This window comes from Cetorhinus maximus, chromosome 5 (genome assembly GCF_964194155.1).
Source record: "Cetorhinus maximus chromosome 5, sCetMax3.hap1.1, whole genome shotgun sequence".
In the NCBI taxonomy this organism is placed as follows: Eukaryota; Metazoa; Chordata; class Chondrichthyes; order Lamniformes; family Cetorhinidae; genus Cetorhinus; species Cetorhinus maximus.
Genome location: NC_135883.1, coordinates 54,643,969 through 54,716,057, shown reverse-complemented (window position 1 = coordinate 54,716,057; position 72,089 = coordinate 54,643,969). Strand labels below are relative to the sequence as shown.

Here is a 72,089-nt window from a genome sequence, read left to right as displayed (position 1 = left end):
TAATGCACTCAAAAAGAACATAATTACGATTTCACTGCGCATAGTAACCAGAACAGTTATTCTATTGTATCATTCATTTGGATCAATTTCATGCTGAATAATGTGCTGCCTGTCTGCTCCTCATTACCAGGCTGGCTAATAAATAAACAAAATGTGTAAATGAATCACTTTAAGAACTCAGGCTTTTAAAGAATAATGGCCATGTGCAATTTTCCAGTTAATATTCTGCTGAAATACGCAACCTTTGAAATTAGACACATTGAACACGAATCATACAGAATTTTTATGACAAAATTATATTTTATGCTACCGGCTTTCTTCAGTGACAGCACTTTTGCCTCTCAATTGGGAGGTTATGCTTTCAATGCACTTCAGAAATTGAGCACTTATTCTCTTTTTTTCTCTCTCTCTCTTATTGTGTGGTTCCCTCCACCTCTGTATTTTGTTTTCTGGTTGTTTACCCATGTTATTTTGCTTCTGTCTCTCTTCCTCTCACCCTCAGGAGGCTTGGGGGTCCTTGAAAAAATGGTGCTGGGAAGTAAAGTGGAGGAAACCCAAGCACTGCTGTGGTGAGGATAGGTGGGCAATGATGCTGAAGGGCAGGGGGAGCAAACAATAATACTTGGAAAAAAAATATAAAACTTACTTGCAATGGGTCTGGGAGACAAGATTTTGAGGAATGGCACAATATAGCAAAAGGACTTGAGAGACAGAATTGGTGGTGGAAGACATGGCTAGTTGGTAGTCTCCTCACTTTCAAGTCAGAAGGTTATGGGTTCAGTCCAATTCTTCAGTGTAGTACTGAAGGAGTTCTGCAATGTTGGAGATTTCATCATTTGGGTGAAAAAATAAGCTGAGGCCCTATCTGTCCTCTCAGGTGCATAGAGGAGAGGAGTTCTCCCTGGTGTCCGGGCTAAAATTTATCCCTTAACCCACATTTCTCTTAAAAAACAAAATTTATCTGTTTGTTATTACATCAATAATCATTGGACTTAGTTGTGCACAAATTGAGTGTTGTATTTCCTACATCATAACAGTAACTACGCTTCAGAAAATGCTTCATTGACTGTAAAGTAATTTGGAATGCCCTGAAGTTGTGAATGGTGTTAAATAAATAAATGTCCTTCTTTCTTGGGAGGGATTAAAGCTAAATATAATGCATATACATTTAGTTTACATTTAGTTTAGAGTGCATATAGTGTTATAGAAATAACGCGACAAACAAATGTGGCACAGGCATTGTTGCAAACAGGGAATTTGCACAAGGTGCAACATTTTCCAAAATGTTGTCTATGTATATGGTCACTAATAATGAAGTAATCTCTTTGAAGAACAATTCAATTTATCTTACTGCACAGGATGAGTAGACCAGCAGGTCATTGCTCACAAAATTTCAGACTGGGACTTTGAAGGCACCTGATCAGAATGTGTACTGGGTCACATAAAGGCTTGAAGGAGAGTATGACCTTTGGAGATACAGAATAAATGATTTAGAGTATTTTCCTCATTTGTTTGCTATCCACAAAACTGGTTCGGGACTCTAAAGCAAAGCGACGTTGATTTAAAATATATCAGTATTGACCCACTGCACCTTCCTAAAAGCACTGTGTGTATATGGGCACCAGACACAGCTCTGTTTTTCTCTCCACAGATGCTGCCAGACCTGCTGAGTTTTTCCAGCACTCTCTGTTATTATTTCAGATCTCCAGCATATGCAGTATTTTGCTTTTTCCATTTTGGAACAGGCTGTTTCACAGGGGTCTGTAAAATAAGGAGTACAATATTTTTTAAAATGCCCTATGCATGTCGTAGGAGCCTTTTGTGAAATTGAGCTGGCCCAGAGTCTGACTTGCCATGTGATAAACTCACTTAGCAACTCATACCTAACAGGTAGGAAGAATCCTTCAGCAGCATTATTTACAGGGATTATCCACTACATGCAGATTGCTGGTTTGTTCTTTTAGACTGTTGGTTAAACTCTGGGCACTTTTGGTTTGCTTTCTGACATGTAAAGTTTAATTTGGATTAAGTTTTCACTGGCACAGGAATGTTTTTGGCCTTCAAAATAGCTAATGCAGTAATGATTGGTCTGGCAAAGCTGGCATTGCGACTCGAGGATGAGGGGAGCAGGAAGGAAGACAGGACAGAGCAGAAGAGGGCCGAGGAGGTCATAACATAGGAGATGGGTCTTCAGGAAACACTTCTCCAACCCTAACTTCTCTGCAATGTCTCGGGCACCTTCACTTCATCAAGGAGGCTAACACTAAGCTATGTCATCCTCTGCAACCACCACTCAAGCCTCTAACTCAGGGCATAAACAGCATTGCTGATGGCTGGCAAAGTTATTACAGCCCTTAACTTTTATGCAGTTTCCTTCTAGGCTGCAGCAGGTAACATAAGCAACATCTTCCAGTTTGCAGTCCATTGCTGTGCCAGGAGGTCAGAAAGTCTCACTACACTGGAAGAAGATGCACACCTCTTCCCCCATGGACAGAGCAAAGCAGGATGAGCCTCACTTCATTCGTAGGCTTCCCCAGGGTGCATGGTGCCATACACTGTACCTATTGCGGCATTTTACTCCCCATCAAATGCCAAGCATCTTTCTAAGTAGAAAGATATTCCACTCCCTCAATGTACAGTTTATTTGTGAACACAGGAAGCAAAAACATGCAGGTCTATGCCTAATTTCTCAGCAGCAGTTGTGATGCATTTATCTGCACCAGTCTTTGTAACCTTACAAACACCAACCTCAAATCCAGAGCAAAAACAAATCTAACAATTCCCTTCCATCCATGTATTATAGTTAACAAGCAACTTCAGCAGTCACCCTTGCGAAACCCCTTCGAGCCTGCCTTGCATACTCATATACCTATTGTAGAACTTCTATGAAGTCTACCACCAGTGGCTACAGTTTGGGTGATGGAAGGCTGCTGGGCTTCCACTGAAGACACATCAGATGGCCATGAAGGATGACTTTGAGCAGCTCTGGGGCTTACAAGTAATTTGCAAAGCAAATGGAATGTTGGCCTTTATTGCAAGCAGGATGGAGTATAAAAGTAGGGAAGTCTTGCTACAATTGTACAGGGCATTGGTGAGACTGGGCCTAGAGTACTGCATATAGTTTTACTTTCTTACTTAAGGAGGGACATACTTGCATAGGAAGCAATTCAGAGAAGATTCACTAGGCCAATTCCTGGGATGAAGGGGTTGTCTTATGAGGGAAAGTTGGGCAGGTTGGGCATACACTCATTGGAATTTAGAATAATGAGAGGTGGTCAGATTGAAACAGAAATGTTTCTGAGGGGTCTTGATATGGTAGATGCTGAGTGGATGTTTCCCCTCGTGGGGAAATCTAGAACTAGTGGGCACAGTTAAAAAGGAAGGGGTCTCCCATTTAAGGCAGATAAGGAGAAGTTTCTTCTCTGAGAGCATTATTGTCCTTTGGAATTCTCTTAGAAAGCAGTGAAGGCTAGGCCACTGAATATATTAAAGGTTGAGCTGGATAGATTTTTGATCTGCAGAGGGGTCGAGGGTTATTCAGAGCAGACAGGAAAGTGGGGCAGGATTTTTAGGCTGGCGTATAGGCACGATTAGCGGACTTGGGAGCGGCCGGAGAATGGACAGCTGCCTGCGATCGGCCCCCGACCTCGATTTCATGCTGGCTGGTCAATTAACGGCCAGCCAGCGTGAAGCGCGTGACAAAATGCTTGGCACTGCTGGGGCGGGGGAGGGAGGAGGGCGGGCGCAGACGTAAGCGTGAGCGTGGGCGAGCGCTGAATGAAAGCTCCCTGAACGCAGAGAGCTGACTCTGGGAGCTGAAGATTTCAAAACAATTAAATAAAGGTTTTGAAATCCAGAAAACAATGTCCACGCATCACAATCAGTCACCTGAACATATACATGATGAAAAGTCTGTCCATGCATTTTAATTTAATAACAGAAACCTCATCCCACCCTCGGATGAGGTTTCATCAAAAATGCAAATTCTGCCTGGCAGGTTCGCCCATCTGCCAACCGTAAGGTTGGACGAACACAAAAAATCGGGGACAATTGGAGCTTTAACAACTTTAATTGTCTTAATTGTCAGCAGGTGTGCTTCCGACACATGTGCACGCCTGCTGAGCGAAATATCGCGCGAGCATGGGATGACATTGGGACGTGTGCCTTATGTCATCTCACGCAATTTCACATCTGATTGGGTCGGGTGCACGCCTGCCGACCAACCTAAAAATTCTGCCAGTGGAGTTCAGGCCACAATCAGATCAACCATGATCTTATCGAATGGCGGAGCAGGCTCAATCGGCCAAATGGCCTACTCATGCTCCTAATGCATATGTTCTTGTGGGATGCTGGTACTGCCAGCTTTTGTTGCCCATTCCTAGTCACCCTTGATTTGAGTGGCTTGCCAGGCCTTTACAGAGGACAGTTAAGAGTCAACCACATTGCTGTGGATCTGGAGTCACATGTAGGTCAAACTAGGTAAGGACTGCAGATTTCCTTCCCTAAAGGACATTAGTGAACCAGATGGATTCTTAACTACAATTAATGATGGTTTCATAGTCACCATTACTGAGACTAGCTTTCAATTCCAGATTTTTAAAAAATTGAAATCCCGCCCTTGGATGAGGTTTCCTGAAAAATGCAAAAGCCGCCTGTCCGATTCGTTCGCCCGCCAACCGTAAGGTTGGGCAGGCAGCGAAAAATCCCAGTTAATTGCACCGTTAATGGGCTTAATAGCCCTCTTAATTGTTGGAGGCCGCGCTTCCGAGTTTAGCACGTGCCCGCCAACCGAAATATCGCTTGAGCGTGCAACGATGTGGGGACGTTTGCTCAACATCACCAGGCGCTATTTTACACTGGAGTGGGTTGGGCACGTGCCTACTCGCTCAGCAAAATATCCTGGCCGTAATTTTCTTATTAAATATTTTACAATTTCTTTTCGCTCTGGTTGTTTATTTTCTACTTTAGTTATATATCAATTACACAAAATCTTTCTCCCAGTTTAGATTTCTTTCTAAACAATTGCACAGAGGCTTTATAAGGAAATGTCAAATACACCTTTTAACCTTGCTCTAACCACAACACCTTTCCATAAGAAGGATGATGCACCCTTCCAGGCCTTTGAGCATCCTGGGCTTTGGGTTTGCCCTCCTTCTACCAAGTAATGGGAAAGACTTTGATTTTCAAGCCTTAATGAGCACATGATTGAAAACTGCAGCTACAAAATTGGGCCCTGTAGAGTCACTGGTGTTGGCTCACAAGAAACCCTGAATCTCGGAAATGTTGGCCAATCCACTTCCGTTCAGAAGCAGTGGGAACCCCTCGTCACTTCCATGGGAGGCTTGACGAAATTCAATGCCCAACAGGCACTTAACTGGCCAACGTGCCCTTTTCCTGGGATTTAGCACCCTGGGGTGCTGAATGTCACCTCCCCCAAGAGTTGCTAGGCAAACATGCTGGCAGCTCCTCATTGCCGGCAGCACCATGGGGGAGCGGTAGGAGGCCTCCCTACCTGACCAAACATGCATGGGAGGAGGTGGCCGAGAGTGTGAGCTCCTGCGTTGTGGTGCGGTGCACATGGGTCCAGTGCCGCAAAAGATTCAACCACCCCCTGCACTCGGGAAGGGTGAGTACCATGTTGGCTCAGGTCACTTAATGCAGCCGTCACCCTTTCCCCCCAGCAACGCCCACCTCCCCCCCTTCCCTGCCCATCCCCCAGCAACTCTGAGTACAGTAATGGTATTGAATCCTTCACATAATGTATCCCTCACTGGGTGTGCCGGCAGAGATTGCCCATGCCTAGTTCACCCTGAGAAGGTTGAGCTGGGATGTGTTCTGCATCCGCAGCATGTGTGACACTGACACCCAGAGAATAGAATGGGGGTGAAAATCAAGGATCTGCACCTAGGCATAGTGCTGGAACTGGGAAGCATGTCAAAGTCAGGGTGCTAACCTGCTGGGAGGGGAGCTTCCAGTTGCAGGGGCACTAATCCATCTGCTGGTCTTTGCACTCCACGTCCTTGCTTAGCAAAGTGACACCTTGTGACGCCACATGTGAAGGAGGCAGCATTTGGGTAATGGGGAGCTGGTCAGCCCCGGCCTGTTTGGGTGAGTGTGTGGCAGCCACTGGGTGACGAGTGCTGGAGTCCTGCAATGTCCCACTCTGGCTGGGTTGGCAGGGATGCGATGGGAATCTGGGTAGCAGCTGGACTAATCAATGCTCTTCTCCCCTTTTCAGGAGAAGACTGCGCACAATTCTGCAGAACGGATGTGGACTGGCGGAGGCCATGCCCCCAGGTCCAGCGGTGGTGGTGAGGCTAGGATGCCAAGGGGAGGTATGTTTGGTGAGCACTCAGGTCACCATGTATGTCCCAGCAGCCATGGCACTGCTGAATGCTCAGTGATTAAAGTTAGCAACATGGGTTGACCATTGATTATGGAAGGATGAGCTCCTGAAGATTCGGGGGAGCGGCATGCAAATTGATATTGTCTGCACTGCAACTAATCAAATGCCCTTGTTCTTCCTTTCAGCATCACTGGAGTGGGGCCGGGAGGAGGAGGCAGAGGGGCCAGCTCTCACCCCTGAGGGCCCAGATGAAATCTACTTACCAGCGTCACACCATCCCAGCCAGGCAGGCACCAACACAGAGACTAGCACCTCAGTGAGAATTAGATCTTCGGCTAGTGTCCCGGGGCATGGCGGTGAGGGCACTTCACACTCGCTTGAGGTGCAGGCAGAGGCAGAGAGTGCCCAGAAGGCCGGCAGTCGAAGGAATGCTAGGGACCAGGTACATGCTCGGTCGGTGGCTAATGATGTGCCTCTGGAGTCAGCCCTGAGGCTGCAAACGCTGGACGTGCCTCAAAGTGTGTGGGAGGATCTGGCAGAGATACATGAGGGATGCATAGCATGGTACGCGTGCTGGAGGAGTCCAAACGGAGCATCACCGATGCAATGATCCTCATGGCCGAGCGCCATGTTTCCTCCATGGAGAGAGTGGCAATTCTCGTGGAGAGGCTCCTCCAGGCGATCAATCAGGGCCTCCTGGGGTTGCGCTCGGACCTGCAAGCTCTCACAGCGGCATTGACCTCAGCTGGTCATTGCCCATGTGGGAGATGGTTTGGGCACCAAGTATCCCAGCTTGGTGCCCATCCATCTACAGTGAGCAGGGAGGTCCGAAGTGACCTCACATCGGCGCAGCAGCTGCCTGCCGTCTCTGCGGGCTCCTCTCAGGGTGGTCCGGAGGAGGGCAGCAGCTCATCCGTCCCTCTGCTAGTGACCGTGGCATCCGATGAGGCTGGGGCAACTGGAGAGAAGCCAGCTGGGGAACTGGCTGCTCCCTCCCAGGCGGGGCCATCAAAGGCTCCATGGGCCAGAGGATGGCTGCCAAGGTCATCGAGGCCAACAGGACAACACACTGAGCAGGCTGTCTCAGATGCCAGTGCCAGCGAGGGGACAGCACCCATAAGCGTAAATTTAAGGCACCTTAGGTACACCATGGGTTTCTCACTGGTGCTTTTATGTTGGCCCATAGTAGTTTATTGAAGCCTTGCTGTGATGTCCAACATCTTTTTTTTTGGTTTATGAAGTTACATTTGTTCCCTCAATAAATTTTGACATGTTGCCATGCCTCAGGGTGATTCCTTACTCCTGCAAGTGGACGGGAAGCCATGAGGTTATGAGTGAGTTGTTTGACCTTGAGTTTTATTGAGAAGGGCCTTAGTTAATGTTAGTATCCAGGCAGATTTAGCACTCAGGTATCGAGTGTGGAGCCTGCATCCCTGGCGTGTGTTGAAGGTTCATCGGTGGTGGGCTAGCCGAAGGTTCTTTGGATTAAAGCCTCCCGGGTGTCCCTGCCTCCCTGGAGTATGCCCAACTCAGCGTCTACACCCCTCAGTGTTCCCCTGTGTGTGCTCATCCTTGGACTCACTGTTGTACTTATTGTGTGCATCCGGAGCAACTGCGTCTATGTCTTCCTCATTTACTGCATCTCTCCTTTCCAGTGCAAGAGTATCTGAGGGTCTAGGTGTCGTGGGAGCTGCCTGGGTACCTTGCATAGACTTGTAGAATCTGCATCCTGTGATCACACACTATCTGCACGTTCATGGAGTGGAAGTCCTTCCTGTTGACGAAGGCACCGGGCTTGCCTGCTGGCACCTTGATGGCCACATGTGTACAGTCTATAGCACCCTGGACATGGGGGAAGCCAGCAATGGCCGCGAAACCTCTGACTCGCTCTGTCTGACTGGCCAGCTGGCAGTGGAGGAAGGTCAGTGCACGGCTGAACAGAGCGTCTGTCACCTGCTTGACACAAGTGTGGACAGCTGATTGGGAGACTCAGCAGAGATCACCAACTGAGCCCTGGAAAGAGCCGGAGGCATTGAATTTGAGGGCAGCTGTGACCTTTAGAGCCACTGGGTGCCCACCCACAAAGTTTGCGGAGATCTCAGGGCTTATCATCTGACAAATGGAGGTGACTGTCTCCCTTGAGAGATGGAGCCTCCTTCAGCACTGCACCTCAGACATATTGAGGTAGCTGCTTCGCCACCTGTATACCCTGGCAGCAGGAAGATGGCGTCTTCTGTGGCCCCTTCCACCTTGGACTTCCTGTTGGCCCTGCCCGCCTTGTGCCTGCGCCTCTCCTCCCAAAGGTAGCTCCCCTGGCCTCCTCCCTCTTCTGGCCCTCCCTTCCTCCTCAGAGGTCGTGCCTCCAGTGGAGAGCACAACTGCCATTCTCAGGCTAAGGGAAGTCTTCCTGAAAGCTGCAGACCAGAAAAATGATCTTTACTGTAGATTGCTGACCTGAAGATTGTGAATCCTGTCCAAGCAGCTGGTATGAGTTTTGAAGCATTCCTGCTCACACAGGCAAGTATCAGTAACTTTCACACTTAAATACCTGAAAGATAACAGTCCCGATCCCACTCACCCCTCTTATCCACCTGTGGATGAGCTTTATACAAATGTCCCCTACCCGCCTGGATCAGAATGTGCCTGTGATCCTTAAGATCGCAAGGGCCCCGAAAAGTCGCCTCAAGTGCATGATTAATTAATGGTGGGCGCTCATCAGAGAACATCGCAAGCCTGCCTACCTAAATATCGCGATGGCGCGTGGAGACGTCGGGATGCTCGCCCGACGTCACTGCGCGTCATTTTACGCGTCGGCGTGTGGGGCCCGCCCCCGCATGCCAATGGGAAAATTTTGGCCCATGTTTACAAAGCCACTTTAAGCTTTCATCATCATCCCCCTCCTTCAGGTACCATATCCTATCAGCAACCATGGACTTCAATTGGATTGGTCCATGATTATGCTTGGTAAAATACAGCAGTGGTTTGCTGTTGCCTTCTGTATGACTGACCAGGAAACTTTCCCACTCTTACCACCTGCCAACAGGCATATTAGAGGGATTTACAAGCTGATCATCAGCATGTTTGGCCACATTCTGAAAACACCTTCCTTAGTTATCAAATCCTGAATTGGGACTTGAACCCAGAGCTTCTAGCCCAGAGGTATTGGGATGCCTCCTCTGCATCACCAGAATCCCCTGCAAGCTACAAGCGTAACTTAAATATTTTATTGCAGTAAGCGCAGACTTTCTGGCTCCATTATGCTAAGATAGAAGACCCCATATTTTTTATGGCTTTCACACTGTTAACTCTGACCTTGAAGATAAACATAAGTTACCTTTTTAGTGTAACTAACTCCAAGCTTGTTTGAACTGGCTTTACAGCAAAGTTATTAACAGTTTTTCAATCATGATATTCCATTTATCTTATATTTAACACTTAGATTCAGGAACTAAAGCGACATTCAAAAACATAGAAACCACGGAACAGATTTTCACAACATAGGGCTGTAAGATTTCCAAGAGTACAGGGAGCCATTGTAGCTGTCTGCCTTTGGGTGCCACATTTCAATGGGGAGATGTTTTGAAGCCACAAAGGACACCCCTCCTTTAATTTGCAGTTGGTTTGCAACCACACACAGACCATCATGTCAATGAATCTCCTGTATCCTGTCAGCAGCCACAATGTCTTCATCCTTCATCAGTCAGCTGTTCTTGCCATATTCAAGCTATCATGATGAACCAGAAGCTGACTGTCTTGTGACAGGGGATATCCACTCTATAAGTGGCTCATGATATCCTTTTGCCACCTGAAGACACTTCAAATATGCATACGCAAAGAGAGCCACGCAGCTACCATGAACATCATGGAACAAACCACCAGCATCCTGTTATGACGTGGCAGATGATGTGTTCCAGGTGGACCAAATCCACAAGGGAAATTTGGTCACGCTATCACAACAGTTTTTGCAACGTGCACCTAATACTAGATGTGTGCACTGAATTCAGTAGTAATAATCCACCAAGACCTTTTGAGGCTTTAAACATTAAATTAAAATATATATTAACAAAACATAAAATATTTCAAGCACATACATAAGACTACAATTACTTACCACTATAACAACTCTTAAAATTCCTAAATAACCTGACCCCAAGTTACACTCCCTTTAATGCAACGGTCCAGAATAGATTTTAGATTTAAAACAGAACCAGCAAGTTAATACAATACCCACTTGACAGTAGAATTCCAAATGGCTTTTCCCCAACTTCAGCTTAGTTATACAACAGACTTATGCACAAATGCTGGAGGCTTCGTTAAGGCTATTCACATACTCCTGCTGGATCATACATGGCCTTCTGACACACAGGGCGCAATTATCCAAGAATTGCACTAAGTGCGGTAGCGGGCGAGTAAAATGCAGTCATACCCGCCAGCAAAAATGGTGGGTTTTCATGCCCTATTGTCCCGAGCCTGCCTCATTATTTATTCACACCCGCGAAACACGCTGTTTCTATGGCGGGCAGGCTCTCATTCGCCCGCCCACCATCACCCCACGGTTGAAACATGCCGGTGGCCACATTTAAAAGGCAGCCACCAGCAAAGCACTCGTCGCCACCAGCTCACCACCACTGCCCGGGAGACATGGCCAGCAAAGGAAAAAAGACTACAGCCCTCGACTTCAACAACGGGTCCCTTGAGTGACTGTTGGAAGCCGTGGAGGCCCCCGGGACGTGCTCTATCCCCGCTCTGACCACAGGATGGGCGGCAAAATCGCCAACTCAGCTTGGGACTCGGTGGCAATGGTGGTCAGCACAAATGTCCTGCAGAGGAGGACAGCCACCCAGTGCCGCAAAAGGATGAATGATCTCTTCCGTTCCGCCAGGGTAAGTCACTCTTCTCATCACTCCCAACTCACACGCTCACAAACCCATCACACACCCACAGGGCCCTCACTCACTGAGAGTGTAAGGGACATTACCATTCACTCTCTCACACTCACTGCCATTGTTCTCATCCTATCCATGGGACCACTCACCGCCCATATTGGCCAGGCATACTTATCACCTGGTCTGGCAGGCATCCTGATACACTCTCCCCATTTGTATCTATGCAGGACAAACTGGCTCACAACAGGAGGGAAAGGTTGGAGACAGGTGGAGGGATGCCGGAGATCAAAGTTCTGCTGGAATTCGAAAACAGAGCCATCCAGCTGGCCAGTGATGACCGGCACCGGTTCTGTGCTGATGGTGAGGTCGGTGCTGCTCTTCCAAGTGAGGATCCAGCAGTGCAACATCCATCAGACAACCGTGCTGTGAGTGATGTGTCCTGTTTCACAGGCCACTGCCATGCACTAATTATCTCCCCTTGCTTTCGCAGGCACATCTGCTAAACAGTCGACAGAGTCCATGACCCAGGGCCTCCAATCAAGCTCCAAAGAAACCTCTGAAGAGGAATCTGGAGGCACCCTCCCTGAAGTCCCATCACAGCGCTCACCTACACCCTCCACCACCACAGAGACACACAGCTTGGTGGGACCAAGCTTTAGAGTAGCCTCAGGATCACAATCTGGTGAGAACATTGAACTTTCTGATCCACAGCAGGCGGAGGCAGGGACTTCCCAGGTCCATGACTCTCAGGGGACTGCTGGAGGCCAGAATGTTGCTGAGTCCGAGTCGGATGATGAGCCTCTGGACTCGGCCATGTCACCGTTGCTGGAGCTGCAAAGGCAAGCTCGGGAACAGCAGGAAGGGATGGCTGTTACACTCCTCAGATTGCAAGGCATGATGGAGGAGCCTGTTTGCCTTCAGGCTGAGGTGATAGCGCCGGCATTGCAACGCACTGAGGTCAACACTGGCAGGATGCCGGCCGCCATGGAGACCTTGGTCCAGGACGTCACTCCTGCACTGTTGCGCGGGCTTAACTCCATCACTGATGCCATAGTTGGCCTCCAACAGTGTGTACGCAAGAGGTGTGCTGGGCAGTTCGATCTCACTCAAGCTCCCCTTCTGCTCACGGAGTCAGCCAGGGCCCCACGGGCACCCATAGGGAGGAGGATCAGCAGGTGCTCAGCCTGGGGCCATCCACCCAGGTGACTCTGGGAGTGACTGGCCCATCCGGAACCTCTCTTCCTGTGACCTTCACAGATCCAGCTTCACAGACCGAGCAGGGTGCTGCTGCCACCAGCAGGTCCCCGAAAGCAGGCCGGGGCCTTCCAAGTCTCAGCCCTCCAGAGGAGGTCATCACAAATGAGGCGTCACAGTCAGCAGGCTGCCTCCACCTCTGCTGTGGATGTCCGAGATGCACCGGGATGTAGCAGCAGGGTTAGGAAAGTTAGGTAAAAGTAGTTGCACATCCTGGTCACGGGTGTTGATCACTTGTACATACTGTTCACTATTGTCAATAAACTCCTCAGAATTTCTCCCTGCCTATGGCTCCTTGTCCTGATGAGCAGTGTTCTTGTCACTCAGATGTGAAACCTTTCTGCAGAAGGTAAAAGGCAGGTGTCTCAGTCCAGGGCCTCTTCCCTGTCCTTTATGCAGCCTCCACACCAAAGTGATGGTCCAGCCTCACATTCCCTGGACACATTACTGAAGCCTGCACCTTGGCGGTGCTTGTCATTGTTGCCAGGGTATAGTGGGCAGGCATCACAGAGTTCTCTCATTCTCTCAGTGTGCTTTCAGCACCTTTCAGGTGGGGCTGGCCCCCATCACACCAGCATTTGTGACCAGTGATGTTGTGCACCAGTTTCTGAAGGGCTGACGTGTTGAAGGCAGACAGCATCAGATGAGTCTAAAGTTTCATGGCTGCATCTCTGAGATGGCCCTGATCATGGAGCGCAAGCAAACTGCCCTTGGGCAGACATGAGTCAGACATTCTCAGAGGCTATGTGAAGATCTATGGAGTGTCCTCACTGCATGTTGTCATCATCCTCCTGTAATCGAGCGATTATTAGGGTCTCCACTGCATCTCCATGACGAGAGCATTCTAACTAATTCTAACTAATTGGCGCTGCCATAAGTCAGACTGGAGTCAAACGTTCACAACTGCGATGTGAGGATCTACGGGAACACCTCACTGCATGTCGTCATCATCCTCCACAAATGTGGCAGCTATGAGGGCTTCCCGAGCGTGCCTGCTTCATCTAGCCAGTGCGAGAGCCTCATCCCCATCATCGTCACCACTGAGGACCCCCTCACCCTCATCCTCTTCAGCGTCCTCCTCATCGGAGGAGACCTCCAGCTCCTCCAGCTCCTCCTTAGCCAGCTCGTCTCCCCATTGAAGTGCCAGGTAGTAAAGGGCGCAGCAGATGATGACGATGCGTGACACCCTCTGCAGATTGTATTGCAGGGCTCCACCAGACTGGTCCAGGCACTGGAACCGCATCTTCAGCATCCCGGTGGTTTGCTCCACCAAGTTGTGAGCTACTGCATGAGCTTCATTATGGCGTTGCATTGCTGCAGTCTGAGGCTGTCGCATAGGTGTCATCAGCCACGGCCTCTGCGGGTAGCACTAGTCCCCAAGGAGCCAACCCTGCAGCCTCTGAGGCCCCTGGAAGACTGCAGGGGTCTGCAAGTGACTCAGGATATAGGCATTGTGCACCCTCCCTGGAAACCATGCACACCTTCAAGATGTGTTTCTGGTGGTCACATACCAGCTGCACGTTCAGTGAGTGGAAGCCCTCGCGGTTGATGAAGTCCACCGAGTGTAGCGACAGAGACCTGAGTGCCACATGAGCGCAGTCAAGTGCACCCTGCACCTGTGGGAATCCCGAGATCAGGGTCAGTCCAATGGCCCTTGCATCCTGGCTGTCTTGGTCCCGGGTGAAATTCACAAAGTTGTGTGCCATGGAGAAGATGGCATCCATGACCTCATGGATGCATTTGTGGGTGGAGGCTTGTGAAATCCCACAGAGGTCACCTGTGGATCCCTGAGGGGAGCCACTTGCATAGAAATTGAGTGCCATGGCCACTTTCACAGCCACTGGCAGTGGATGCCCTCCATGTCCCCTTGACACCAAGTCCTGCAATAAGTGGTAGATGTGAGCCGCCAGGTCCCTAGATAAGCTCAATCATCAGCGACACTGGTTCTCTGTCATCTGCAGGGATGGCAGGCAGCGTCTATGGACCCTGGGTGTCGCTAGGCGCCAACTAGCCACGGCTCGCTGTCGCTCCTGGGCAGCGTGTGCAGCAGCCCATGCTGCCCCTTCTTCATGAGGTTGCTGCACCTGCCTTTGCGCAGCCAGAAGCCTCAGTTGCTCTTTCCTCCATCTTCTACGGCTCTGTAGGCCATCAGGCATACAGCTGGGTCACCAGGGTCCATGAACCTGATGTGGTCCTCCTGCAGCATGAAACAGAGAGAGGCATAGTTATCATGACTGCACCTCTTGTGGCCCTGTGTGAAACCCCCTTAACGCTTCCCGGAGAGTGCTGGTCACCCCTCGGATGGCCAGAGATGAGTGCGCTGCATGGCTGCCCTGTCAACCTGCAACATGGGGGGCACTGGTCCAAATCAGGATGCTGAGATTGCAAGGGGCAGTGAGCGCCTCCAGCAGTGACTGCTACATGGCCAGTGTTGGTGAGGAGATTGTACAACATGTGCAGTCCAACTGCTCTGCAGTCCAATAAAGTAGTGGCGGACTCAATGTCTGTGCCGGGAGGGTGGGGGGTGGGGGCAGGCGGGTAAGGTCTGGAGCACTTGGTGGTCCTTTGGTGCCACCGCTTTGCTTGCATGGGCAGGCAGGCTAGGAGCCAATCATATTACTGTGGCTGCACCTGATCTGTCTCAGTTGCAGAGGCATGATCAGTTTATACAGGTGTCCCTAATGTGTGGCCACTTCCCTCACTTACCCTGACCCCCACCTCAATTGCCCATGCGTGAGATGCAGTGCCAGGGCAGCACTTGACCCACTCCCCCACCAACAATGGTCACCTCCGTGGCTGGCCAACACCTGACCCTGGACACCCCCTACCTCAGCAGTACCTTCCGTGGCCAGGCATCAGTTGCCCCCACTCCCCCACCCCAGCGCCCCTGAGGCCTGTAAACAACAGGTGAGCTATGGAGAACGCTGCTGCTCACTCACCTCAGGTCCCCCAAAGTGAAGGTCGCTAAGTGCACGTGGCCTGTGTGCTGTTGTGAAACACGTGCTTTCCCGCCGACGTGGATGAATGATACAGCGGGGTTCCGAGAGCCTGGCAGGATGGCCTTTTAATGATATGCTGATGTATTACAATTAGCTCCCCGCCGACTGATTGTGGGAAATGCGGCCTGAGTGGACGATTGTGAACTGCCTTCATGCTGCCGTGAAGCAGGTTGCGCCATATTTTCCGCACATGCCAACTATCACGCCCGCTGCTAGCGGGGTGGGCTTGGAAAATTCCACCCATAGCCTTTCATTCTCCTTTATATATGTTTCTCTCTTTTTTAATGTGTAGATTCTAATGTTCCATATGCCTTTGAAACTGTATCTTCCTCATAATATAAAACTTCCACATTGCCAATATATTGTCAGTAACCGTTGGGAACATTAAACACATTCCTTAGCCTTGCTCACCTTGGCTAGTTGTAAACAGATCCCTCTGAAATCCAAGTCTCTTCATTTACCTAAAAATCCAAATTCCCTTCACACCTTACATGCTAAGCCAGCATCCATGTTTACTCATTAGCATGTCAAGCACCTAGCTTCTTTTGATGATTTCAAACTTGCAGTCTACTTGACTCCAAATGTAATTAAATCACACTCAGACCCAACTATACTTACCCCCATAAACCTACTTCACATTAAACCAGAAAAATATTATGGAAATTATTATACTTTCATCATAATCCTAAACCAATCATTCAGATGCCTGGATTGCTCAGAGCAATCATTGCTCATTGGATTGTGTCTCCAAATTCAGTGGTCTGCTGTGTGTTACACACTGTGGCTCTCATGAAGAACAGTCCTTGCCATCAGGCTGTTGAAAAAGGACCTTGGGAGGAAGAGGGGGAAGAGGAAGAGGAGGAAGGGGATGATAAGGAGGAAGAGAAGAAGCATGTGGGACCCCATCACTCTGGATGGGCTGTCTGAAAGCAGTCAATCAGACCCCAGTTCCCTAAAAGTCATCCCCACATCACCACTGCTCCACAATTCCCCAAACTATCTCTCTGTTATAAATCATCACAGTGTCCTTTTTTCTCAAGTCCTAAAATAAAGGACACCAAAAAAATTTCACACAACCACTTCTAATAATACATACAAAACTGCACTAATCACCCTCGTACATTCCTTTTGTCCCTTTTTTATAGGTGCCTTTGCCTGGCCTGGTCCTCCTACAAAGTGCTGCGTACCCCAGTGACTCCAGTATGGCTGATGGAAGGCTGCTGACTTTAATGGGAGGAGACTACAGTTGGCATTGCAGGTTGATCTTCAGCAGCTTTAGTTCTTGAGGGCCTGGCTTTGGACTACCCCATCTCAGCATGTGTGGCAGCAGCCTGGGCTGGCTGGCTGAGAGGCAACAGCACAAGTCCTGGCAGAATTAGAGTGCTGGGAACACAAAGTCCTCCTAGGAGAGGTCTGTGCACCACAGAACCTCTGCTACCACTCTGGGGTGGTGCCTCAGCAATCCTTGCGATCTGCCAGGGGCTATTGTAAGAGCCTGCAAGACCCTTTGAACATTAGTTATCCACAGCCATGATAGCAGAAGCCTGAGCCTGCATGACCCCAAACTGGGCTTGTATGGCAACGAGCATGAATCTTATGACCTCAGCCAGAGCTTGCTCTGTAGCCCTCGTATGTTAGCTAGCTTGCGTATGTGCTGCAAAAGAAGCTGAGACACTGACCACCAGATTCTGCATCATGGGTGTCATGGAGTTGGCCACCACTTCTATACTGGAAAGTAAGACCCTTGACAGGTGTAATGAAGTTGTGTTATATAAAATATTAATTTATAATTTCATCAGCTGAACATAGATGTTGAACTTTTTTGAAAAGAACATTTTTCCTAAGCAAAGGACACTGGCTTACAGCAGCTCCTATGTTGCATTTGTGAAGGACACAAACTGCTTTTATTGGCACACCGAATCTATGGAGTTCTCAGAGAGAGATCAGGTGATCCAGCTCTTGCATGAAAAAACATACTGGATATTGGATATAGTCAGAGAAAAACTGTCAGAGGGGCAACACCTTACCCCATCTCTTTTCTGAAACCTCTCTCATTAAAGCTGAGCTGTTTGTGATTTGAGAAAAAATGCCAGAAGACCTCATTGCAACAAACCAAGAATTCATAAAGGAGATTTCCGAATGAACCAATCACGACTGCACACCAACTGGTGCACTGAGGAAAAAGACCCTTCAGCTGTAAATAAGCCCCCAGACAATCCGTGAATAACGCTTTTTTTCTGATGTTTGTTACTTGGCTAAGTTTTTAGGAGCTGGCACTCTGCAGGGTTTTACTTTTTATGCATTCTTGGGGGAACTGTGTTGTTTTTGCATTAGTGGGTAGTTCGACATATTCGTACATTTTAAACCTTTTGTTCATAATTGCTGCATCTTTATCTGAGTGAATTTTAGCATTAAAACTAACTTGTTACCTGTTAACTTAAAGAACCTGAGTGGCCTATTTCTTGCATTGAGCTATACATGGTTAAATATATACATATATATATTAACTGTGTATAGTTCAGTGCAGGAAATAAACCAGCCAGGTTTCTTAACTTAACAAGTAAAGAGTTAGTTTGTTCATTCCTATTAACTTGGTCATAACACAGCTCTACTGTTCAAATATGAGAATTATGAGAAATAATGAGACAATACCCAAAGTCCAAAGTAAACATTACTGTCTTTACCAGGTTTGATAGGATTACCAGTAAATGTGCAATACACCCATAAGCAATACACCCATTAGTCACAAATACATTCAAAGGAGTCATCCATATGATTTTCCAGTAAGAACAGTCAGCCTCTAGTCGATTGTATTCTTCAGCAAATGACCAAACTGCCCCGCCATAGCTCCAAATCACTCTTTGCAATGATTGTTATATCTTTCTTTCCAAGGAGGGCAGAATGTTTCATTGACAGCTTCGTACCGCCATATCAAAATCCATCTTAAGTTACAATTGTCCAATGAGATGCTAATTTCTTGCTTAAATGCAACATTAGAAAAACTAATACAAAAATAAAATACTGCAGATGCTGGAAATCTGAAATAAAAAACAAAAATGCTGGAAATATTCAGCAGGTCAGACAGCAACCGTGGAGAGAAACAGAGTTTCTAATATTGCATTTTAACAAGAATTTAGTATCTCATTGGAGAATTATAACTTAAGGTGGATTTTGATACGGCAGTGTGAATCTGTCGTCCATTCTGATGAGGGGTCATCTTGATCTCAATTGTTGCAATGTTAGAGAATCCACGCTGATGTTGTGCATCTGTTTTAAACTTTCTTCAGTAATTTTGGATGCTGCAAATGTCTTTAGATCATTATTAGCACACACACAGTAGCTTTCTTCCTTGGACACATACATTTCAGGATCACCAAGATAATTAGACAATTAGACTCCTTTAAATAACTAAATTCCTACAAGCTGTTGCTTGGTAAATTAAAGACAGCTTTTTTTTCCGAAATAAAAAACAAAATTGCTTCTTCTGGAGTTAGTTTCTCTGCATTTTAAAAGGAAAAGACTCTGACGCCATCAATCAGCATCAGCTTTTAGTTCTAATGATTTTCTCAGTACCTTTTCTCCGGTGATTGTAATTGTTTTAAGTTCCTACCTTCTTTCACCTTCTGATTCAGAATTATTTCTGGGATGTTATTTGTATCCTCTATAGTGAATACAGCTGCAAATATCTGCTCAATTCATCCACCATTTCCTTATTTTCCATTATTAATCCCCCATTCTCATTCTCTTGAGAACCAACGCTCACTTTACTTGCTCTTTTCCTTTTTAAATATCCTGTAGAAACTCTTACTCTTTGTTTTTATATATCTAGCTAATCTAGCTAGCTTTTTCTCATACTCTAATTTCTCCCTCCTTCTTAATCTTTTAGTCATTCTTTACTGTTCTTTGTATTCTGACCAACCAGTTATCTTTGTGGAATTATATGCTTTTTCTTTCAATTTGACAGTATCCTTAACTTCTCTAGTTAGCCACAGATGATGCGTCCTTCCCTTAGAGTCTTTCTTTATCACTGGAATGTATCTTTTCTGAGTATTCTAAAATATCTCCTTAAATGTCTGCATCTCTATTGATCTGTCCCTTAACCTAATTTCCCAGTTCATTTTGGCCAGCTGCCTTCATACCCGCATAATTGCCCTCATTTACATTTAAGACACTAGTCTTAGAACCACTCTGCTTTCCCTCAAACTGATTGTGAAATTCAATCATATTATAATCACTGCTACATAGGGATGCCTTCACTATGAGGCAATTAATTAATCCTGTCTCATTGCGCAATGCCAGATCTAGTGTAGTCTGCTCCCTGGTTGGTGCTAAAACATGCTGCTCTAAAAAACTGTCCTGAAAACACTCTATGAACTCATCATACAGGCTACCTTTGCTAACCTGATTTGTCCAATCTATATGTAGATTGAAATCATCTATGATTATTACCATACCTTTCTCACAAGCCACCATTATTTCTTCCTATATGCCCTGTCCTATAGTGTGGTTGCTGTCATGGACCCTATAAACAACTCCCATAAGTGACTTCTTATCTGTTCTATTTCTCCTCTCTACCCAGACTGATTATACATCTTTATCTCCAGAACTAAAGTCATCTATCTATTGTACTAATGTCATCCTTAATTAACAGAGCTACCCCTCCACCTTTTCCTAGCTTCCTGTGCTTCCTAAATGCCATGTAGCCTTGAATATTCAGGTTCTAGTCTTTGTCACCTTACAGCCATGTCTCTGTAATGACTATCAGATCACACATATTTATTCCTATTTGTGCTGTCAATTCACCAGTTTTGTTACGAATGCTACATGCATTCAGATACAAAGCCTTTAGTTCTGACTTTTTACTTTTTTTGTAATCTCTAGCTTTATCTGTTGGTGCAGTCCTAGGTTTTTACGCTCTGCCCCTTCTTATTCATACTCCTTGACAGTGAAATTATGGTGTGTGTGTGTGCACCACTGCACCAAACATGTCTGTGTGTCTATGCTCATCAGCGTTCTACAGTACACCACTCTATCAGAGTGCTCATCTGAATCCTTTACAACAGAACTCACCTGTGACCTTCTCCTCTGGTACATTGGCGGATATGCTATCCTTTGTCCCTCGCCTGGCTGTAGAATACTTATGCCCGATAACTCACCATGTGCTGATCCCACCTCTATACTGTTCTCTAAAGTACACGCAGTGCCAAGACTGAGCTGGTAGCTGCATGTGTCAGATCAAGTAATGATGCTTCTTCATCAGACGGCCACTATTGCTTATGTCCTTCATGGTGAGTAGCCACTCTCTGGCCAGGTGGCAGTTCACAGAATCACAGAATTGTTACGGAGCAGAAAGAAAGCTTCCAGCCCTTCATCTCTGCACCAACTCTCCAAATGGGCAACTCACCTAGTGCCATTCTCCAATGCTATCTCTCTGTAACTCTGCTTATTCTTCCTAATCAGTCTAATTCCCATTTGAATGCTTTGATTGAACCTGCCTCCACCACACTCTCAGGAAGTGCATTACAGACCTAACCACTCACAGTATGAAAAGCTTTTTTTCTCACTCTTGATCCTTCCACGAGTGGGAACATTTTTTACAAATCTACTCTGTCCAGACCCCTCATGATTTTGAATACCTCTATCAAATCTCCTCTCAGCCTTTTCCCTGAAGAAAACAGGCCTAATTTCTTCAATCTAACTTCATAACTCAAGCTCCTCACCCTTGGAACTATTCTTATGAATCTTTACTGCAGACTCTCCAATGCCGTCACATCTTTCCTAAAGTGTGGTGCCCATAAGTGGACACAATACTCCAACTGAGGTCAAACTCACGTCTTATACAAGTTCAACATAACTTCCTTGCTCCATGCCCCTATTAATAAAGCCTAGGATACTGTATGCTATGTTAATCACTCTCTCAATCTATTATGCCCCCTTCAATGACTTATACATGTATATAGGTCCCTCTGTTCTTGCACCCTTTTAGAGTTGTGCCTTTCATTTTTGTCTTTCCATGTTCTTCTTACCAAAGTGAATCACTTTACATTTCTCCACATTGACCTTCATCTATCACTTGTCCACCTATTCCATCAACTTATTCATGCCATTTTGAAGTTTTACACCATCCTCCTCACAGATCAAAATACTTCCAAGTTTTGTATCATCTGCAAATTTTGAAATTGTGCCCTGTGCACCAAGGTGTATGTCATTAATATATATCAGGAAGAACAAAGGTCCCAACACTGAGCTCTAGGAAGCTCCACTACAAATCTTCATTCAGGCTGAAAAACATCCATTAACTACTATTGTCTATTTCCTGTTGCTCAGCTAATTTCATATCCATGGGTAAAATTTTTCATCCCACAGTGCGCATTGACATCAGACAAGTGTCCCGCCATCATTGTGCACTCGCGGGATACTTCACTCAGCGGGCGTGCACGAGAGTCGGTAGCATGCCCGCCGACAATTAAGAGCCTATTAAGGCCCTTAAACAAGTAATTAATTTGTAATTTTCGCTGCCCGCTTGACTATTCAGTTGGCAGGTGGGCAAATAGGCCAGGCGGCCTTCGCATTTTTCACAAAACCTCATCCCCGGGTGGGATGAGTTTTCCAGCAGTAAATTAAAAAGAATTTTACGTTTTAAACATCATTTTTAACGTGCTCCTCTTCATGTGACTGAGTTGCATGTGGAGACATGTTTATTTTATTTGTAAAAGCTTTATTTTTCATTTTAAAATTTGTCAGCTCCCTGAGGCAGCTCTATGCCTTTGGGGAGCTTTCAGTGCGTGCTTCCCCATGCATGCGCAGACGTCAGCTCTCGTGCTCCTCCCGCCCCCACCCCAGCAGTGCTGAGGCTCTCAGTGCACCTTTCACACTGGCTGGCATTAATTGGCCTGCCAGTGTGAAATCGCGGTCAGACCCCAATCATGGGCGGCGGTCTGTTTCGTGGCCATTCACGGGCCCGCCCGCCACGCCTGATCGACGAAGGGAAAATCCTGCCCCATATTGTTACTCTCTATTTTCTACCATGAGCTATAACTTTGCCCACAAGCCTGTTGTGTGGCACTGTATCAAATGTGTTTTAGAAGCCCATGTAAACCACATGAACAGCATTAATGTCACCAACCCTTTCTGTTGCCTCTTCAAAAAGTTCCAGCAAGTTAGTTAAACATGATTTTCCCTTAAAGCATCCATGCTGCCTTTCCTTAATTAATCCGCATTTGTCCATGTGACCATTAATTTTGTTGCAAGTTGCTGTTTCTAAAAGGTTCACCACCCCCGAAGTTAAACTGACTGGTCTGTAGTTGCTGGGCTTATCTTTACATCCTTTTTTGAACAAGGGAGTAACATTTACAATTCTCCAGTTCTCTGGCACCAGACCTGAGTCCAAGGAAGACAGGAAAATAATGGCCACTCTTGCTTCCCTCAATATCCTTGGATGCATCTTATTCAGTCCTTGTGCCTTAACAACTTTTAAGCTCAGACAGCCTATATAATATGTCCTCCTTATCGATGTTCAATCCTTCTCATGTATTAATTGCCTCCACTTTCAGCATGGCCTAGCCTGTCGATTTCTGTCTTGAACATGCTCAATGATTGAGCTTCCACAGGCCTCTGGGATAGAGAATTTCAAAGATTCACCAGCCTCTGAATGATGAAATTCCTCCTCATTTAATGTTAAATGGCCTATCCCGTATTCTGAGATTGTGTCACCTGGTTCTAGACTCACCAGCCAGGCATGTTATCCACATCCACCCTGTCACGCCCTGTGAGAATTTTGTAAGTTTCAATGAGATCACCTCTCATTCTTCGAAACTCTAGTCAATACAGGCCCAGTTTTCTCATAATTTTTAAAAATTATTTACTCACGGGATGTGGGCATCGCTAGCTAGGCCAGCATTTATTCCCCAATTGCTCTTGAGAAGATGGTGGTGAGCTACCTTCTTGAACTGCTGCAGTTCATGTGGCGTGGGTACACCCACAGCACTATTAGGAAGGGAGTTTCAGGATTTTGACCCAGCAGCAGTGAAGGAACAGCGATATATTTCCAAGTCAGGATGGTGAGCGGCTGACTTGGAAATATATCACCGTGCCTTCACTGTCACTGGGTCAAGATCCTGGAACTTTGTCCTATTACGACCAGTCCCCAGGTGAGGTTCCCCCAATTTGCTATGATCCCGGACAAGGTATCCCAAACTGTTATGCTCCTGGGTGAGGAGGGATGAACGGTCTTCCCTTCTTTATTCAACCCCCTCAGTTGGTCACAACAAGATTAATTTAAAAATAATCCCTTCCCTCGTGGAAATCTTTTCCCAGTCTAAATATATTGTTTTAAAAAGAGCCAATTTAACCAGGTTTTATTGAGTTAAAGGAAGAGTGAGTTTATTAGTTACAAAAACGTGAGAAATTTTTTTTAAAAAATGCAACGCGCATAAACACAGGTTAGAAATGAGAAGTGAGTCCAGAAATAAAAGTTAAAAAGATATATAAATCAGGCTTTGGCTGGTCTGTGAGGAGTAGATGGCGAAATGTTGCAGCCATTAAGTTGGGTGATTCTGGTAGAGCTGACTTTGGCAGTTGAGTAGTTGGTTCGGAGATCCTTGGTTCTTCAGCTTAGTTGAAAGGAGTTGTACTGTTTCTTTTTTGACTGTGACTTTGCTGACTTGTGACTTGCTTCCAGCAATCAGAGAGAGATGACTTTTTTTTACCTACAAGCACAGGGATGCCTAATTGATGTCCTTCAGCCATGACCTTCACAGCACACCCTCGCACACCAGGCCTGGAACACCAAAACGAGCACACGCAAGTAGGGTTGCAGTCGACTTTTAACCCCTTTTCTTGTGTATTCCTGGAAGGGAAAAACAAATATGCCTTTCACCCAGATCTGCTTTCTTTTCAACTCACATCATGTCCACGGTGTACGATATAACTCACAGGAGATGGTTTCTGCTAAGATGATAATCCACCTTCATTATCTCTGCAACCACAGGAGATTACAGTTCAGTTTTTGCATTGCATCTTTTCCTTTGAAGTGTCTCTGTCTGATGTAGGCCTTGACACATTTTTAGGTGTGACATTCTGTCCTCTGCACTAGTTTGGCAAATGGTTACTTTACAGTCTCAGCCAGCTTTTGCTTGTATGTCCTTTTTTGAAAAAACACATCTTAATTAAAAGTCCAATATGTCTGTAAGCAACTCGGGACTATGATCTGTGGTCATGACACTCACTAACAGCACTGTGGGTGTACCTACACCACATGGACTGCAGTGATTCAAGAAGGCAGCTCGCCACCACCTTCACAAGGGCAATGAAGGATGGGCAATAAATACTGGCCTAACCAGTGAAGCTCACGTCCCTTGAATGAATAAAAAAAGTCCCAGGGATTAGTCTGGTGAACCTCCGTTGCACTCCCTCCATATGCCTATAGAAGACTTTGGGATTCCCTTTCATGTTAGCTGCCAGCCTCTTTTTTTACTCTCTCTTTGCTTCTCTTATTTACTTTCTCACTTCTCCTCTGAAGCTTTTATATTCAGCCTGGTTCCACATTGTATTATCCACCTGACATCTGTCATAAGCACACCCTTTCTTCATCTTAATTTCTATCTCTTTCATCATCCAGGGAGCTCAGGATTTTTTTGCTGTATCTTTCCCTTTTTTGGGTATCTGAAGGTGGAAAGATAGGGGCAGGGGGTCGGTCGGGTGGGGGTGAGAGAAAGGGGTGGGTGGAAAGCAAGAGGTCCATGCTTACTCCAGTAGCAGTTTGTACTTTATGCCAAATGGTAGGATGATTGTGAGGTTGAATTTGAGAAAGTGCGTAAGGCAGGAACATATGGGAGTCATCCTGGATGGTTTCAGCAATGCTAGTTGCAAGGTGGGTAGTTGCTGGTCCAATAATTTGCTGAACCATCTCTTCTAAGAAGTTCGGGAGTTATAGGCATGCCTGTCCCTGGCCAGTTCTCTACTGCCGTCTCCTGTTACAAGCCACCTTGTCCTGCAAGAGAGAGGGAAGAATGTCAGTGAATGTGTTACAAGGTGCTTGGGTGATGTGCCTGTTGTATCTGAATAGCTGGATGTATGTGTAAGTTTTTAGTTGTGAGTGTGAGGCTTGTAGCAGTTGTAAGTGTGTGAGGGAGATGTGGAGCATCTGACTTTTGGGCATGAGTTTTAATTGCTAGGGTTACTGATGGGTTAATGATGGAACTTTTGTGCATTGAGCAGTATGTGAGGTTCATGTTGCGGTGGGCAGGGGATGACATTTGAAACTGCATTCAATATCCTGGATCGCTCGTGTGAGGTCATCAAACTTCTTCCAGCTCTGTAGCTCTTTGAATCGACCTCCGTGGTTACTTTCTCCCATTCCCTTCACAGTGTGTGCCTGGCCTCCATGGAAACATGAGCTCTCTCCTTCTTCCTGCCTCCTGAACTAAGGCCTCCAGCTCTGCCACCAGCTCAGATATTGGCACTGTGCTTATTTCAGAGAACCTGGGAGCCCTTTGCCTAGCCTAATGCTCCATTGATATCTCTGTTCCTTCCCTGAAACATTTTGGAGTCGTTATCAGATGCTGCAGCAGCCTGAATGTTCCTTGCCTTTAAGAGCTTAGGAAGTGCAAGCTAGCAGTGATTCATGCTGGGCATGCATTCACTTGGGCCTATTGCTGAGTTTACAGCCAGTCAGCAGCACATCCAGTGCTGGGCTGCACTCCACATTCATTGAGGTGAGCAGGCAGCACAAAGTTTGCATGCTTGCCTGCATCATTTCAACTGCTTATGGGGCAATTGCACATCACAATTTCCCCCACCTCCTCCACCTCATAGTTTAATTGAGTTTTTAGCCCTACATCTATTCAACTCAGATTCAGAAGGTGCAGGAGATCACAGATGGGAACTTAGTATTTGTGAGTTGCTTCTATTCCATTAAAAGATAGTGAAAGCTTCATATTTGCCTGAGGATAATGAAGTCTAGCCTCTCAACTCAAAGGTACTCAAGTATTAAAGAATAAATAGGGTCACTTATCAATTTCAAATGCTTTCTCTGCATCAAAGGAAATAGCAACTTCAGAATCTATGTGAGCAGAATGGGTATTAAATAATGTTTTAAGAATTTCAATGATAGATCATTCCCACTTGATGCCAGTTAATAATGAAAGATTTCTTTCAAATCTAATCACTAAGATCGAGATAAGATTTCACATTCCATTCTTATTTTGGAAATGAACCTGACTGTACTCTTAAATATAGGAAATTAATCCAGACAGAGTGTTTATGAACATTTCTTGCCTTAAGGGCTTTATTGTACATCTATAACAATAAAGCTGCAAGCTTATTACAGAATATTTTATATAAATTTGATGAATAAGGCACTTTGTGAAAGGACAGATTTATTATCTCTTTAATTGTAATAGGATGTACAATGGTATTTTTCTCTTCAACATACGTGGTAAAGTTAGTTTATTGAATAAAATATCAGGTAAGTTTACATGGGAGGGATCATTTTTAACTGGGCATCATTTCTTCTCACGTTTTTAAAAGTATATTTAATACCTTGGGGGTCAAATGTATGATTTTATCTAACATTGCAGTCAGAAGTTGCCATGGCAGCTGATCCATCTTGTGTAATCATGCGTCCACAATCATCATTTGTCCACAATTTTCACTGCATTTAAAATAATTCATCATGAGCAGTTGTAAATTTTAATATTGCTGCTGTTTGATATTTTTTCCCAATTCATTAAGCTCTTAATATAAGAACATAATAAATAGGAGTGGGAGTTGGATCCTTGAGCCTGCTTCGCATTCAATAAAATCATGGCTGATCTGATTGTGGCCTTAAGTCCACTTTCCTGCCTGCCCACCATAACCCTTAAAACTCTTGTAGACCAAAAAGCTGTCCAACTAAGCCTTGAATATATTTAATGATCCAGCCTGCAGTTCTATCTGGGGCAGAGAATTCCAAAGATTAATGCCCTCTGAGAGAAGATATTCCTGCCCCTCATCTCTGTCTTAAATGGAAGGCTCTTATTTTGAATCTGTGCCACCCTGTTCAAGATTCTGCCATGAGTGGAAACATCCTCTTAGCATCTATCCTGTCAAGCCCCGAATCTTATATGTTTCATTAAACATTATATGTCTCATTCTTCTAAGCTCCATGAGTAAATGCCCAACCTGCTCAACCTCTCAGCAAAAGCCAACACCTTCATCTCAGGAATTAACCTCTAACTTTTTGTGATTTACGTTCAAGTATAAGTGCCCCGAATGACACTATTTTTGTTCTTGGGTATAGGTTTGGGATAGAGTTGGGCCCCCCAACCTGGACGCAGATTGGAGGTAGCCACATAGGCTGCCGAGTGCTGAGACAGGCTGGTTTAAAGGCTCACTGCCCGCACTCTTCTCCCATGCCAGCAAAAATTGTGGGAGGGGGTAGGAATGGGGGTGAGAATCCCAGAATCGGGTCCCAGCCGCCATTTTTAAAGGTCTACAGAGTCTGGCTCTCTGTCACTTCATTCAAGTCATTACTATAGATTGAAAATAGTTGAGGCCCCATCACTGACACCCCACTTGTTACAGTTTGCCAACTTGAAAATGACCCATTTACCTCAACATTCTGGTCTGAGTTTTGCTCTCGGTTGGGAAGTCAGAGTTGGGACAATTCTTGGATCTGCAAACCTGACCTGGGAGAAAGTGTCCTGGAGGGTCAGATTTTCAGTCCGGGGGCATGGGTGAAAATGGGAGTAATGACGGGCAACCCCGGAGCATGTGAGGAGGCTGCTGGGTGCAGACAAGCTGGGTGGATGGCCTGCCTCAATGCGCTGGCACTGTGTAGAAGCTTTTTAAGAGTGATAAAACATAAAACAGCCCTCCTCCCTCGCCCCCCCCACACACTCCCCATGCCACATCCATGCCAACTCATGGCAATCTATGCCCCTCTACCCACCCCCATGGTCCCTCATACCCTCCATGATGACCTATGCCCTGCTACCCATCCTCCATGGCCCTTTATAGCCTTCATGCCAACTTAATGTCAACCCATGCCCACCCAACAACCATGCTTTGCCCTTACAACTACCATGACAACTCACCCCGTATTCGCCATGGGCAGAACTCAGAACCCATGTAAAGATGAGATAAATAAAGTCATTAAGTTGCTATTGAAGAATTCACTATTTCAAAAACAACTCTTATTGACAAAAAACCATCAACTATATTTAACTTCCTTTAATACCTTATATTAAAATGTATCGGAATTTGTCTCATTTCAAAGAGTCTACAGCCACTTGGAGCTGTCAATCAAACTGTGAACTGAGAGGCACCCCACTATGATAATGGAAGGTTATGAAATCAGTCATGCAGCATTAAACCAGTAATGATAGTCTTCAGGCTTATGTCAACAGACAGAGTGAAATAGCAAGCACTGACTCTTTTTTAAAAACTGTAGGTGATTACATTCGAATATTTAAACGTCAGGACTTCTAAATGCCTTGACAGCTTGACAGTTCTTTTTTACATTCCTTTTGACAGTTCCAATTAGCTTGACGGTTTCAATGAGTTTATGCACTTTATAAGCACATTCGGGCATCTTACCTCTCCCAAAGATACTTACCACTCCTAGACCTCCCCCAACTGTGTCCCGGGACCATATCCAAAAGGGTATCTTACCTCTCCAAAACAGTACCTTACCTCTCCAAAGAATTCTAGCAGCTTTAGATCTTCTCCTGTTTGTTACCCAATCCTCTACCCAAGCTATTACCCCCAACGCCATTAGCTCTTTTCTTGCGTAGTGACTTCTTATGTGGTACCCGATGCCTTTTGGAAATCAAAATACACTACATCTACTGGTCCCCCTTTATCCACCCTGCTTGTTACATCCTCAAAGAGCTCTAATTTATTTGTCAAATGCAATTTTCCTTTCATAAAGCCATGTTGACATGTTTAACTGTATTATGATTTTGTAAATGTCCTGCTACTATCTATATTATGATTAGCACTGAGAAAAACTCGTCATGTGGGTTCACAGCAACTTATTGAGCAATTTTACATCTGCCCAACAGAGATGGAAGCAGAGGGCAATATAACAACATATGCCGACCTTGCAATCTAATACAGCCTCTTTTATAATGGATTCCTGGAATTTTACAAAGAAATATGTTAGGCTAACTGATCTATCTGAATAGAGCTGTTATATTTGCAGTTTTCCAATCTGCTGGGACCTTTCCAGAATCTTGGGAATTTTGGAAGATTACACCAATGCATCCAATATTTTTGCTATGTTCCAATGTATTTTTTTTTCTGCTATGAAAGGTATTTCATGTGCCCTTTATTTACTAAACAACAGATTGGAGATTAATCTATAGCTTAAAGTAAGCTTTAATAATTTACCAAGAGTAGACAGAGATACAGCTGTATCATTAACAATGAGTAATTCTTCTAAGTCTTTTAATAATTTGATGATCTATCAACAATGATTCATTAAAATGCTACCTTGGAGATCTGAGTTCCTGGAGAAACTATCAGATATGCATGTACAGGCTCAATCTAAAAGTAAGGTGGTGTCAGCTTTGACATGCATCATAGCCTCTATAAATGTCAAGGAATTTTAAAAAAAAACATTTAATTATGAATATACATTATGAACAGTAGTGTTGTCACCCTATAGCTTACATTACTCATTCCCTGAGCAACATGAGTTCTTGCCATTGTGGGAGCCTCTATATATGTAACAATCTGTTTAATACTGCATTCAAGGTAGCTTCCAAGGCCATTGCAAAATTACCAATCAAGAGCCAGAACAACATTTATTACAAAGACAATAGACATTTTTGGGAACTTTATGTATTTACAATGACATCTAAGTTTGAAAAATCTCTCTTCAAAATCCATGAGTGATTCTTAATTTACACCAGGTTCTTGGTTTACGAATTATATGATGTTTAATGATCCTGCACTTGCTGTTGCATTCAGTGCCTAGTCAAAAGTTTTACTTAATTCACAAAATTTACATAAAATAGAAGAGGCTACGCCCTCAGAATTAAAAGAGGGAAAGCGAGAAAGATTTTGATTAAATTAACCTATGCAGAAGCTGGTGAATATGTGGAATAGAATGCCAAGGCTGGCATTGGGAGCTGCCTGTATCTGTGAATTCAAAAGAAAGATAGAAACAGAAATAAAGCTGGTGAATACTGTTCTGCTCTAAATCAGGTCATGGTTGATTAGTATCTCAACTGCATTTACCTAACTTTGATGCATATCCTTTAATATTCTGACTGAATGAAGACCTGTAAGTACTTGGACAAAAGTTTGAAGGGAGGTGGGTTTGAGAAGTATCATGAACTATAACATTTTGTAGACATAGGGACCAGCGAGATGGGCCACAAAGGTCTTTTCCAATCCTGCATATTTCCAATGTTCCCATCCCACAGTATTTTCTTTCAAAATTTTCTTCACATCTTTCTCATTTTAGTCTACTTCATCTGAGGGCAATGATTTTTGCTGGGACACAGTTTCACTTGGTGACATTCATTTGGTATCTGACCCAAGAGATGGACATTTATTCATGATAGCACAGGGACTGTGAACATGCTACTCAACTATGTGAATAACAAGGTGATAATTTGGTTTCCAGAACCTTCTAACAAGGAATTGAATAGCAATTCTGTAATAAACTTGGTGTACCGGACAGGTTTCCTACTTGAAACAGGTAACTTTATTTACAGAGCTCTTGTAGACGCTACATGCTTGAACCAGGTCCATGAATGGAAAGCTCCACCCCTAAGATTACCCACATTTAGGGCTGATTCATCAGTATAATGGCATGACCCCTAAAGGCAGCAGGAAAGGTTATACCTACAATCACTACATTCCTCCCCTTTAGATTTTTTACACTTCTTATTTACAAAGAATATCTTAATCCACAATTTATACATATATATACAGGTCATGTGATTATAGATTAAGTCTCTGAGGTGATTTTCTAATTCGGTTAGAGTGACGTAGCTCTATGACTTGAAATTCTCCCACTGGATCGACATGATCTGGAACTGCAGCATCAGGGACATCATTAGACAATGACAGTTCAGAATTAAGTAATTCAACAGAGACATCATTCTAAGTCAATCTGGCACATCAGTGACTAAAGGTAAAGGTTCACCATCAATTACAGGTGGAATAGCTGGTTGTTGGTATGTCTCTCTACTCCTTAGATGATCCACATGTTTTCGAACAATCCGGTCTTCCACTTCCACTTGGAATAACAAAGGTCCAGTTTCAGAAACAATTATACCAGGAACCCAACTAGGTCCATTTCCAGAATTTTGCATGAAAACTACATCTCCCACAGTAAATCTTCAAGCTTTGCTATGAATATTATAATTCACTTTCTGACTACTCAGGTTCTTCTCTACCTTTCCCTCTAAGTTGGAAACACTAGACTTCAGCTTGTATGAAGACAGCGTTTCATCAGTAATTCAGACATGTTGAACCTGTATTTGCATGAGGAGTCATATGATAATTGAGAAGAAAATGTGAAATTCAAGCTTTTAACATTCCTTCGGATGATTTCTTCATTTCTGATTTGAATGTTTGCACTGCTCTTTCTGCTAACCCATTTGATGACTCTTTGGCACTCTGAAGAAGTCATACGGACTCGAAACATTAATTTTGTTTTTCTCTCAGATGCTGCCAGGCCTGCTGAGTTTTTCCAGCATTTTTTGTTTTTATTTCAATTACCTTTTCCTTTCTGTCCTACTAGTTATTTAGCTTAAATCAATATTCTGAATTTACCTTTTCCATTCTCTTATCTTAAATGTCACTGTAAGGTCTACATAAATCATTTCCTTTGCTTGGGGAACCTAGAGCAAGACTTAATCTCACAGAGAGCTGAGCCATTTAGGAGAGAAATGAGAAAGCACTTTCTCAAATGGAGGGTTGTGAAAATCTGGAACTCTCTTCCCTCAACAGGCTATGAACACTTAATCACTTTTCTTGGCACATGGTACATGAGCATATGATGTTTGGAGTGCTCCAGAAACAGAAAACAGATTCAGGAAAAATTTGTCCACCCTAGTCAAAAGGTATAACATTTGCTTTATTTGTCTGGAGCATTGTGACACAAATAGAGCATAATAACACATAAATTAACATCAGATAGCTGGATTAACATTCTGATGTCAACAGCAGGTGTTCTATTAAATGACCTTTCCTAGTGGCCAAGTGTGGTCTCAGTTGAAAAGTCTCAGTTGACTAGGGACTGCAAAAGTTTAACTACATCCTAATCCGATTATGGCTTTTACTTCGTTAGCTTGAGCATATTATTGTCACCTAAATATGAATCTGCTCGAAGCCATTCAATTTTAAAGTTTCATTATCTTTCAGCAGAATGCAACATTTAATGCATTAGACTTACTTTAATTAATGGCTGATCTTAAAATTACAATTTGGCTTTCACTAAATGGTGCACTTGATTTAAAAGGCCAATTACAGCATGATTTTTTTTCCAGATTTCACACTGTCCAATTTTTTTAAAGGAAGTTAATTGACACTGGGTGAACCACTGTCTCCTTGAATGCATTGTAAAATTACAAGGATACAAGACTAGAACTTGTAGTGGCAGGCACCAGAAACTGGAAATGATGGACACAAGGCTACAATGCAACATCGTCCAAGCTGCCTGCATTGAGGAATTGAGTAACTCCAAACTGATGAGAAATTAATTGTTTCTCAGTTTTCAGACTTTAGAGATAAAGTATTCAAACTAGTTTGGCTATAAGTCCCATTTTTGGTATCCTGTAATAGTGGTTGAGTTTGCACCAGTCGTGGCCTGGGGGTGGGGGTGGGTGGGGGATGAGCCTAGGCCAATTTCTGAATAGAGGCACCTCCCCTTAAGCTGAATGGATAGGAGTCAGACCTGGGTGCTGATTGATTGATAATTAGAAAATTGGACCAACCAGCTGCTCTGAAAGGGTTGTTGTTCCCTCTAAGACAGAGTAGAGGAGTCTGCACTGAGTGAAGGTTAAGATGCAGTGGACACTTTGAGCATGGATGATCTAGGTGAAGATTCCAGGTCTCGGATGTCTTGCAGGAATTATGACATAAGGTGGTGGCCTTCCTTTGAGTGAAAGATTATTCCCATTCTGAAATCCGAGGCCCAATCATCTTGGGAGGATTTCATGAAATCTTTGGTTTATTGGTAGAAATCTTGGCCAGATAGTACATGATTAGAACCTGTTCAGTACAGTCCCAGCGAGAGGATGCCCTGAACTTTAGGTTGAGAACCAAAGGGATACACGTGTCTGGTGGTTGTGGCTGCCCTTCCCACCCCCCACGACTGGAAGTGTTGTGCAAGCCCATTAAACTTTCCAGCTGTACAAGACTAGGTACCCTATTGGCTGGTACAAAGATGGTTGTGGCTAACTGTCAGACACATCCTTCCACTATTTCCCAAGGCAAGTGTATAAGATAAGAGAACACGAAAAATATGGAATGAGTTAGTACAATTCCCCCAGTTCAAAGAACTTGGAAGCAGGTGAGAAAGATGTTCAATGGCATCAAAAGAAGTGCAAAGGTTAGTGTCATGTAGGTGGCTTTGTGGGCATTCCTATCTGTTCCTTATACAAGGTGCAATGCCAATGTAAGTGTCCATAAGCTACATCCTCTGAAAGATTTACCTGTCAAGATAGCACCTGCACAAACTCTTAACAGATCAATGAAAAAATATTTCTTCACAAAAGACCATGGTATGAACTTAACTTCTCACCCTGGTCCTGGTGGTTAAAATATCATCAGTTCTGGTAATGGGTAAGGCTGCCTAAAACTATTGCAAGAGAATGAGGAGAAAACATTGGTCAGCAGTACAAAAGCAGGTTAGAGGAGATGGCACCCGCTCTATATGGTTGGAATCCACAGAGGATGATAGGGCAATTTTGGAGTCACTGTGCCACTGTCTATCAAATCATCTCACTTCCCCTAATCCTACATTCTGCTTTAGAAGCAACAAGATCATTGTTGCCAATCTACTGAATGATCTTACTTCTCGACTTGACTATTACATTGCTCTTCTAGCTGGTGTAATAAACTCCATAAACTTGAGCTCATCTAGCACTTGCCAATTATTCCTATTTATACTGATCCATTGGATTCTGATCTAGCAATGCCTCCATTTTAAGAATTCTCATCCTCCTTTTCAGTTAACTTCCATATCCTCACCTTTGTAACCTTGTCCTATCCAACTGCTCTCCAAAGTACCTGAATCCTTCCAATTCCAGCCTTTGGCGCACCAACTCTTTTAATTAATCCATCATTGGTGGCCTTGCCTTCAACTGCCCTGGCCCTAAGCTCTGGAATTTCCTCCCTAAACCTCTCCACTGTTGATCTTTCTCTCACCTTTTAAGACAGTCCTTAAAAGTTACATCTTTGAAGCCTTTGGTCATCTGTCCTAATATCTCTTTATATGGTTGCAGTCGAATCATATTCGACAACACTCCTGTGAAACACTTTGCGATGTTTTATTTGATTAAAAGGACTATATAAATGCACATTTTTGTTCTCATCGTGCAGTTTGAGGATGAATTATAAAATGTACACAATTTCTTTTCCTGTAGATCCAAAGTGAGAAAACGCAAAGCAGTGGCAGCTTCAAAAAGAAGCTAGAATAGTATATGAGGAAAAAAAAGATTAGAAAGGTATGCTGAAAGACTGAGAGGAGGTAGCTGGAATGAAGGGGTGGCGGGGGAGACTCTTATAGAGTATACTAATTCTAGCACAGGCTGGTTGGGCGGGTGGATAGAATTATTATTACTGTTCTCCTCTTCTCTATCTCGGTCTCCTCCTCCAGATGCCAGTCGTCAGCCAATTCGATTCACTCCACGTGATATCAAGAAACGCTGAAGGCATTGAATACTGTAAAGGCTATGGGCCCTGAAAATATTCTGGCAATAGTACTGAAGACTTGTGCGCCAGAACTTGCCGCACCACTAGCCAAGCTGTTCCAGTGCAGCTACAACACCAGCATCTACCCGGCTATGTGGAAAATTGCCCAGGTATGTCCTGTACACAAAAAGCAGGACAAATCCAACCCGGTCAATTACTGCCCCATCAACCTACTCTCGGTCATCAGTAAAGTAATGGAAGGAGTCATCAACAGTGCTGTCAAGTGGCATTTGCTTAGTAATAACCTGCTCACTGATGCCCAGTTTGAGATCCGCCAGGGCCACTCAGTTCCTGACCTCGTTACAGCCTTGGTTCAAACATGGACAAAAGGGCTGACCACCCAAGGGGAGGTGAGAGTGACTGACTTGACATCAAGGTTGCATTTGGCTGAGTGTGGCATCAAGGAGCCCTAACAAAACTGGAGTCAATGGGAATCAGGGGAAAAGTCTCTGCTGGTTGGAGTCATACCTAGCACAAAGGAAGATGGTTGTGGTTGTTGGAGATCAGTCATCTCAGCTCCAGGACATCACTGCAGGAGTTCCTCAGGGTGGTGTCCTCGGCACAAACATCTTTAGCTGCTCCATCAATGACCTTCCTTCCATCATAAGATCAGAAGTGGGAATGTTCGCTGATGATTGCACAATGTTCAGCACCATTCACAGCTCCTCAGATACTGAAGCAGCCCAAGTCCAAATGCAGCAAGACCTGGACAATATCCAGGCTTAGGCTGACAAGTGCCAAGTAACATTTGTGCCACATAAGTGCCAGGCAATGACCATATCTAACAAGAGAGAATCTAACCATCGCCCCTTGACTTCATTGGCATTACCATCACTGAATCCCCCACTACCAACAACCTGGGGGTTACCATTAACCAGAAACTGAATTGGGCTAGCCATATAAATACTGTGGCTACAAGAGCAGGTCAGAGGCTAGGAATCCTGCAAAGAGTAACTCATCTTCTGACTCCCCAAAGCCTGTCCACCATCTACAAGGCACAAGTCAGGAGTGTGATGGAATACTCCCCACTTGCCTGGATGAGTGCAGCTCCCACAACACTCAAGAAGCTTGAAAGAACCCAACACAAAGCAGCCCGCTTGATTGGCACCACATCCACAAACATTCACTCCCTCCACCACCGTCGCACAGTAGCAGCAGTGTGTACCATCTACAAGATGCGCTGCAGGAATTGACTAAGCTTCGACAGTGCCTTCCAAATGAGAACCATTGAGAAGAGCAATGGCAGCAGATAGCTGGGAACACCACCACGTGGAAGTTCCCCACCAAGTCACTCACCATCCCGACTTTGAAATATATAGCCGTTCCTTCATGTTGCTGGGTCCAAATCCTGGAACTCCCTTCCTAACAGCTTTGTGAGTGTAGCTACACCACATGGACTGCAGCAGTTCAAGAAGGCAGCTCACCACCACCGTCCCGAGCCTGTCTCATTATTTACCCAATCCCGCGAAACACGCCATTTTCCATGGCGGGCAGGCTCTCATTTGCCTGCCCGCCATCACCCCGCTGTTGCACCACACCGGCCGCCATCTTTAAAGGGCAGCCGCCAGCAAAGCACTCATCGCCACCAGCTCATCACCAATGCCTGGGAGACATGGCCAGCAAAGGAAATAAGATGAGTCCCTCGAGCGACTGCTGGACGCCGTGGAGGCCCGCTGAGACGTGCTCTACCCCTGCTCTGGCCACAGGATGGGTAGCAATGTCACCAACCCAGCTTGGGAGGCGGTGGCAGCGGTGGTCAGCACCAGCACCCTGCAGAGAAGGACAGCCACCCAGAGCTGCAAAAGGATGAATGATCTCCTCCATTCCGCCAGGAATCACTGCCAACTCACACACTCACAAACCCATCTCACATCCACAGGGCCCTCACTCACTGCCGGTGCAAGGTACATCACCATTCACTCTTTCACAAACATCGTCATTGTCCTCATCCCATCTATGGGACCACTCACCACCCATACAGGCCAGGCATACTTATCATCTGGCCAAGCAGATGACTTGATACACTCTCCCCATCTCTATCCATGCAGGACAGCATGGCACACAACAGGAGGGAAAGGTCGCAGACAGGTGGAGGGATGCTGGAGATCAAAGTTCTGACAGAATTCAAAAACAGAGCCATCCAGCTGGCCGGCGATGACCGGGACTGGTTCTGTGCTGATGGTGAGGTCGGCGCTGCTCTACCAAGTGAGGATCCAGCAGTGCAACATCCATCAGACAACCATGCTGTGAGTGATGTGTCCTGTTTCACAGGCCACTGGCATGCACCAATTATCTCTCCCTGCTTTCGCAGGCACATCTGCCAAACAGACAACAGAGTCCATGACCCAGGGCTCCAATCAAGCCCCGAAGAAACCTCTGAAGAGGAATCTGTAGGCACCCTCCCTGAAGGCCCATCACAGTGCTCACCCTCCGCCAGTGCAGAGACACACACCTCGATGGGACCTAGCTTTAGAGTAGGCTCGGGATAACAATCTGGTGAGCACATTGAACTTTCTGATCCATCAGGCGGAGGCAGGGACTTCCCAGTTCCCAGCACTCGGAGGACTGCTGAAGGCCAGAGCATTGCTGAGTCCGAGTCAGATGATGAGCCTCTGGACTCAGTCATGTCACAGTTGCTGGAGCTGTGAAGTCAAGCTCGGGAACATCAGGAAGGGATGTCCGCTGCACTCCTCAGGTTGCAAGGCACGGCGGAGGAGTCCGTCCGTCTTCAGGCTGAGGTGATAGCACCAGCACTGCAACGCACCGAAGTCAACACTGGCAGGATGCCGGCCGCCATGGAGATCTTGGTCCAGAACATCACTCCTGCACTGCTGCGCAGGCTTAACTACATGTTGCCATAGTTGGCCTCCAACAGTGTGTATGCGAAAGGGGTGCTGGGCAGTTCGATCTCACTCTAGCTACTGCTTCCACTCACGGAGTCAGCCAGAGGCCTTTGGGCACTCATAGGGAGGAGGACCAGCAGATGTACGCTCCGGGGCCATCCACCCAGGTGACTCTGGGAGTGACCGACCCATCCGAATCCCCTCTTCTTGTGGCCTCCACTGCTCCAGCTTCACAGGCTGAGGACGGTGCCACTGCCACAAAGGAGGATCCTTAAAGCAGGTCGGGGTCCACCAAGCCTTGGCCCTCCAGAGGTTGCCCGCCAAAGTCATCATAGACAGGGCATCACAGTCAGCAACAGTGAGCATTTTTTACAGAGGGCATTGGTGCTGCCATCAACCAGACTGGAGTCAAACGTTCACAACTGTGATGTGAGGATCAATGGGGACACCTCACTGCATGTCGTCATCGTCCTCCACAAATCTGGCAGCTATGAAGGCCTCCCGAGCATGCCTGTCTCATCTTACCAGTATGAGAGCATCATCCCCGTCATTGTCCACCACTGAGTACCCCCTCACCCTCATCTCCACTGGCATCCTCCTCATCCGAGGAACCTCCAGCTCCTCAATCCCCTCCTCAGACAGCTCGTCTCCCCATTGGAGTGCCAGGTTGTAAAGGGTGCAGCAGATGACGACGATGCGCAACACCCTCTGCAGATTGTATTGCAGGGCTCCACTAGACCTGTCCAGGCACTGGAACCTCATCTTCAGCATCCCGATGGTCTGCTCCACCAAGCTGTGAGTGGCCGCATGAGCCTCATTTTGGTGTCACTCTGCTGCAGTCTGAGGCCGCCGCATGGGTGTCATCAGTCACGGCCTCTGTAGGTAGCCTTTGTCCCCAAGGAGCCAACCCTGCAGCCTCTGTAGACCCTGGAAGACTGCAGGGATCTGCTATTGACTCAGGATGTAGGTATTGCGCTCAGCCCTTGAAACCGTGCACATACCTGCAGGATGTATTCCTGGTGGTCGCATACCAGCTGCACATTCAGTGAGTGGAAGCCATCACGATTCATGAAGTCCACTCAGTGTAGCGATGGAGACCTGAGCGTCACATGGGTGCAGTCAATTGCACCCTGCACCTGTGGGAATCCCGAGATCAGGGCGAGTCCAATGGCTATCCTGGCCCTGGGCGAAATGCACTAAGTTGTGTGCCATGGAGAAGATGGCATCCATGACCTCATGGATGCATTTGTGGGTGGCGGCTTGTGAAATCCCACAGAGGTCACTTGTGGAGCCCTGAATGGAGCCACTGGCATAGAAATTGAGCAGTTTCCTAGTACCCTAGGAGATCTGGGAAGTTTTCTGTGTCTTCCTTCTTGAAGACAGAACTAAAGTAGTTGCTTAATTGCTCTGCCATTTCTTTGTTCTCTATTATAAGGGGCAGAATTTTCTGAGCTCACTGGCGGTGGGTGTGAAGGCAGGTCACACTGGCAGTGGATGCCCTCTATGCCCCCTTGGCGCCAAGTCCTGCAGTAAGTGGCAGATGTGAGCCAGACATGCACAGTCGTCAGCAGGAGAAACACTCCGTCATCTGCAGGAATGGCAGGGGGTGTCTATAGACCCTGGGTGTTGCCAGACACTGACCAGCCAGGGCACGTTGTTGTGGCAGCGTGTGCTGGAGCCCCTGCTGCCCCTTCTTCATGAGGTTGCTGCTCCTGCCTTTGCACATCCAGGAGCCTCAGTCGCTCTCTCTTCAGTCTTCTATGGTCTCTTTGGCCATCAGGCATACAGCTAGGTCAGCAGGATCCATGAACCTGATATGGTCCTTCTGCAGCATGAAAGAGAGAGGGAGAGATGTGGTTATCATGGGTGTACTTAGCACCTTTCCTGGCCCTGTGTGACTGCCCCTTAATGCTTCCCGGAGAGTGCTGGTCACCCCTTGGATGGCTAAAGATGAATGTGCTTCATGGCTGCCCTGTCAACGCCAGGGCAGCACTTGAACCCCCCACCCCCGCCCGACCGACAACGCTTGCATCCTAGGCTGGCCAACATTTGACCCCTAATAGCCCCTACCCTCAGCAATTGCCTCCGAGGCTGCTCCTCCGGCATCCTTGCGGCCTGTGAACAACGGGCAAGCTGTGAAGAGCGCTGCTGCTGACTCACCTCAGTTCCCCCAAAGTGAAGGCTGCCAAGTGCATATGTTGCCTGCGTGCTGTTGTGAAACATGTCAGTCTGCTTTCCCGCTGCTTTGGACGGACAAAACAGCGGGCTTCCAAGAGCCTGGCAGGATGGTCTTTTAATTATATGCTGATGTCTTGCAATTAGTTCCCTGCTGACCGATGGCGGGAAATCCAGCCCACCATCGGCAGGCTGAGTGAATGATCATGACCTGCCTTCACACCCACCGCCAGTGAGCTCAGAAAATTCTGCCCCTTATAATAGAGAACAAAGAAATGGCAGAGCAATTAAGCAACTACTTTAGTTCTGTCTTCAAGAAGGAAGACACAGAAAACTTCCCAGATCTCCTAGGGTACCAAGGGTCTAGTGAGAAGGAGGAATTGAGGGAATGTAATATTACTAAAAAAAAAATAGTGCTGGCGAAATTAATGGGTCAATAAATCCCCAGGGCCTAATAATCTACATTCCAGGGTACTAAAGGAGGTGGTCTTGGAAATAGTGGATGCATTGGTTGTCATCTTCCAAAATTCTGTAGATTCTCTAAGTCCCAGCAGATTGGAGGGTGGAAAATCTAACCCCATTATTTAGAAAAAGGAGAGATGGAGAAAGCAGGGAAATACAGACCCATTAGATTAACATCAGTAGTAGGGAAAATACTAGAGTCTATTATAAACAATGTGATAACAGGACACTTAGAAAATATCAGCTGGATTAGACAAAGTAACTAGCAGAATAGATAAGGGAGCATGTGGTATATTTGGATTTTCAGAAAGCTTTTGATAAAGTCCCACATAAGAGGTTAGTGTGTAAAATTAAACCACATGGGATTGGGGGTAATATATTGCCATGGATTGAGAATTGGTTAGCAGACAGGAAACAAAGAGTAGGAATAAATGGGTCTTTTTCAGAATGGCAGGCGGTGATTAGTGGGGTACCGCAGAGATCAGTGCTTGGGCCCCAGCTATTTACAATATATACCAATGATTTGGATGAGGGAACTAAATGTAATATTTCCAAGTTTGCTCATGACACGAACCTTGGTGGGAATGTGAGTGATGAGGAGGATGTTAATAGGCTTCAAGGCGATTTAGATGGGTTGAGTGAGTGGGCAAATACATGGCAGATGCAGTACAATGTGGATAAGTGTGAAGTTATCCACTTCGGTAGGAAAAACAGAATGGCAGAGTATTATTCAAATGGTGATAGATTGGGAAATGTTGATGTACAAAGGGACCTGGATGTCCCTGTACACCAATCTCTGAAAGAAAGCATGCAGGAGCAGCGAGCAGTTAAGGAAGCAAATTACATGTTGGTCTTCATTGCAAGAGGACTTGAGTACAGGAGCAAGGATGTCTTACTGCAGCTGTACAGGGCCATGGTGAAACCACACCTGGAGCATTGTGTGCAGTTTTGGTCTCCTTACCTAATAAAGGATATACTTGCCATAGAGGGAGTGCAGCGAAGGTTTACCACGCTGATTCTGGGATGGCAGGATTGTTGTATGAGGAGAGGTTGGGCTGACTAGGCCTGTATTCACCGGAGTTTAGAAGAATGAAAGGGGATCTCATTGAAAAGTATAAAATTCTGACAGGGCTGGACAGACTAGATGCGGGGATGATGTTTCCTCTTGCTGGGGGTGGGGGGTTCTAGAATAAGGGGTCACAGTCTCAGGATGTGAGGTGGGCCATTTAGGACTGAGATGAGGTGAAACTTCTTCACTCAGAGGGTGGTAAGCCTGTGGAATTCTCTACCACAGAAGGGTGTGGAGGCCAAGTCACTGAATATAATTAAGAAGGAACTAGTTAGATTTCTAGAGTCTGAAGGTGTCTTGAGGTATGGGGAGAGAGCAGGAGTATGCTGTTGAGATAGAGGATCAGCCATGATCATATTGAATGGCGGAGCAGGCTCGAAGGGCCGAATGACCTACTCCTGCTCCTATTTTCTTCGGCCAGGATTTTACGACCCCTCCCACCCGGTGAGATATTACGGTCCTGCGGAACTGAATGGACAGTTAAATGGCTCGCCGCATCTGCTGGGGGGAGGCACACCATGGTGGAGCCATAAAATCCTGGCCTATGTTTCTGTTTCTAATCTTCCAGAACCACCAGCACATGACCAGCTGCAGCCATTCTATCAGCCCAGCAATTTTCCATTGAAAAAAAAAATTAAACAAGAGAATATGGAAGAAAAACAAATGTTAAAGATTTTTCCCTTCATGCCATCTCGGCATAACAGTTCAATGCAACCTATGTAACTGCATGACCCTGTACTCCGAAATACAAAGCCACTACCCCCTTGATGGGTCTTGATGACTACACTAGTTCTATCTACAGTGTTGTGCACTGTTGGAAATCTTGCTACTTAAGAAAGCTTAGTGGGTCAGCTACACTAGGAAGGTATTATAAGGATATTTCCTCATGTAACTTGCTTAGTACATCTCAACAGGGCAGGTTTGACTGATGTCCTTTTTGGTGGCCTAGAAGCACCCGGTAGCATAAAAAGTTGAAGCTACCGTCACAACCATAGGGCATGCTGTACCAATCATGGACATAGCTTGGAGATCTGAAAATGACGCACCTTGGTCATTGCTACTTTGCTGGTGTGGAGATAAAAAAGACATGTCTGTTGGCAGACCCTTTCTGGTCATTGCTGTCACTGAGTTAAAATGGAACAGGGAACTTACCCACTTGTGTCCACCTTGATCTATTCAACTTCAATTTTAAATTGTAGGTGGCAAAGACGTCATATTTCAGATCAGCCAGGTTCTCATTAAATATTCAGATTATATTTTTTTTTAAAATTTGTTCATGGGATGTGGGCAACACTGGCTAGGTCAGCATTTATTGCCCACCCCTTGTTCAGTGGGCATTTTTAAGAGTCAACCACATTGCTGTGAATATGGAGTCATATGTAAGAAAAAAAACAGGCCAGGTAAGGACAACAGATTTCCTTCCCTAAAGGACATTAGTAAGCCAGATGGGCTTTTACAAAGGGAAAATGGTTTCTGGTCATCATTAGACTTTTAATTCCAGATATTTGTTGAATTCAAATCCCACCACCTGCCATGGTGGGATCTGAACCTGGGTCCCCAGAGCATTATCCTGGGTCTCTGAAATACTAGTCCAGTGACAACACAACTACACCACCAGGCCTGATCTTCTATTTTAACTTTAGGCTTGAACAGGGAGCAGCCAGGAGGCATGAACAGCAATCAGGCCACAAGGGACCCAGTAAGATAAGTTTGAGATTTTATTTTTGCTTTCCCTGTAGGTCATGAGAAGCAGGAGAGCCCCTCCTGGCCTCAAACGGATACCTATAGATCTTCCCTACCCAGGGCATCCCCCCAAATCCCCACCCTGACCATGATTTCCCCTTGTGAATCACTCACCTTGTGCAGTGGACTGATCTCCTGGGTCCTTAGTGATGGTCTCCTGCTACCCAATTTTAAAGGTCAACCTGCTGCCCGTCATTGGCCTCACAGCTGTTTTAGTCGGAAGGTCAGTGAGCGGCATGTTAATGAAGTCTCATCATTAAAACCATCCAAGGCAAAACCATCCAAACAACCTGCTTCCCTAATTGGTTACTAGAGTGGTGAATTTCTAACCTAGAGAATGACTAAACCAATGGTAAATTTCAGCTGGCTCCATTGCAGGTTACCACCATCATTAATGGTAGATATCCTTCGCCAGTGGCTACTTCCCATTAAGCAAGAACTCCAGGTTATTGGCCCTTAAATTCTCCAGGGAGATCAGCTGACACCCCAAGAAACAACGTAAATGGCCATCTATTGGCAGTTCCACCAGTCTTCTTCCAGAGTTACAGTTGGAGAATCCCAGTAGAATTTCAGTGCCATGTTCGACTAAAATTTTGAACCAGACATGGTGCTCCTTTCAATCAGATTGTTTGCAATATTATTCTATTTTGAGTGGTGATTAAAATCACAGACCGACAAAGAATAATGTGAGAAGCTGTCCTTTCGGTAATCGCCCTTTTTACAGTGCTGCCTATAAGATCCACAATTCAATGATTCTTTCAGCCACCATCACCACTACTCTTTTGGGAGCACTGATTTAATCCCATTATTTCCTATCTAGTGCTGTGGAACAGATAATAACTATTTTCTTGTCCTATTTGTCATTTTGTGTGAGGGGAGGTTTTTTGATTCACCGAGTCTTTGCTAGCTGATTTTTTTTAATAAAGTTTAAGCATGAGTCTCTTTCGAATGAATTGCTGCTGTGTAAAGGGCACTGGAGATCATTCTGACTTTGTGAGATATATGAGTGATTGCAAATCACTAGCCTGTTTTATATCTCTCCTGATTTGTACTTCCATTGATTTCAATGAAAATAAAAATTGAGAGATGTAAAACTGGTTGCTGATTCACTAAAGACATATTTTACACTATAACACAAAGTCAAAATTACCGCCACCATGATTATTACATCAGTATTACTAATTATGTTAGACACCTACCCTTGTGCATTAGATGAAACTATTCATTGGTTATAAACTTAAACTTTTAAAACAGTAAAATACAAACCAACTGCAAGGTGATCTGTCGTGTTTACAATGTGGAAACTGCTCAGGATCAGAGCATTACACGTTAAAACTTAACAATAAAAAGCTATAGGTCCCAAATGTATTTGCTCATTTGCAGGAATGTGCTTTACAATGCACCCAAACAACCATTCCAACTGTTAATTAAATAATGAAAAAGACATGTCTCATTAACAAAAGTTTCAAGCTGATACAAAACCTCATTCCTGAAGCAATAACTGCAGTACTAAATTATTCAAAACATTTTTACATGTATCCTGTCTTGCACCAAGTCCCATTCACCAACTGCCCCTGCGCTTGCTGAGCTACATTGACTCTGTCTCTCAATAACTCAAATTTAAAATTTGCAACCCGTGAATGAAAACCTTAATGTGACAAGTGGTTAGGATCTGGAAAACACTACATAATTGGGTGGTGGAAACAGATTTAGTAGTAGCTTTCAATGGGGAGTTGGGTAAATACTTGAAGAAGAAAAAAATTGCAGGGATATGGGAAAAGAGCCAGGGAGTTGGACTATAACTGGATTGCTCTTCTAAACAGCCAGTGCAGACTTAATGAGCTGAATGACTCCTTCTGTGCTGTATCATTTTATGATTCTAAGATTGTTCTCAACTCTCTTCATGGCCTTGCCTCTCCCTACCTCTGTAATCTCCTCCAGACATGTAAACTTTGACCTTTGCTACTCTGACAGTGGTCACTTGTACACCCCAAACCTTTTCCCTCACGATTGATCTCCATGCCTTAAACTGACTAGACCTTAAGCTCTGGAATTCCCTCCCTAAATTCCTATGCTACTCCAGGAATGTGGTATCCAAGATGTCTTGAATGAGCAAGAATTTTCTTCAATGGAACATTGATAGGACTGAAGTCATTGGGCAGAGTTTTTGAATGACAGGGATTGCTGCCCTGCACCCCCACCCCACCCACCTCCAAAGAGTCAGCAGGGAATGCATGCTTGCTGATCATGGCAGCCCCACAGACATTTACTCTCCAAGGAGCATTAATTGGCTGGAGACGGGAATTTTGCCTCTCAATCAGGAGGAAGTCCCGTCTCAGAGAGCTGCTGGCAAATCTGATTGGCCAGCATCTCTATAATTCCAACAGTGATAGTGGCAGCAGTGGCCAAGACTGGGACTACCAGCAGTCCCCAGGCTCTAGGTCCCGGAGTACAGGACCAGGTAAGTGCAGGGGGCCTCACATCAGGGAAGGAAGGCGAGCCAAGGTGGAGGGTTGGGAAAGGGGGTCATAATGTAGAGGCCAGGAGGTGAGGGAGCACCTCTGACATTGGTCAGACATTGGGGGCTGCCCGATGTGGAAAGAAGGCCCTTAAGGCAGGAGCCCCCTTTCCTGCCTGAGGCTTGAGCAGGGTGACCTTCTGGGCTTACTCCCCCCAGAACTGCTCCCACCAGTCTCAAAATTGAGCTCAGGTGGGAAGCGGCCCTTAAGTGAGCAATGGTTGGCCACTTAAAGGCTTCAATTGGGGCGAGGGCAGGGCCACCCAAGGCCTCGCATGTGCCTGGGCCCCATAAAATAGTGGGCAGGTCAGTCACAGGTCAGGAGGGAGGTGGAAAGGCCACCTGGAGAAACTCATCAGCCTCTCAGCCTACAAACCCGTCGATTGTGAAATTTTTCCCATTATGTTTGACCTAATGTTACCAGCAGAGCATTCTGACACAACAGGTAAGCACAGCCCCATTTTACCATACTCACTAAATTCAGGTTATTGGGTGGAATTTTCCGTGCCCATTGGCGGTAGGCATGTTTGGCGGCGTGAGTGGGCGATATAGCGAGAAGGCCCGTTTCTCGCCGCCGGACGTTGGGAACTTCATTGTATTACATCTGCATATCATTACAAGCCCAGCTCACTGGAATCATCCCCCCATGCTGGATCATCCGAGTACATTGGTGTGATTGCACTCCAACATGTTTCACAACTGTACATAAGCGATGTGCACCTGGAGAGCTGCACTTCGCTAGGGACTTCAAGGTTTGTTTTGCTTCGGGCAGCACTTGCAGTCATCAGCGCCAGGCTTTGCGATAGCACCACATCACTTTTAGGGGGGCTCATGGGCAGGTCTCGACCTACCAGACCAGCCGTAAGGCAGGGGTGGCTTTTCAGTGGCTGCAGGGCTAGGGCTGTAGTGGGGAAGGGGCATATCCCAGGGTGTGTGGGGGCACATATTGATCTGTGAAACTGGCCCCAAGATGGTGAGGCAGTCTCCAGAGGAGATGAGGCCAGATGGAGATGTGAGGGTGTGTGTGAGAGCGTGAGTGGTGATGTCCCTTGAGCTGACAGTGAGTGAGATGCCAGTGAATGTGTGATGGGCTTGAGTGTGTGAATTTAGAGAGATGAGATAGTTGACTTACTCTGGCGGCACAGATAAAATTATTCATCCTCTTTCTGCATTGGATATCCAACCTCTTCTGTGCAGCATTGGCACTGACCACCGCTGCCATCACCTCCCAAGCCGGAGTGATGAGATTGCTGGACATCTTGCAGCCAGGGTGGGGGGAGTAGAGGACATCATGGCAGGTCTCCATGGCGTCCAAAAGTCTTTTCAGAGAAGCGTCACTGAATCAGGGGCCTGCAGCCCTCTTGCCTATCGGGACCATCTCTTCACTGCAGTAGTCCTGGGCTGGAAGCTGCAGTTTAAATATGGCACCTGGCGTGTGGAAACGGCGAGGTGGCGGCTTGGTGGGCAAATGAGAGCCCACCTGCCATAGAAACGGCGTGTTTCTCGGGAATGCATGATTAATGAGGCGGGATTGGGATGATACGGCATGCAAAGCTGCTATTGTGGACGGCGGGTAAAATGTTCTTTTTCCCACCCACTACCACACTAAGAAATTGGATCTGACTGTGTTGGCCCTACACTGAATAACAAACCAAGCTCCAATGCTGAGGCTTACACAACACTTCAGATAGCATGGATCTAGCTACATTGTGAAACAATACCCCAAACATCAGGGGTTGAGGGGCCATAGGGGATGGGTGAAAAGCCACAGGGGGCATGCAAGGTTGGAACATGAGGAGTGTTTGGATGATGAGGGCATGTGAGGGGTGAGGAATGGAGAGTCTTTGTGCTTTTATTTTAACTGTGACTAAATCCTTTTTGCACCTTTTATACAATAATAAAAACAGAAAATGCTGGGAAAACTCAATATCTGTGGAGAGAGAAACAGAGTTAACATTTTGAGTCCGTATGACTCTTCTTCGGAGCTAAAGAGAAATAGAAATGTGATCTGTTTAAGAGAGGGTGGAGCAGGTGGAGCAAAATAGAAGGTCAGGGATAGGTGAGAACTCAGGAGAGATTGACAAAGATGCCATGGACACAAGTCATAGGGAATGTTAATGGTATTGTTAAAGACTGAAGAAGGTGCTTAAAGTGGCATAAAGGTAAGAAGCAGAATGTGTTAATAGCAGAACAAAGGTCAGTGCTCTGTGAAAACATAACTTGGCGAGTGGATAAAAAATAAATAAATAAAAATAATTTTAAAAGTGGATTAAAAAACTGGTAAAGATGGAGAAGAGAGTTCATGGTCTGAAGTTGTTGAACTCAACGTTAAGTTCGGAAGACTGTAAAGTGCCTAATCGGAAGATGAGGTGCTGTTCCTCCAGTTGGCATTGGCCTTCACTGGATCATTGCAGTAGGCCAAGCATGGATATGTGGGTATCAGAGGAAGATGGTGGGCCTTTTACACAGCCCGCCACCGCACTCGGCAGCCCCTGTGGCTGCCTCCAAACTTTTTCCCGAGTTGGCTGGTCTGGCTCCAGCTGCACCCATACCCGCCTTTACCCTAGGCGGAATTTTCCTAACTCCCACTACCCACCTTGAGGATGAAAATCCAGGCCAATGAACCTGCCAGTTTTAACCATGCTGATTTTTTCAAAAACGCGAAGGGTGGGGAGACTTCATTTTAAAAAAGAGCGCGGGGGTGGGGGTGGGGTGGGGACTTCATTTATAAAGGGTGTGGAGAGTGATGAGACTTCATCTATAAAGAGCGCAGAGAGTGGGGAGACTTCATTTTAAAAAAGAGTGTGGCTTTATAAAGAGGCGCGAGAAAGAGAAAGCAGCAAGACTTCATAGAGAGTGCAAGAGGGGAGGGGATGACGATTGGTAAGTGACAGGTGAGTAAACACTTTATATAAAGTTTAAGGTTTGTCAGTGCAGCTCAGCCATGTGAAATGTGCATCCTCCGGGTTGTGAGAAGTCACGCAGACACAAAGTGCCTTTGATGACTACATCTGCAGGAAATGTCACCAGCTGTAGAAACTTGAGCTCTGGGTTGTGGAACTTGAGTGGTGGCTGGAGTCACTATGATGCATCCACAAGGCTGAGGATTATGCGGATGGCACCTTTAAAGAGGTGGTGACACCATAGCTAAGAAGTACACAGACAGGGATGGAATGGGTGACCACCAGAGTATCTAAGAGAAACAAGGCAGGTAGTGCAGGAATCCCCTGAGGCTATCTCGCTCTCTAACCACTTTTCCATTTTGGATACTGGTGAGCGGGATGGTTCCTCAGAGGACTGTAGCAAGAGCCAAGTTCATGGCACCATGGGTGTCTCAGCTGCACAGGAGGGGAGGTGAAAGAGTGGAAGTGCTATAATAGTAGATGATTCCATATTTGGAGGCGCAGACAGGCATTTCTGCAGCCGTAGATGTGACTCCAGGATGGTAGGTTGCCTCTAGGGTGCCACAGAGCGGCTGCAGGACATTCTTTTGGGGGAGGTCGATTAGCCAGAGGTCGTGGTCCACATTGGAACCAATGACATAGGCAGGAAAAGGGACGAAGTCCTGAAAGCAGATTTTAGGGAGTTCGGAAGGAAATTGAAAAGCAGGACCTCAAGAGCAGTAATCTCAGGATTACTCCCAGTGCCATGTGCTAGTGAGCATAAGAATAGGAAGATTGAACAGTTCAATAGGTGGCTGGAGAAATGGAGTAAGGGGAGAGCTTCAGATTTCTGAGGCACTGGGACTGGTTCTGGGGCAGTAGGGTCCTGTACAAGAAGGACAGTTTACACCTTAACAGGACTGGGACTAATGTTCTCGTGGGATGGTTTGATGGTGCTGTTGGGGAGGGTTTAATCTAGATAGGCAGGGGGATGGGAACCTGAGGGGAAATTCAGAGAGGAGAGGAGAAAAACTGGCAGTGGGAAGTAGAGAAGTGTTAACTGATAAGGATGATATATCAGGGAGTAGCATCAAGGTAAATAGCATACTTGGAGAATTTGATAGAAGTAGAGTAAGCCATTAGATGGGGTCAGAGCAAGGGGGGAAGTTAAAAAGCCTAAATCAGGATTAACATGCATGTATGTGAATACACGGAGTGTGGTTCATAAGATTGGTGAACTACAGGCACAGGTTGGAACTATGATATTATGATATTATTGCTGTAACAGAGACCTGGCTCAAAGAAGGGCAGGAGTGGGCATTAAATATTCTTGGGTACAAGAGAGACAGGAAGGGAAGAAAAGGGAGAGGAGTGGCAGTATTGATTAAGGATGGTGTTATAGTTTTGGAGAGAGAGGATGTTGCGGTTGGGAGGTGGGGGGGGTGGAGGAGGGGGGTTGGTCAAGTACGGAATCTCTCTGGCTAGAGGTGAGGAATGAAAAAGGTGCAATAACATTGATAGGTGTAGTATATAGACCACCAACCAGTGGAAAGGATGTAGAGAAACAAATTTGCAAAGCAGTTACAGAGAGGTGCAAGAATTATAGAGCAATTATAATGGGGTACTTTAATTATCCAAATATAGACTAGGATAGGAGTCAAAGGGACAAGAAGGACAAATTCCTGGAGTGTGTTCAAGATAATTTTCTGCAGCAGTATGTTCCTGGTCCAACAAGTGGGCAGGCACTGTTGGACCCGGTTCTGGGAAATAAGTTGGCCCAAGAGGATCAAATAATAGTGGGAGAGCATTTAGGGGACAGTGACCATTGTATCATAAGGCTTAGGTTGGTCATAGAGAAGGGCTGGGAAAAATCCAGAACAGGGATAATGAATTGGGGAAAGCCAACTTCGATGGGATGTATCGACTGAGTTGGAATCAAATGTTGGTGGAAAAGATGGTGGTTAAATAATGGGCTACCTTTAGAGAGGTAGCATTGCAAGCAATGTCAAGGTGTATTCCTGTGAAGGAGAAAGGTGGGACAAATAAGTCTAGAACACCCTGGATGATGAGAGAAATTGAGATGAAAGTGAAAAGGAAGAAGTGTGTGTACAGCAGATGTCAGGTAGAGTATATAATGGAGAATCAGGCTGAATATAGAAGGACCAGTGGGGATGTGAAAAAACTAACCGGAGAAGAAAAGAGGGAGCATGGCAGTTAACAAAAAAGGGAATCTCAAGGTTTTCTATTGGCATGTAAATACTAAAAGAAAGGGCAGGGTCAATCAGGGATAAAAGAGGAGACTTGCATATGGAGGCAGGAGAAGTAACAGAGGTATTAAACAAGTACTTTGCATCTGTCTTTACAAAGGAAGAGGATGCTACCCAGGCCGAGGTGAGAGAGGAGGTAATTGGTACACTAGGAGAACTTACAATTGAAAAGGAGATATTAGAAAGGCTATCTTTACTTAAAATTGATAAAGTACCAGGACCAGATGAGATACATCCGAGGATACTGAGGAAGGTGAGAGTGGAAATTTCAGAAGCACTAGTGGTAATCTCCCAGTCTTTCTTAGACAAAGGGTGGTGCCGGAGGACTGGAGAATTGTGAGTGTTACACCCTTGTTCAAAAAGAGGTGCAAGGATAATGCCGGCAACTACAGACCAGTGAGTTTGACTTCAGTGGTAGGAAAACGTCTGGAAACTATGGTTCAGGACAAAATGAAGTCACTTAGACAGGCGTGGGATAATTAAGGAAAGCCAGCATGGATTCATTAAGGGAAAATCACATTTAACTAACTTGCTGGGGGTTTTTGAGGAGGTAACAGAGAAGATTCATAAGGGAAATGCTGTTGGTATGATGTATATGGATTTTCAAAAGGCATTTGATAGAGTGCCACACAATAGATGTGTGAGCAAAATTCTAGCTCATGGAATGAAAGGGAAAGTAGACACTTGGATATGAAATTGGCTGAGCAACAGGAAACAGGGAGTAGTGATAAATGGTTGTTTTTCAGATTGGAGGAGAGTCTATAGTGGAATTCCCCAAGGGTCAGTGTTGGGATCCTTGCTCTTCTTGATATATATTAATGACTTAGACTGTGGTGTGCAGGGCATGATTTCAATATTTGCAGATGATACGAAGATTGAAAGCATTGTCAACCGTGATGAACTTCAAAAGGACATAGGGCAGAATTTTGGTCTTGTCGGGCAGGCTCGGTGGGGGCGAGCAGGGTCAGTCACAAAGCCAACCGAGGCCAGACCGCGATTTCACGCTGGTGCGCCAATTAAGGCCCACCCAGCATGAAATGTGAGTGGCAGTGCTCAGCGCTGCCTGTGTGGGCGGAGGGAGGAGGGCAAGCGGGCCAAGCGCAAACTTAGCGCACACTTGCGAATGCCTGCTTGAAAATCTCCCTAAGGCACAGAGCTGTTATAAAACATGTCCCCTCATGTGACACTGTCACATGAGTAGGGACATGCTATAAATTAAATTTTTAAAAAATTATTTCATTTTTTTTTGATGTTGGAAACCTCATCCACTGGTGGGATGATGCTTCCAAAAACGTGCAAAGTCCACTTGGCCTGTTTGCCTGTCCGCCAACCGTAAGGTTGAATGGGCAGTGAAAAATTTGTTTCAATTACCAGGCCTTTTAATTGTTGGCGGGCGCACTACCGATTTCCGCAAGTGCCCACTGACTGAGATATCATACGACTGCACATTGGTGTCGGGAAGCTAACCTGAAGTCAACGTGCGTCATTTTATGCTCGAGCAGGTCAGGCAGGCGCCCGCCCGCTGAGGTAAAAATTCTGTCCATAGGGAGATTGGATATACAAATGGCAGATGAAGTTCAATGCAGAAAAGTGTGAGGTGATTCATTTTGGCAGGAAGAATGTGGAGAGACAGTATAAAATAAAGCGAGAAATATATGTACATAAGTCCCTGAAGGTGGCAGGGCATGTTGAGAAAGCAGTTAATAAAGCATATTGTATCTTAGGTTGTATTAGGAGGGGCATTGAGTACAAGAGTAAGGAGGTCATGTTAAACTTGTATAAGATACTAGTTAGGCCTCATCTGGAGTACTGCGTCCAGTTCTGATGTCATACTTGAGGAAGGATGTGAAGGCATTGGAGAGAGTACAGAGGAGATTCACAAGAATGATTCCAGGGATAAATAACTGTAGCTATGAGGATAGATTGGAGAGGCTGGGTCTGTTTTCCTTGGAGAAAAGGAGGCTGAGAGGAGACTTGATAGAGATATTCAAGATCCTGAGGGATATGGATAGGGTAAATAGTGAGAAACTTCCCACTCAAGAGACCATCAAGAACTAGAGGGCACAGGTTCAAAATAATGGACAAAAGGAGTAGAATTGATGTGAGGAAAATATTTTTCACCCAGGGAGTGGTTGGAATCTGGAATGAACTTCCTGAAAGCGTGGTGGAGGCAGGTTCGATCAAGGTATTCAAAAGGCAATTGGATTGCTATCTGAAAGGAAAGAATGTGCAAGGTTACAGGGATAAGGCAGGGTAGAATTCTCTTTCAGAGAGCCAGTGCAGACTTGATGGGCTGAATGGTCTCCTTCTGCGCTGTAAAGCTTCTGTGATTCTGTGATCTCTTTCTTCAGTTTTCTCCCCTTATCACCTGAATTCACCTCACACATAATGAGGCCTGACTGAGAGCCCAGACAACCAATATGCTTGTTGAAACAGCTGTGTCCCAGAGAAAACATTGGTTGATTAACAGCTCAGAATGTCTGATCTCTGCTGTCAATTTCACAATGCTTGTTTACACAATGTTAAGTGGTTTCAAGGGTTTGTGGTTTTTGTCATTGTTACTTTACAGGGAATGGATGATTGGCACTTTTATTGGCATGTAGTGAAATGACATTTTTTTCAACATAGAAGGAAGTGATTAATGAATTTCTTTTTAAAAACATTTTTTTACACACCTTACTTTCCCAATAGTTTCTAGACAGTGGCCAGAGTTTTTTGCTCCTTGGGCGGGCGCCCTACCCGAATGAGTGTAAAGTGACATGCGATGACGTTGGCCGAGCATCCTGACGTCATCACGCATTCGTGTGATATTTCGATCAGCAAATGCACGCGGGAGTTGGCATCACACCCGCTGACAATTAAAATACTTATTAAGGCCATTAAAGTAATAATTAAGTTCAATTTTTCACTGCCCGTCCAACCTTATGGACGAGATGAGGTTCCCAATAGCAATTAAAAATGAAATAAAAATTGTAACATTTCATTAATAACATGCTCCTTCTCATGTGCCAGAGTCACATGAAGGGACATATTTTTAAAAATATTTTTAAATTCTTTATTTTTAATTTTCAAAAATCTTCATCTCCCTGAGGCATCTTTGTGCCACAGGGAGCTTTTCTTCTGTGCACATGTGCAAAGTTCCCCACTTGCCCTCCTCCCCCCTCACACAGACAGTGCTGAGCACTGCAGCATACGTTTCACGCTGAGCAGGCCTTAATTGGACCACCAGTGTGAAATTGCAGTCGCGGCCTGACCAGAGGCAGTGGTTGGCTTCCCGACTGCTCCCGCCAGCCCCGCCTCGAGCCCGCCCGATGAGGGCAAAATCTTCAATGGCAATGAGCATGAAAATGCCATAGTTAGGCATAGGCGGCAGGAAGAGACATAGGGAGGTGGCTGGAAGGGCAGAGCCTGGCATAGGGAACATGAGGGGCCATGGGAAGTGAGTGGAAGGGCAGAACTTGGCATAGGGGGCATGAGGGGCAATTGGGGGAGTTTGGGTGGAAGGTTGAGCTTGGCATGTGGACCATTGAGAATGGTTGGAAGTATAGTTTGGCATGGAGTGGGGGGTACGTGAGATGGACATTTTGAACTTACCTTTTGAAAGGTCACAAGCAAACTAGGGTTCATGACTCCTCTGAGGGCCATGAACCACGACTCTTTAAAAACCTGGTCCCACTCTGAAAATTTTGGAAGAGTAGGACATGCTTATCTCTGCAATGGAGCCAGCCAGGCCAGAAGTGCCAGATGCGGGCTTCTGGCAGGAAGCAACCTCCACCCTTTAAAGGCACTCCCAAAAATCAGATAGCCCGGGAATTCTGGAATTGAAACTCGTCTGCCACTAAAGGGCTTCCGAGTCATCCTGACTCGGTGAAAATCCAGGCCATGATCTTAATATTTCAGATTGCCAGGACCTACAGTATTTTGCCTTCTGTATTAAATGCAATCTTTGATTGGTTAGGTGAAAATGCATTGTGCATGGTGAGAGACTGAGTGTCTCAGAGATTGTTAAATTGAGAAGAGGTATAGATTGAATAGAATGAAAGAGTGAACTTTGTCCCCTGCCTTTCTTTAACCATTTAAAGAGCCATTTAATGAATCTCTTAGCAGCTGGTTGAAACCAATAGAATTAGGCTTGGGTTTACAGTGTGTGAGTGGAATAATGTGCTACATTCCATTTAGCATTTCCTGAGCCACGGACCTTCCAGGAATATATGAATGATTCACTTCAAAAATCAATTTTTCAATAAATGTACTTTATAGCTAATCTATTATTAGAAGTACTGTTTATTCTGTGTCCAGTAGCATATTATCTTGCTAAAACACTAACATGGTTCAACTTTACAGATTGAGCTGTGTTGACTTTACAAATCAGATACTAGAAATAAATTTAATTAGATGCTGCAATGTTTGGAGTAAGATTGAAATTGTTTACCTCAGCACGATGTCTTGATGTAGACCAACATCTAGCCTTTAATCATCAGCTCCAGAAACCTCAACTGAACATAATCTTCAATAAAAATGAAATAAAAACATTAAATACTGGAAGCACTGAGTAGGTCTGGCAGCATCTGTAGAGAGAAATAGAGGCTGGGATTTTCATGCCTGCCAGTGTAAGCAAACAATGTGGCACGATCGGTTTCACGACAGCGTGAAACCAGTTTGCAGTCATCCACTCCGCCTGCTCATGGTGGGCTGCATTTCCCAATGTTGGACATTGAGAACCTCATTGTATTACATCAGCATATCATTATAAGCCCAGCCGTTGGACACATCCCCCCTGCTGGATCATCCACCCACATCGGTGGGAAAACGCGCCAACGTGTTTCACAACAGCATATTAGCGACATGCAGTTGGCGGACTTCAAGGTTTGTTTGCCTACCTTGCTTCAGTGGGCACTCACAGTCATCAGTGCCAGGCTTCCCAGGCTGCACCATATCGCTTTTAAGGGGGCCTCTACCTAACAGATCAGGGCAAGATCCTGCTTGGGAAAGGGAGAGAAGTGGCCTCTGGCAAGGGAAGAGGCTGCAGAACGAGAGCTGTACTTGGGAAGGAGGGTATCCCAGGGTGTGTGCTGGGTCACATGTTGATCTGTGCAAATGGCCTCAAGATGGTGAGGGCTGAGGAGGCAGTTTCTAGAGGAGATGAGGCCAGATAGACATGTGAGGGTATGTGAGTGAGAAAGTGAGTGGTGATGTCCTTTGAGCTGGCACTGAGTGAGATGCCAGTGAATTTGTGATGGGCTTGAGTGTGAGTTTAGAGTGATGAGATTGTTGCCATACCCTGGCTGCACGGATGAGATCATTCATCCTCTCTCTGCATTGGCTAGCCAAACTCTTCTGTGCAGCCTTGGGACTGACCACTGCTGCCACCGCCTGCCATGCTAGATTGGTGATGCCACTGCCCATCCTGCGACGAGAGCGGGGGTAGAGGACATTCACAGTGTCCAAATGGCATTCCAGTGATGTATCATTAAATCTGGAGGCTACAGTCTTTTTTGCCTTCCGTGACATCTTCCCTGCAGTAGCCATGGGTGGGAAGCACTGAGATGTGTGTGCGTGGCTGGACTTTAAATATGGTACCCGGTGTGATGAAGCGGTGAGGTGATGGCATGGCGGGCGAATGAGAGCCCTCTTGCAATGGAAATGGCATGTTTCCCGGGAGTGCATAAGTAATGCATAAAGTTTGGGATGGTACGGCGTGAAAACCCGCCATTGCGGCCAGGGTAGGGTAACCCTGTTACCACATTTAGTGTGAATCTGGGGCAATTCAACCCAGAGCTTATGGGCAGAATTTTCCCCAGGGCTTTGGAACCCCACCATCAGAGTCAAATGAGGGTCAGAATCCCCTACTGTGTGGGAAACAGTCAACTGGCTGTGATTCCCTGAATTGGCCAGTAAATGGCCAGAGTACAGGCTCACTGTTCAATTAAGTGAATGGTTTTTGAAGCCGAAGGGCCAGTAGGGGTTTCTCCAGCATGGAAGAAGCAGCAGGCTGCCTTTCCAGTTAAAAGGTCTTTTCAGATTTTTGAACTATAAATTAACAAATGGCCTCAGCAGTTCAACTACCATTATGGAGGGGGGCCTCTCCACAGGGTGGACTGTGGCTGCAGCTGGAGCCAGGCAAGCAGAGAGGGCTTCTAAGCTCCCTGGAGCACTAGCCCTCCTGTCTGCTACTGGAAAGCTGCCCTTGGCCAGCTGCACTGTTCCTCGATGCCTCTGGGGACCTGCAAGCTGACTGGAATTTTCCTCTGGCCTAAAATAGGCCTTTAACAAGGTCAGTTAGCGAGGATGGCTGCTGCCTGTGAGCAGATAGCCCTGTTGCCCTCTCCCCCACCTCCCTCTGGGAAAATGGCCCAGTGGCAGGATTGGGCTGGGGAACTGGCATGCCGGCCATGTCTACAAAACTCTGTGATCGCCCACCTCCGTGCCCGGGCCTAAAAATTCAGACCAACCTTTCAGTTCGATGACTTTCCATCAGGAATTTCGATATTAAATTTGTTTTTCTCTCTCTCTGCAGATGCTGCCAGACCTGTTGAGAATTTCCAGCATTTTCTGTTTTTATTTTGCTTTTGATAAAAATGGTTTCTTTATGGGGGTTGGTGGGGTGGGCATAGGACGATGTTGGTGGTGTCAAAGGAACTCTTGATTTCATATTGCATTTGGCATGAGTGTTCGCAGGTCCACTATTTGTGGAGTAGATATAGATTGAAACTTTGTTTTCTCTGGATTAACAAATGCTTTAACGATGGATCAAAAGAGCACATCCCACTGCATCAAAGTCATGATCCATTATGTCCTGTCCCCACATTTCGGAGCCAGCTCTGTAAATATTCCCAGAACAGTGTGCATACAAATATATGAACATATGAACAAGGATCGGGAGTAGGCCATTCAGCCCCTCAAGCCTGCTCCGCCATTTAATAAAATCATGGCTGATCTGATAGTAACCTGAAATCTGCATCCCATCCAAAGCCGATAACAAATCACTCCCTTGCTTGCCAAGAATCCATCCGCCTCTGCCTTAAAAATATTCAAAGATTCTGCTTCCACCACCTTTTCAGGAAGAGTTCCAAAGACTCATGACACTCTGAATGAAAAAATTTCACCTCATCTGTTTTAAATGGGTGACCCCTTATTTTTAAACAGTGACCCCTAGTTCTAGATTTTCCCACAAGAGGAAACATTCTCTCCACATCTACCCTGTCAAGACCCCTCAAAATCTTATATGTTTCAATCAAGTCGCCTCTTACTCTTCTAAACGCCAATGGATACAAGCCAAGTCTGTCCAACCTTTCCTCATAAGACAACTCACCCATTCCAGATATTAGTCTGGTAAACCTTCTCTGAACGGTTTCCAATGCAGTTACAACCTTCTTTAAATAAGGTGACCAATACTGTACACAATACTCCAAATGTGGTCTCACTAGGGCCCTGTACAACTGAGGCATAAACTCCCTACTTTTGTATTCATTCCCCTTGTGATAAATAATAACATTCTTTTAGCTTTCCTAATGACTTGCTTTACCTGCATACTAGCCCTTTGTGATTCATGCACCAGGACACCAAGATCCCCCTGCATTTCAGAGCTCTGCAATCTCTCAGCATTTAGATAACATGCTTCTATTTTATTCTTCCTGCCAAAATGGACATTTTCACATTTTCCCACATTAAACTCCATCTGCGAGATCCTTGTCCGCTCACTTAACCTATCTATATCTGTTTGTAGTCTTTTTATGTCCTCTTCACAACTTACTTTCCTAACTATCTTTGTGTCATGAGCAAATTTGGCAACCATCCCTTCAATCCCTTCACCCAAGTCATTTATATAAATTGTAAACAGTTGAGGTCCCAGAACTGATCCCAGTGGCACTACATCTTGCCAACCTGAAAAAGATCCATTTATGCCTACTCTCTGCTTCATGTTAGCCAACCAATCTTCTATCCATGTCAATATGTTACCCTCTACACTATGAGCTTTTATTTTCTGCAATAACCTTTGATGTGGCACTTTATCAAATGCCTTCTGGAAATCTAAGTACAGTACATCCACCAATCCCCCTTTATCCACAGCATATGTTTCTTCCTCAAAGAACTCCAATAAGTTGGTTAAACATGATTTCCCTTTCACAAAACCATGTCGACTCTCCCTGATGACCTTGAATTTATCCAAGTGCCCTGCTATCACTTTTTTAATAATAGCTTCTAACATTTTCCCTATGACAGGTGTTAAGTTAACTGGCCTGTAGTTTCCCGCTTTCTGTCTCCTTCCCTTTTTGAATAATGGAGTTACATTTGCTATCTTCCAATCTAATAGGACTTTCCCCGAATCTAGGGAGATTTGGAAAATTAAAACAAATACATCAACTATCGCACTAGACACTTCTATTAAGACCCCAGGATGAAATCCATCAGGACCTGGTCTCTTGCCAGGACGCAGCTCCAACAATTTACTCAGTACCACTTCTCTAGTGACTGTAATTTTCCTGACTTCCTTCCCCACTTCCATTTCCCAGTTTAGTGCTGCTTCTGGGTTGTTACTTGTATCCTCTGTAATGAAAACTAATGTAAAATACCTGTTCTGTTGAAGTGTCATGTGGACTCGAAACGTCGACTCTTCTTCTCCACCGATGCTGCCAGACCTGCTGAGTTTTTCCAGGTAATTCTGTTTTTGTTTTGTAAAATACCTGTTCAATTCATCTGCCATCTCCTTGTTTTCCATTATAAATATTCCAAACTCGCTTTCTGCAGGACCAATGCTCACTTTGTTAACTCTTTTCTTTTTTTAAATATTTATAATAACTGTTACTATCTGTTTTTATATTTCTGGGTAGCTTTCTCTCAAAGTGTAATTTTTCCCTCCTTATTAGTCTTTTAGTCATTCTTTGCTGTTCCTTATATTCGGTCCAATCTTCTGACCTTCCATTTACCTATGCACAATTATATGCTTTTTCTTTAAGCTTGATACTATCCTTAGCTTTTCTAGTTAGCCACGGATGGTGAGTCCATCCCTTGGACTTTTCCTCACTCGTTGGAATGTAGCTATTCTGTGAGTTCTGAAATATCCCTTTAAATATCAGCCACTGTATCTCTAGTGACCTATCCTTTAACCTAATTTGCCAATTCACTTTCACCAGCTCAGCTTTCATGCCCTCATAATTGCCCTTATTTAAATTTAAAAACTTAGTCTCAGACTCACTCTTCTCTCCCTCAAACTGAACGTAAAATTCAATCATATTATGGTCGCTGCAAACCTAGGGGCGCCTTATTTATGAGATCATTAATTACTCCCATCTCATTGCACAATACAAGGTCTAATATAGTCTGCTCTCTGGTTGGCTCCAGAACATGCTGTTCCAAGAAACCATCCCGAAAACATTAAATGTACTCCTCATCTAGGCTACTTTTGCCCATCTGACTTTTCCAGTCTATATGTAAGCTAAAATCTCCAATGATTATCGCCCTGACAAGCTCCAGTTATTTCTTCCTTTATGCTCAACCCTACCATGTGGTTACTGTTATGGGGCCTATACACAAATCTGACTACTGACTTCTTGCCTTTACCATTTCTCATCTCTACCCAAATCATTTCCACATCCTGGCTTCCTGAACTGAGGTCATCCCTCTCTATTGTGCTAATACCATCATTAACTAACAGAGACACCCCTCCACCTTTTCCTCACTTCCTGCTCTTCCTAAACACCCTGTATCCTTCAATATTCAGGTCCCAATCCATGTACTCCTGCAGCCATGTCTCAGTAATGTCTATCAAATCATAATTATTTATTACTATGTGCGCTCCCAGTTCATCGTTTGGTTTTGAATGCTACGTGCATTCAGAAACAGAGTTTTGAGTTTTATCCATTTATTCTTTTTATAACCTTGTATTTCATCTGTTGATTTACTGTTAGATTTGTACTCTCTATCCCTTCCTGTCACTGTCTGTTTTTGATTTCTCATTGTCTTGTCTCTGCTCTTTGATTTACCACACCTTCCCAAATTTGATCCCTTGCCCTCACTATTTAGTTTAAAACCCTCTCTACTTCCCTAATTATGCAGCTTGCAAAAACACCAGTCCCAGCATGGTTCAGATGTAGACCGTCCCAACAGTACAAAGCCCACTTTCCCCAGTATTGGAGCTAGTGCCCAACTAACTGGAACCCACTTCTCCCACACCAGCCTTTGAATCACACTTTCATCTCCCTAATGTGATTTGTTTTATGCCAATTTGCACGTGTGTGAAATGTTTTGAGCCCAATTTTTTCAATGTGCATGGAACTTGATGATCAGGCTACTTGGATGAATGTTGTACAAGTTTTTAATGTGGTCGTGCAGTGAGGGACCACCAGAGAGATCAAAGCATCTCAATCTTTGCTTCAGCAGTCCAAAAAGCTCCCCAAAGTTACTGACTTTGTGATTTGATACACATGTATGAATTTTGCGCAGCTTCATTTGGTGGATTTTGCAGATGTCATAGACCATGATCATGTTAGAATGAAAGCCCTTTGTGTGGAACCAGAGATTTTGGCCTGGTTGTCCTCTCCTGGGTCGGGAACGCAGAGACGCATCATTTCACAGCTCCACAAACCCCACCCTGGAGAAAGTGCCCAAGAAGGTCGGATTTTCATTCCAGGATGGCGGGATTCCCTGGGCAACACTGGGATGAGTGCAGAGTCTGCCAGGTGCAGACTGGGTGGAAGGCCTGCCTTGGTGGACCGGCACTGTACCGAAGTTTTAAAAAATAACAGGAAAACATAAACAGCCATCTCCTGTTCATAAAAACCAATTTACTACATTTACATTCTTTCAACTACATTATCCCTTATAATGGCAAACATTTCATTCAATTGCATAATCCCGTATAAAAACAAACATTGGAATTCATAGTCCCACTTCAAAGCATCCATAACCACTTGGAGCTGTCAATCAAATTGAAATGGCATGCACCTTACTGTGATAATCAGCCATGGAGCACTAATCCAGTGATGGTAACCCTTATAAATGATAAACCAGGTAAATGGTAAATGTAAGGTTTCTGTCAACAGATGGAATGAAATAGCAAGCAATCTTTTTTTTATAACACACCAGATAGTTTTTTTTCAGAGAGTTAAAGGGCAGGAGTTTAAATGCTTGTCAGCTCCCTTTGACGGGTCATCTTGACACTTTGGACAGTTGTTTGTGACAGCTCGAATGAGCTTGATAGTTCCAATGAGTTTATGCACTTTTATCGCATATACATGTCATCTTTTAGTAATCCCAAAGGGCACCTTACTTCTCTAAAGGGGCAACAAACCTCCCCAAAAGTGTCCCAGGATCATATCCAAGGAAGTACCTTATCTCTCCAAAAGGGTACTCTGGCTATCAAAATAAATTCACAAAGATCAGATCCATTCCTAGCAGATCTAATCTACACACATTGGGTTTCTGACACCTCTCACAAAATAAAAATCACACATGAGCAGAGGCAGCTGCTGATTTCTATGGGCAGCTACCTCTGCAAAACTCTCATGTGCGAAATGCAAACTGACACCATTCCCGCCTCTGCGAAAATGGTAGGTGCCATGCTTGGGGGTGGCACTTCAGATTTTTGGGCTCATCCGCCATTTAGGCCTTTAGCTATGAGAGGTTTTATAATGTTCACCTGCAGATGAAAGGAGCAGAACCTCTTTCAATTGATGTACTGCTGGATTTTCTCATTGTGTGTTCATGCAACCACAATTGGCACTTCTGCCAATATAGAAAATGCATAGGTTTTATTACAATTGTTTTAATGTTTTCCCCTTTAAAACAGTAATGTATAAAAAAAAATTCCCATTGCAACTTTGGTTTCTCCCTGTAATATAATTTGCTTTGTGTTATAATGCAACAAGTGTACTTGATCCCTTATAAATCATTATTTAGGCCTGGAGAATTGTGTCCAGTTCCAGAAACCTGATTTTAAAAAGGATGTCAAAGACATGGGGATGAATTTTACACTCCCGCATCAGTGGGTTTGAAAGCATAGGGGCTCGTAAACATGCAACGCATGGCCTGCCCGCCACCTACTCACCCGCCTTTGACCTGTCTCCCATTTTATGGGAGCGTTGGTGATGTTGAGCATCTCATACAACCTTGGGCCAATTGGGGTCTGTAAGTGGCCAATTAATGGCCATAAGGGTCTGTTCCTGCCCCTGCCACTATTTTACCTGTGGCTGGGGAAGGCTTTTACTGCACAAGCTGGTGTCGGGCAAGGAGTAGGGGGACTTCCTTTGGGGTGTCCTTTATTCCCATCAGAGGTAGTACCCTTCAACATCATACCCCCATTCAACCTTCCTCCCACCTCTCAAACACAGCTATACCCCCTCATCCGCACCCACCCCCCCACCCCCGCCCCCTCTCTTCCCGCTTGTCGTGAGGGCCCGCCAGCCTGGCCCCAGCAGTACCCTGGACTTACCGGCCTTCATTCACTCCCCTTCAGAGGGTTCTAGCTGTAGTCCCTGCAGTGGCCACTGCTCAAACCTGGCGCTACTGGGACTACAGTGAGATTGGCTGGCTACTCATTAAGAAACAACTTCCTCCTCAGATCAGATGAAAATCTTACCCTGAGCTAATTTATGCCCTGCTGAGTGTAAAATGGCTGTGGTGCAGCTGGTATTTTTGTGAGCAGGCTCCCTACTGACTTTTCAGCTGTGGGGTTGGGGGATAGTGGGGGCGGTGGGAAAGGAACAAAGTCCAGCACATGGATCAGGTGTAGAGGCTATTTACTAGAATTATACCAGGGATGAGGGCCTTCAGTTATGTGGACTTGAGGAACTGGGATTGTTTTCCTTCGAGTAGAGAAGGCTAAGGGAAGCGTTAATAAAAGGGTTTATAATTATGAAGTGTTTTGATAGGGTAAATAACAGAAAACTCTTTCCATATGGCAGGAGGATCAGTAACCAGTGGACACAGATTTCAGGTAATTGGCAAAAGAAGCAGAGAGGCGATGAGTAGATTTTTTTTTATGGGGCAAGTTATTATGATCATTCCAGGGAGCAGAGTCGGAGGGCCGAGTTCCAGAGCAGTGAGTATACAAAGCTTACCTCGGGGATTCGCGGCCTAGTTCCAGGGAGCAGAGTCAGAGGGCAGAGCCCCAGAGCGGTGATAATAAAAACCTTACCTCGGGGATTCGCGGCCTAGTTCCAGGGAGCAGAATCGGAGGGTGGAGCCCCAGAGCGGAGATAATAAAAACCTTACCTCGGGGATTCGCGGCCAAGTTCCAGGGAGCAGAGTCGGAGGGCGGAGCCCCAGAGCGGTGAGTATAAAAACCTTACCTCGGGGATTCACGGCCTAGTTCCAAGGAGCAGAGTCGGAGGGCGGAGCCCCAGAGCGGTGAGTATAAAAACCTTACCTTGGGGATTCGCGGCCAAGTTCCAGGGAGCAGAGTCAGAGGGCGGAGCCCCAGAGCGGTGAGTATAAAAACCTTACCTCGGGGATTCACGGCCTAGTTCCAGGGAGCAGAGTCGGAGGGCGGACCTCGGGTCCTAAAAAAAATTAAAAGCGGCGTCACGGTAAATCTGTGACCTGATTGGCTGGTAGGGAATCTACACTGAATTTGAAACTAAAACATTGTTAAACTAATTAAACCAAATAAATTAATCACTTAATTAATAAGTAGAGGGTAGTTAGACTAGAAGCAGGGTATTACTGTTCTTAGAATTTAGCATTTATAGTAGAAATCTAGCCCTAGGGAACGTATAGTTAATAAGGAGTCAATAAGCAATTATTAGATTTAAATTAATTTATTAAATATTTCTAGAAATGGCAGTTGCAGTGGTGAAGTGCTTCACCTGTGGGATGTGGGAAATCTGTGACGCTTCAAGTGTCCTGGACAACTACATCTGCAGTAAGTGTACCCAATTGCATCTCCTTACAGACCGCATAGATTGGTTGGAGCAGCAGTTGGATGCACTTAGGAGCATTCAGATGGCGGAAAGCGTCATAGACAGCAGTTTTGCAGACTTGGTCACACCCAAGGTACAGACAGATAGATGGGTGACCGCTAGAAGGGGCAGGCAGTCAGTGCAGAAATCCCTTGTGGCTGACCCCCTCTCTAACAGGTGTACCATTTTGGATACTGTTGGGGGGGATGGCCTATCAGGGGAAAACAACAGCAGTAGCCAGAGCAGTGGCACCACGGCTGTCTCTGTTGTTCGGCAGGCGGGGTCAAAGCACAGAAGAGCAATTGTCATAAGGGACTCTATAGTTAGGGGCTCAGATAGGCGCTTCTGTGGTCGTGAAAGAGACACCAGGATGGTATGTTGCCTCCCTGGTGCCAGGGTCCAGGATGTCTCTGATTGGGTAAGGGGCATTCTGAAGGGGGAGGGAGAACAGCCAGAGGTCGTGGTACACATTGGTACTAACGACATAGGTAGGAAAAGTGATGAGGTCCTGCAGCGGGTGTTCAAGGAGTTAGGCAGAAAGTTAAAAAACAAGACCTCTAAGGTTGTAATCTCAGGATTATTCCCTGTGCCATGTGCCAGGGAGGCGTGAAATAGGAAGATAGTACAGCTAAACACGTGGCTGAACAGATGGTGTAGGGGGGAGGGTTTCCGATATCTGGATCAGTGGGATCTCCTCTGGGGCAGATGGGACCTGTACAAGAAGGATGGGTTGCATCTAAACTGGAGGGGCACCAATATCCTGGCTGCGAGGTTTGCTAGTGTCACTCAGGAGGGTTTAAACTAGTATGGCAGGGGCTGGAAACCAGAGCTATAGGTCAGCAGGTGAAATAAATAACTGGGAACTAGTGAATATGGCCAGTAGGACTAAGAGGAAGAGCAGACAGGGAGAAATTACTGAATACAGTGGGACTGGGGGTCTGAAATGCATTTGTTTCAATGCAAGAAGTATAACAGGCAAGGCAGATGAGCTTAGAGCTTGGATTTGTACTTGGGACTATGATGTTATTGCTATTACAGAGACTTGGTTGAAGGGTGGACAGGAATGGCAGCTAAACGTTCCAGGATTTAGATGTTTCAACAGGATAGAGAGGGATGTAGAAGAGGTGGGGGAGTTGCACTGCTGGTTAAGGAGAATATCACAGCTGTACGACAGGAGGACACCATGGAGGGCTCATGCAGTGAGGCAATATGGGTAGAGCTCCGGAATAGGAAGGGTGCAGTCACAATGTTGGGGGTTTACTATAGGCCTCCCAATTGCCGGTGGGAGATTGAGGAACAGTTATGTAGGCAGATTTTGGAAAGATGTAAAAGCAATGGGTTGCTGTGGTGGGTGATTTTAACTTTCCCTATATTGACTGGGAATCACTTAGTGCTAGGGGTTTGGATGGTGCAGAATTTGTAAGGTGCATCCAGGAGGGCTTCCTGAGACAATATGTAGATAGTCCAACTAGGGAAGGAGCAATACTGGACCTGGTATTAGGGAATGAACCTGGCCAGGTGGTCGAAGTTTCAGTAGGGGAGCATTTTGGGAAAAGTGACCATAATTCAGTAAGTTTCAAGGTACTGGTGGATAAGAATAACAGGAGTCCTCGGGTTAAGGTGCTTAATTGGGGGAAGGCTAATTATAACAATATTAGGCAGGAACTGAGGAATCTAGACTGGAGGCGGATGTTTGAGGGCAAATCAACAACTGACATGTGGGGGGGCTTTCAAACGTCAGTTGATAAGAATTCAGGACCGGCATGTTCCTGCTAGGATAAAGGATAAGTATGGCAAGTTTCAGGAACCTTGGATAACGAAGGATATTGCGAGATTAGTCAAAAAGGGAAGCATTTGTAAGGGCTAGAGGGCTGGGAACAGATGAAGCCCGTGGAGAATATAAATAAAGTAGGAAGAAACTTAAGCAAGGAGTCAGAAAGGCTAAAAGGGGTCATGAAAAGTCATTGGCAACCAGGATTAGGGAAAATCCCAAGGCCTTTTATACATATATATACATATATAAATTTATACATATATACATGTATAAAAGCAAGAGGGTAGCCAGGGAAAGGGTAGGCCCACTCAGGGACAGAGGTGGGAATCTGTGTGTGGAGCCAGAAGAAATGGGAGAGATACTAAATGAATACTTCTCATCAGTATTCATCAAAGAGAAGGACTTAGCGGTCGATTTGTCTAGGGAAGAGTGTGTAGATAGCCTGGATCACGTTGGGATCAAAAAAGAGGAGGTGTTGGGTGTCTTGAAGAATATTAAGGTGGATAAGTCCCCAGGGCCAGATGGGATCTACCCCAGAGTACTGAGGGAGGCAAGGGAGGAGGTTGCTGGGGCCTTGACAGAAATCTTTGTATCCTCACTGGCTACGGGTGAGGTCCCAGAGGACTGGAGAATGGCCAATGTTGTTCCATTGTTTAAGAAGGGTAGCAGGGATAATCCAGGAAATTACAGGCCGGTGAGCCTTACGTCAGTGGTAGGGAAATTATTGGAGAAGATTCTTTGTGAAAGGGTTTACCACCATTTGGAAGCAAATGGGTATATTAGTGAGAGGCAGCATGGTTTTGTGAAGGGGAGGTCGTGTCTCACTAACTTGAACTAGTTTTTCGAGGAAGTGACAAAGATGATCGACGATGGAAGGGCAGTGGATGTTATCTACATGGATTTCAGTAAGGCCTTTGACAAGGTCCCCCATGGTAGACAGGTACAGGGGGTAAAGTTGCACGGGATCAGAGGTGAGCTAGCAAGATGGATACAGAATTGGCTTGATCATAGAAGACAGAGGGAGCAGTGGAAGGGTGCTTTTCTGAATGGAGAGCTGTGACTTGTGGTGTTCCCCAGAGATCAGTGCTGGGACCTTTGCTGTTTGTGGTGTACGTAAATGATTTGGAAGAAAATGTAACTGGGCTAATTAGTAAGTTTGCAGACGACACTAAGGTTGGAGGAGTTGCAGACAGTGCAGAGGATTGTCAAAGGATACAACGGGATATAGATCGGTTGGAGACTTGGGCAGAGAAATGGCAGATGGAGTTTAATCCAGACAAATGTGAGGAAATGCATTTTGGAAGGTCTAATACAGATAGGAATTATACAGTAAATGGCAGAACCCTTAAGTGCATCGTTGGGCAGAGGGATCTGGGTGTACAGGTCCACAGGCCACTGAAAGTGGCAACGCAGGTGGATAAGGTAGTCAGGAAGGCATATGGCATGCTTGCCTTCATTGGCAGGGGTATTGAGTATAAAAGCTGGGAAGTCATGCTGCAGCTGTATAGAACCTTGGTTAGGCCACACTTGGAATATTGCGTGCAATTCTAGTCTCCACATTACCAGAGGAATATGGAGGTGTTGGAGAGGGTGCAGAGGAGGTTTACCAGGATGCTGCCTGGTCTGGAGGTTATTAGCTATGAGGAGAGGTTGGAGAAACTCGGATTGTTCTCACTAGAGCGACGGAGATTGAGGGGTGACTTGATAGAAGTTTACAAAATTATGATTGGAATGGACAGAGTAGATAGTCAGAAGCTTTTTCCCAGGGTGGAATAGACAATTACTAGGGGACATAGATTTAAGGTGAGAGGAGAAAACTTTAGAGGAGATGTGCGGGGCAAGTTTTTTACGCAGAGGGTAGTGAGTGTCTGGAATTCGCTGCCAGAGGAGGTGGTGGAAGCAGGTACGATAGTGGTGTTTAAGATGCAGCTTGATAAATACATGAATAGGATGGGAATAGAGGGATACGGACCCCGGAAATGCAAAATGTTTTAGTTTGACAAGCAATAATGATCGGTACAGGCTTGGAGGGCCGAAGGGCCTGTTCCTGTTCCGTACTTTTCTTTGTTGATCTGGAATGTGCTGTCTGAAAGGGTGGTCGAAGCAGCTTCAGTAATAATGTTCAAAAGGCATTTAGATATATACTTGTAAAGGTAAGAATTTCAGGGCCATGCAGATAAAGCAGAGAACATAAGAAAGTAAGAAATAGCCATAGGAGTAGACCACATGATCTTAAGCCTGTTTTGCCATTCAGTATGATCGTGGCTGATCTCCCTCCTCATCTCCATGTCCGTTGATTCCCTGGGAATTCAAAAATCTGTGTTAAATCCCAGCCTTAATTATTCTCAATGATGGAGAATCCACAACCCTTTCGAGTAGACAGTTCCAAAGATTCACAACACTTTGAGAGAAGAGCTTTCTCCTAATCTCAGTCCTAAATGATTGATCTCTTATCCTGAGACTGTACCCCTATGATCTATGTTCCCCAGACAGGGGAAAGAACCTCTCTGTCTACCCTGTCAAATCTCTTCAAAATCTTGTATGTTTCAACTCCACTCCATTGATCAGAGCTTTGGCCTTCAAGAGGGACTCAGGGGGTAGGTTTAAGATTCCCTCCAACATTAAGGACTGAGTGGCCCCTGTGTCCTGGAGCAGTACCACAGGCTTGCTCAGATTTTGGGACTGGTAGGGGGACACGATCCTTGAAAGGACAAAATTCCAGAAACTCCCTGGGAGTTTGTCCAGCTCAGACACGCATGCTCTCCAAAGGGTAAGTCTTAGTAGCAAGAGGCTCTGCCTACTCTGCTGCACTACCCATCTTTGGGACACTACTTGTGTGAAGCCCTACTAGGCCAACTGGCTTGCCTCGCAATCTCCAGGACTCGGGTCTGGAATGGCCTATTTTGTCGCAATGAGGACATACCGGCCTCTGGGAATTATCCTTTCGGGCTGCCTGGGGATTTCTCGCACCCTCTTTTGTGTTTTGTTTTCTGGGTGGGGGCCCTTTCCCCTCTAGATCGCCCTAATGGAACAGTTTGTTTAGATATTGACCAAATTACAATCTTGCTTCTGAGGTTAGTTGCCTAGGTTTGTTCTCTTTCCAGGTGCAAACCTGAAAAATGCCAGCCTCTTGAACATTGAGAATTTCCTTCAACTAGCAAGAACTGATTAAGGAAAATGTGGAATCACCATTCAAATTTATACACAGCCATTGAAAGGGATCATGCAAATTTTTTAAAGGTGAATTCTGGCCTTTTTAATGAAAAAACACTATTCATGCTGATATGTGACAAGAGGCTAAACAGATAATACATTTAGAAACAAGTTTAATTAGCATTTTCACAACTTACCCAATACTTTGCACTATTAAAGCTTTTCTTCATATGAGCAGCATGCTGCAAATTACCCCCAAATCAGATCATAGTGATAGCAGGGTTAATCAGTTCCCTCACATTGTAAGCAACCTGAAAAGATTTACCAATGCAAGCAATTGAATGCTTTTATTCACAACGCATACTGCTGCATAGTGAGTAAGCAGTGCAGAAAAAATATCTTAAGGTTAATGGTGCCTGGAATTTTGAAAACACAGTTGCCTGTTATTCATTGACTTTGTTTGTAATTTTCATATTTAATTTCTTTAAAAAAAACTAACACACCAAGGGATTTCCTTCTTCGCTTTTGTGAAAAAAAGCAGAAAATTATTTTACACAAGTCAAGCCTGACCTTGTATAAATTTATTGCTGCAAATCTAGTTTGCGCAAGATACAGAGCTGTGCTTTATTTTCCATTTTTGACTAGAGCAAAAGCAAGGTTTCTGCACTGAGTTCAATTTTTACTTCCGGATGCAACAATAAAGGATGAGTCTGACGTGTTTATGTCGGGTTTTGCTTTTTCATAGCATCAAATTAATTATGTAAATTATACTAGCTGAAGGTTGATTCTATTACACAGCAAAATGAATAGAAGGGACAACATGAACCAAAGTGAGCTCAAGTCATGTTTCGCCACTTATAAGTATAGCAGGTGGGGCAGCCTAGACAACAGATGCATTGAGAGACTGTACAAGCATAGCAGGAGCTGCCAGCCAATGCCATAGTTAATTCTATTAGTTCTGTTGAAGAGTCATATGGACTCAAAACATTAACTGTGTTCCTCTCCGCAGATGCTGTCAGGCCTGCTGAGTTTTTCCAGGTATTTTTATTTTTGTTTTGGATTTCCAGCATCCGCAGTTTTTTGCTTTTACCATAATTAATTATTCCTGGGGAAACAAACTATTCGCAACCAACATTTGCAGAATTGTGTATAGATCTAAATGTTGAGTATGTTATTGCTGTATTATCCCCTGACAGCAATGGTCACTGGCTCATTCTAGTTGCCAGCTGGGAATTCCGTGATTCGGAGCTAAACCTCTATATTTAGCATCATTATCCACAGTTTCATTTACTAATAAGCAAGCTCCTTTATTTGTTTCCCTGTGACACCAGATAAACAGCAAGCACAAAATATACAAATCCATCCATGGATTAAGAGTAACTAAAGTGGAAGTGTATTCATAACTTGCATTTATGTTTTTGCTATCAATTATGTGCAGAGGAAATATTCCCTAGGAGGGTCCTAAAAAGTGCATTGGGCCTATCCATAAGTCCTGGGACTATTTCATTCTTTACAATTGTGCTTGGTAATAAATGGAGTTAAATTAGTAAAAATTTTATTTCAGGGCTTTTTTGGGAAATAATCATCTCCATTTAAAGCTGGGATCAATCATTTAAAAAATAACAATTGGACGGTACAATGGTGGGGGGGGGATAGGATCTCTATAGATAGATAAGTTAAGATGGACTGAATGATGTTCTCCTCTGTAATTACCTTGAGAGTGTGCCACAATACAATTCTAAAAAAAAACTTTCTGTTTGGTATTGTGGCTGTAAATTGACATGGTTGACCAACAAGAAGAAAGTAGGAAAGAAAGTCTTGCGCTTTATATAGCACCTTTCACAAGCTCAGCACATTCCAAAGCACTTTGCAGATAGTGAAGTGCTTTTTGAAATGTAACCAC

General features: G+C 45.2%; 1 long non-coding RNA gene across 1 annotated transcript; it reads right to left on the bottom strand.

Moving 5' to 3' along the window:
* Positions 1 to 23,903: 23,903 nt before the first annotated feature.
* LOC144680295 (uncharacterized) lies at positions 23,904 to 56,058 on the bottom strand. Its single transcript, XR_013576528.1, has 2 exons — positions 55,794 to 56,058; positions 23,904 to 25,476 (listed from the first exon to the last, which is right to left on the bottom strand). It is a non-coding gene; the product is annotated as an uncharacterized LOC144680295 (long non-coding RNA).
* Between the last annotated feature and the right edge of the window lie 16,031 nt (positions 56,059 to 72,089).